This window comes from Columba livia, unplaced genomic scaffold (assembly GCF_036013475.1).
Source record: "Columba livia isolate bColLiv1 breed racing homer unplaced genomic scaffold, bColLiv1.pat.W.v2 Scaffold_214, whole genome shotgun sequence".
In the NCBI taxonomy this organism is placed as follows: domain Eukaryota; kingdom Metazoa; phylum Chordata; class Aves; order Columbiformes; family Columbidae; genus Columba; species Columba livia.
The window spans coordinates 237,377-309,465 of NW_027043251.1; positions in this window are offsets into that span (position 1 = coordinate 237,377).

The window sequence follows — 72,089 nt, forward strand, 5'->3', positions numbered from 1 at the left end:
GAGACACACCCTCATCAGGATAAACCATCTGCATGCAAACATTAACAGCTGAGCAAATGGAGCTTCAGGCCAGGGAGAGTCCAGACCTTGTGAATATCTGGTATTCGCCCATCAGGAAGCTCTGAAGTTTGACAAGTTGAAGTCTCCAGTTCTGTATCAGGGCAGGACAACAACCTCATCCATCAGGACAGAGCAGGACCTGACACGCTGAGCAGTGGCCCTGAGGAGAAGGGCCTGGGAACTACAAGGGCTGCCACATGAGCCCCTGGAGAGGCAGATCCTCTGCCTCACTCATTGCTCGGGGCCCTTGCTGGTGCACGGTGATGTGGGGTGTGTGATGCTGCGTGAAGGACAATGGTGTGACAGTTCCCACCCTTACTGGGGGTCTGCAAGGAGGCCTTGAGCTGCCCCCGGTGTCTGAGGACAACATGTTTCTTCACAGGCCTTGTTGGCAGAGATGATCACCATAGCCAAGGAGACAAAGACTTGGGTTCTCTTGGCAACATCAAGGACACCACACCAGCCCGTGGTGCACGCTCACCATGAACAAGGCAGCTGCACACGGGGCTGCATGAGGAGGAGCGTGGGGACCCAGACACCTGCAGTTCTCATCCCATTCGGTTCAGCACTGGTGTGACCCCACACACACGGGTGTGTGCCAGTGTGCGGCTTCCCAGTTTGGAGCAGCAGGGAGGAACTGCAGAGTGCAGGGCTGTGCCAAGGCAGGTTCAGCACCTTGTGCACATGGTGTGGGGTGCTGAGGGACCTGGGCTGCTTTGGCCCAGCAGCGCTGGGGAGGCTGCAGCAGTGCAGGAGTAGCCTGAGAGTGCTTGAAGGGCGGTTTCAGAGGTGGTGGAGGTTTCTTCATAGTGGGAAAGAGCTTGAGAAAGAAATAATGGCCCAAAGTGCAGCTGGGGAGGTCCAGGCTGGACATGAGCAGAAAGGAACGTGATGGAAGGGCAGTGCTGTGGGGGAGCAGGTCAGCAGAGGGAGTCTGCATCAGCCCAAGGCTTTGTGCTTCAAGGACCAGCTGGGGAGGATGGAGAGATCTCAGCAAAGGAAGGAAGATGCTCAGACAGGAGCAAGGTGGGGCAGCAGGGGGGATGTCTCCAGCCTGCAGGGACAGAGGTGCAGGGGATGCCACAGCACAGGACAGGCTGTCGTGGAGATGATCACGGGATGTAAAGAGGCTGAAAGCCCCACCAGACATGAGCTCCTTCTCCCCTTGGCTGTGGCTGTTGTCTGCACCTCTGATGCCTGTGAGGAGACACCTTGTCCTTCCAGCACAGGGGCCTCATGGCCTCCTTGTCCCCAACCAGGAACCTGGGAGGTGTGGGACCATAGTCCTGCCCTTGGCCTTGCACAGCCCCACATCACACTGTCCCAGGAAGGGCCCTGGGCAACGAGGGCTGGACAGGATCTGACTTCCCAGGCCTGGGGATCAGAGTTTGGCCCTTTGGTTAATGAAACACATCCAGGTTTACTGGTTATCAGAGAGACCTTCACCTTGCTTTTCTGACCTGTCATTCTGCCTCCAGTTTTCTGCTCTAACGAGATCCTAGGAACAGTTTCTCAGTTGTGTCCCTCAGTGTGACCCATTAATGCTACAAGAAACTTTGGAGTTTACATCTGAGTTTGACTTCTTCAGAAGATTCCTCGGCTTTCCCTCAGGGTCTGAGGTCCATGGACTCAGCACCAAACCCACCAGAGGGGTCATTAAAGCGCCTTGTGCAGCTCCTGTGCTGCTGAGCTGGGCTGGGCTCCTGGGACACAGGGAGCTCATGGCAGCGGCAGCGCTGCAGAGAGACAGCTCTGCCCAGGAGCAGCTCCTCTGCACACGCAGCAGGGCTGAGGGCTCTGCCTGCAGCACCGAGGGCACAGGAGCCAGGCACAGAGAGGGGAAAGGCAATGTGGGGGGTTGGTTGCTGAAGGCTCATTGAGAGACCAGTCTTCACAGTCCTTAGACGGTAAGTCTCTGCATGTAGGACAATGCAGCTGCATTTCCTGGAGGGATCTGCTAAAGGTGATACATCCCACAATTTACAGGATCTGTCAGATCTCTCTCACAGTATTTCTCATGTAGAGGACAAGAACATGGTCCAGACCAGCGCTTCCCTGCTGCACTGTCAGAGGGACAGGGCATGATGGCAGCTTCTGCTGAGGGTGATTGCAGGGGGAGCACCCAGGGGTGCCCAGGGCTGTCCTGCAGAGCAGGGTCCCTGCACCCCAGGGCTGTGCCGGGCAGGGACTCTGCCGCCTGCCAGGGTCAGCGCTCAGCCTGCCCGGGAGATCCCATGGCAGCAGCTCTGGGGGGAAGGAGCAACCCCCGGCAGGGCAGGCAGGGAGCTTGTGGGGTCGAAGGGGGCTGTGTGGGTTAGGGCTGCTCAGAGCTCCAGATCCCCCCACAGACATGGCAGAGGGTCCTTCTGAACAATGACATCAACACATGAACAGCTGCCAGGGAAGGAGTCTGTGCTTTCAGTTTTCCACTCTTGCTCGTCTGGGTGTGCAGTGGGAGATGGGGATTTATTTCTCTCTTTGGAGCAGACACTGAGACCCCAGTTCTCGTTAGGACGTGTCTGAGCTGCTCCTGAGCCCCTGCACACACAGAGCTGCCCCTGGGCAGTGCCAGGAGGTGTGAGCAGGACAGAGCTGAGCACACAGCGGGTGGGACGGGGTCTGTGACACTGACAGGGAGCAGACCAGGGACAGAGACACAGCTGCAGGCAGCACAGACATGGGCAGGGAGTGGGAGCTACAACCTGAAATGCTGGGGATGGGATTTAGGAATGTCTCTCACATCCTTTCCAGTGCAGACACATTTCCCAGTGCAACCCCTGGTCTCCTGTCCTCCCCAGCAGACCCTCTGCCCCAAAGCCATGGGGTCCAGATCACGAGTCTCCACCTCAGCAGCTGGACCTCCAGGTGAAGGGTTCCTGGAACGGGGTACACAAAAAAGGTGCTAAAAGTACTTGCTCTACAGTGTCATTATGTGAGTGGCAGCAGCACAGCCGGGTCAGGAGAAGGTTCCACAGCATGCCCGTCTGCCTTTCTGTCCTTGCTTTATTTTCTGGTAGCACTGCAGTGTCCTTCCCTGTTTCTCCACCTGTCCCTGGTGCTCTTGCTCTCTGGGGTTGGGGTGGGAGTGTGGGTCAGTTTTTGTTCTGACACCAACACAGCGGTCTTGACCCAGAGGTGTGTTCATAGTATCTAGATGCCTAAGCTGCATTTTAAGCTGTGATGAACTGTTTTTTTCAGTTGGTAGAAACAGAATTGGCTGAAACGTCCTTCCATCAGGGAGGAGGTTTTCCATGAGAAACAGCATGTTTATTTTCCTCAGAGAAGTCTCCCCTAACCTGTCACTGTCCTTTCCTCCTTGCACAGGTCCTCATGCCCACAGGCAGCCAATGTCCAACAGCAGCTGCATCACCCAGTTCCTCCTCCTGCCGTTCACAGACACACGGGAGCTGCAGCTCTTGCACTTCTGGCTCTTCCTGGGCATCTACCTGGCTGCCCTCCTGGGCAACGGCCTCATCATCACCACCATAGCCTGGGACCAGCACCTCCACACCCCCATGTACTTCTTCCTGCTCAACCTCGCCCTTCTGGACCTGGGCTGCATCTCCACCATTGTCCCCAAATACATGGCCAACTCTCTGTGGGATTCCAGGGTCATTTCCTATGCAGGATGTGCTGCCCAGGTCTTCTCTATTTGTTTCTTGCTTGGTTCAGAATATTTTCTTCTCACCATCATGTCGTACGACCGCTACGTTGCCATCTGCAAACCCCTGCACTACGGGACCCTCCTGGGCAGCAGAGCTTGTGTCCACATGGCAGCAGCTGCCTGGGCCACTGGGTTTCTCAATGCTCTGCTGCAAACAGCCAATACATTTTCACTGCCCCTGTGCAAGGGCAATGCCCTGGGCCAGTTCTTCTGTGAAATCCCCCAGATCCTCAAGCTCTCCTGCTCACACTCCTACCTCAGGGAAATTCGGCTTATTGTGGTTAATGCCTGTTTAGTTTTCATGTGTTTTGTTTTCATTGTGCTGTCCTATGTGCAGATATTCCGGGCCGTGCTGAGGATCCCCTCTGAGCAGGGACGGCACAAAGCCTTTTCCACCTGCCTCCCTCACCTGGCCGTGGTCTCCCTGTTCCTCAGCACTGGCATGTTTGCCTACCTGAAGCCCCCCTCCATCTCCTCCCCATCCCTGGACCTGGTGGTGTCTGTTCTGTACTCAGTGGTGCCTCCAGCAGTGAACCCCCTCATCTACAGCATGAGGAACCAGGAGCTCAAGGATGCCCTGTGGAAACTCATATCTTACAATTTCCTGAAGCAATAAACTGCCCATCTGCTTCTACATAGGTGTTTTAGAGTAACTAATTACAGGCCCAGCCTGTCATCTGGATTTTCTGTTGTTGTTGGTAGTTTTTTTATTGTGATAATATTGTCATCCCATTTCTTAATTCACTGTCTGCTTTTCTTTTATAACCACTGGCTGTGTAAATGAGGAGCCGTGCTCTCCTTGTCTCTGAAAAAAATAAAGGGCTCTTTAGTGACTTGTTTTTCACTATATCCTTCCTGCAAGGCCTTATGGAACTGCAGGGACAGTTCTTGTGTTCATGGGAGGAGGGAAAATAGTCCATCCTGGCAGCCCTGCCAGGGAGCAGCAGCGCTTGTTCTTCCAGAGCTGTTCTGGTTCCACTCCCACACTCTCCTTCTCGTCCCTGGTGTTGGTGCAAGGCCTGAGTGCTCTGGCAGCTTGGTCACCGTCCTGCTTTGTGTCAGTGCTGTGGGCGCAGGCAGGGACAGGCAATGGGCACTGCTGTGACAGAGCTGGCCTCACAACAGCCTTTCCAGATAGAAAGGTGATCTGGTCAGGGCAGGACCTGAAGGTTTAGTTCTTCTTACAAAGATTCTCTCAAGAACATGCCCAAGAAAGTGACCCACAGATGAAACCCCAGTGTACAGCTGAACAGTGTGCGTGTGCAGGGCTGGCACACAGCAGTGTCCTCTCACAGCCAGGCTCCTGCCAGAGACCTGCAGGACCAGCAGAGCAGGGGCTGGGCTGTGCCCCTGTGCACTGGACACCCCATGGAAGGAGCCCCAGGTCAGTCACCATGGACTGGCCCCTCACAACCACCATTTTCAATACTGGCCTTTCACCCAGAGAATCTGTTCTTCCATCCATGGATGGACACTCAGTGAATAGTTCAGCAGTCTGTGTTGCTTTGTACAGATGAGATGTGAGCACGCACATCATGTATGTGAGGTGACATGAACATGAGCGAGCACAAACACCATCAACTGTTCCTTGGGGTTCCATGAAAACCTGTGACACACACAAGGTCCTGAGGTCACTTCCTTTTGGAAGTAACACCACATGGGAAACTGCCTGAATGCAGCACTGGCTTGTGCTTCCTTAATTGAGCTCCCCGTGTCCATTCCTCATGACGTGGGACATCTCAGATTAGTGCAGAGCAGGGTGACTCACCATAGCTGAGGTGTCTCCCACCCCTTTGGAGTGGCAACAAGAGGCCAGAGGGACAATGTGACTTCTGCCTCTGTGTGTAAAAGGGACAGACTGTCTCTGAGCATCCCTGGGTGCAGAAGGGGTCCTGAGGCCAACTCAGATATGGATGCCTGATGGAACCCTGGCATTTCTGTGTGTGACTCCAGGAACAAACCTCAGTGGCCCAGTGAGATTCATCTCAGCTGCTGGGACAGGCTCATTGCAAGTGCTCCTGTCTGCTGTCACCCTTGCCTGTGATTCTGGGTTGTGCTCTCAAAAGTAAGACAAAGTGGTAAGAAGGAGAATTAACAGCTGGTCAACCTGCCGCCATACCCGGAATTTTGCAGGGTCACAGACATGGTGTTCCTTGGTGTCCTAGTAGCCAGATCAGTGATCTCTGGGCTGGAGAATTGGAAGCTGGGTGGGAACTTGGCTGGACAATCAAGCCAAATGTCATCAGCGGTACAAAGCCCTCCGTGCAGCCAGTTACTAGTAGCATTGCTCAGTGACCAGCACTTGGACCAACACTGTTAAACGTCTTTATTCTCCCTCTCTATGATGTGACGAGTGCACTTTCAGCTTCTCTGTGGATGATGCACAGTTGTGAGGAACCCTTGAACAACCTCGCCTGGTAACCCTGCCTGGAGCAGGACAGTGAGACAAGTGAGATAAGGGCTTTCTTCAAACCTCAAGTTATTCTGCGATTCAGTGAATCTCTCCTTTGGAGAGGATTTTCAAGGTAGAATAGGCAGAGGAAGAATAAAAAGAATAAAAGACAGAAAAGGAGTTCTAAATGTTGTCAACAAAAAAACAGCAGTTCCTCTGAAGAGTGTTTTTCAACTCAAATCTCTAGTAGGGAATATACTTGATAAATTTGATAAAACAAGTATACTTTTATCTGATCAGGGCCTGGGCCATAAAAAAGGTGATGGATAGTTATGGTATTATGAGGTCAGTTGTGTCTCAGACGCTGATAATCCAGTCAGAATCCTGTGGCTGTGAAGGGGACAGTGAGGCCAGTTGTGTCTCTGGAGGTGACAGCCCAGCAGCAGGGACCTGGCTGGGAAAGAACCTCAGCCTAAGTATGACAGATCCTACCCAGGAAGAGATCTTGGAGACAGGTTGTCACATCCATCCCAACTGAGAACATGGTGGGACAGCAGCAGGGACATGGTCGTGTGTATCAGAGAAGCTGAAAGGCCAGCAGCACTCATGGGATTTAGGAGATCATGGTGAGGTTACTTCTCTCTGGTCAAGTGCAAGACAACTAAAAGAATAACAGGTTGGGATCTCTGCTTGATGGGCAGTTTCTGAGGTGGTAAAGCTTCCAAAGTCGTGGGAAAAAGCAGCAGAGAAAAAAAACAAAGCCACTAAGTGCAGATGTGGAAGTGGAGACTGGTTATCAGGAGGAAGAAATGTCACTGGAAGAGCAGTGCTGTGGAGCAAGAGGTGACCCAGAGGGAGCTGGATCAGCCCATGGTTTGTGTGCCAAAGAGCAGCCAGTGAGGGTGCAGACACAGCAGTGAAGGTGCAGAAATGCTGGGGTGAGAGCAGGTGGGGAAGCGAGATGGGTGTCTGCAGCCTGCAGGGAAAGAGGGGCAGGGGTAGCACCGTGTGGAACAGCCTGTGGTGGAGATGGCAAAGGGCACCGTAAGGCTGTAAGGGACCCACAGAACCCAGGTCTCTGTCCCCTTGGCCAGGGCAGTTGTCTCTGACACTGAGGCCCAGGAGAAGACATGTTGTCCTCATGGCACTGGGGCCTCGGTGCCTCCTTGCAGCCCCATGGGGAAGCTGGAAGTTGTTGTCCCAGTGTTGTCCTTCCCTGGGCCTTGCACACCCACATCCCACGGTCCCAGGAAGAGCCCTGAGCCGTGTGTTTACATCTCATCTGTACAACGAAAACATGGACTTTTGACTTAGTGTTTCATAGAATCATTTTAATTTTTAAGTTTCATTTCATTTAATTATATATGTAGTAGTAGTAGTATATTATACTATTTTTATTGCCTTATTAAAATGCTATTTCTGAACCCATGGGTTTCTGCATTCCCTTCGGTTATCTTCCATATCGCACTTAATAGGTTGGGGGACTACGTGAGCAGCTATTGTGGTCTTAGTTGCTGGCTGGGGTAGAACATTGAGAGGGAAGGACAGTAGTGGCTCAAGAACTCTTGAAAATCACTTTCCAAGATGATGGCACTTTTTTTTTTTTTTTTTTTGTAGTGGGAAACAGCATGAGAAAGGAAAACCATCAGACACTGCAGCTCTGGAGGTCCAGAGTGGAGCTCAGGATAAAGAAATGTCATTCTGAGCACAGTGCTGTGGTCATTCAGAAGGACTCTGGATCAGCCATAACTTTGTGTTTCAAGAACAGCTGGTGAGGATGGAGAGACAGCAGCACAGGTGGGGACACACTGGGCTTAGAACAAGGTGGGGAAGCGCATGGGGTGTCTGCAGCCTGTGGGGAAACAGCCAGAGTTCTGGGACAGTGCAGGATGGACCATGGTGGACATGGCCAAGAGCACTGGCAAGGCTGGATGTCCCTGAAAGAGCCAAGGTCTTTGTCCCCCTGGCTATGGCTGATGTCCCTGCCACCGAGGTCTAAGAGGAGACACATGGTTGTCATGGCCATGGCACCCCATTGCCTCCTTGCAGCCCCAGGGAGTGTCACACCATTGTCCTGCACTGGGCATCACACTCCCCACAGCCCCAGGAAGAACCTGAGCCACCTGTGAGGGACAGGATCTCCCTTCCCAGGGGCAGGGGCTCAAGGCTTGGCCATTGTCCTTCATCAGACAAACCAAGGGCTTTCTCAGCATCAGAGCTGCTGCACTTTGCCTTTGCCTGATGCAATCACAGCCTCCAATTATCTGCTCTAACGAGTCCCTGGGGAGGCTTTGTCAGTAACAGCCCTCAGTGGGGCCCATTAATGCTTCAAGGTACTTTGGAGTTTGTTCTGACTTGGACTTCTTGAGCAGATTCTTCAGTCTGTCCTTGGTATCTGAGGTTCACGGACTCAGCACCAAATACGCCACGGGGCTCATTAAAACACAGAAAGACCTAACGAGCAATGCTTCTTTCTTTAATTTTGTTCAAATCTTCCAGACTTGTAGAACTAACTGGAGAGGTTTCAATGGGACACTTGCTGATGAAGGTTTCAAAGAAGATTTAATGAAGGAGGTTTATTATTTCAAGCTTGTTTTCTGTCATTTTTCAGTGTATGGAAGAAGCGACAGCAGCATTCTACACTGGACATTGATCCCGAGGGTCTCCTGAAGACATCTGGACAGGCAGGAGAACAGTCCTTGAGGCTGGACACTGTGTGGACAACCTGGCTCCTCACCCCCACCCCCAGTCTGCCGGTTCCCTCATTGGCTACCAGAGATTGCATCACTTTTCCTACATCAGTTCAATAAACAGCAAAACACTTTCCTCAGCTGTGTGTGTAAGCTGGATCTGGTGAGGTCCAGCATCCACAAGGGACACCCACACAAGAACTGGTTTAGACAGAGAGATAGGAGAGGATAGAAATAAACACAATGAACTTGTTGACTGCCATGTTAATTAGAGCTCTGAAGAATGGGGCAAGTTTGTAACTCCCTGAAGCTCAAAGCAGAAACCAGACAGCTGAGAGGCCACTGGATGACCAAAGAGCAAGTGGAGGAGAAACCTGAGAGCACTGGGGAGGGCAAACGTCCAGACAGTGCTGGAAAGTTGTCCTTGAACAGGGACATTTAATCAGGAGAGGTGGGAACTCCTGATTGACGAGGGAGATGAAATAATAGAGTGTTGGTAATAGAAGTACAGGGGAAGACGAATATTTCTTCTCCTTCCCTTATTAAACTTCCCCATAATTCCCTTTTTGGCTTTTTTCTTTTAAATTTTAATATGTTAAAAAAACAACTAAACAAAAATCCTCAATCAAAGAAAATAACAAACCAAACAAAATAAACAAAACCACCCACAAAACCAAAGCAAAACAAAAACCAAACCAACCAACCAAGAACAACAACCAAAACCAAAACCCAAACCAACCAACGAACCAAACAAACAAAAATCCCAAAACAAAAAAGCAACAGCAAAATAGTTGACGTTTCCAGGCAGACATCAGTCATCAGCTGTCTCACCATAAACAGCCAGGGCCATTTTAGGGCCCCAGTGTACCTGAGGTGCTGGCCTGGGATTGGCATCTATCACACAGGACCTGGGGAGACCAGAGCACCTTGCAGTGCAGGTGGAGCCTGGGCAGGGGTTCCCGGGGCATCTACACTGGCACCAGGTGTTTGTGTCCCTGGAGCTGAAGACATTTGTGTCCTAAACCCATGCCCAGTTCTGGAGAACTCTTTCCTTTCCAAAGAAAAGAGACTCCCCTACAAAGACTTAAAAATGAATAAATAAATAAATAAATAAATAAATAAATAAACAAACAAGCAAATAAATAAATAAATAAATCAGTAAGTAAATAACTAACTAAATAAATAAGTAAATAAATAAGTATGTAAATAAGTAAATAAGTAAATAAATACTTAAATACTTAAATACATAAATACTTAAATATATAAATAAATACATAAATACATACATTAATAAATAGAAATAAAGAAAGAAAGAAAAAGAAAGAAACAAAGAAACAAAGAAACAAACCAAGAAACAAAGAAAGAAACAAAGAAACAAAGAAACAAACAAACAAACAAACAAACAAACAAACAAAGAAAAAGAAGGTTGACACGCTCCTTTGCTTTGGATCTTTGTCTTCAGTTCTTCTTATTTTAATATCCATTGACATCAACTGACATCTGATGGGCCTGCAGGCATGAAGCCAAGATCATGTTGTGTCTTGCACAGCGCCCCATGCCCTCTGAACCTTCCCTGCCCAGGACTCCTCACACGCTGCCCAGAGCGAGTCACACTGAGGTGTTGGCTGGTTCACGGGCTGAGATGTTGGTTTAGATGGTCACCTACAGCACAGGTGGATCCTGCCCCATCATCGCCTGCTCTGCTCCAGTCTGAAACAGAGCCCAACATCACAATGGGATCATGAGAGAACTGAGGTTGAAGGGACCTCAGGAGTCTGCAGTCCAACCTGTCACCAACTGGGCCACACCAAGGTGTTCAAGCCTTGATTCAATCAGAGCTTTAGCAGGACTAGAGAAGTGATCATCCCTTTGTACTGGGCACTGGTGAGGCTGCACCTTGAATCCTGGGGTCAGTTTTAGGCCCCTCATGGCAAGGAAGACATTGAGGTGCTGGAGAGAGTTCAGAGGAGGGTGACAAGGCTGGTGAAGGGTCTGGAGCACCAGTCTGACGAGGAGCGGTTGAGGGAGCTGGGGCTGTTCAGTCTTGAGAACAGGAGGCTGAGGGGAGACCTTATTACTCTCTACAGCTGCCTGAAAGGAGGTTTTATGATGGTGGGTGTTGGTCTCTTGTCCCAAGTAGCAAGTGATAGGACAAGAGGAAATGGCCTCAAGTTGCACATGGAGAGGTTTAGATTGGATATGAGGAAAAAATTCTTCAGGGAAGCCACCAGGGATGTTCCTCAGGACTCAGTCCTAGGGCCAGGTCTGTCCAACATTTTTATCAATAATCTGGATGCCAGAATTTAATGCACCATTAGCAAATTTTCTGATAATACCATCCTCAGAGGTGCTGATGACTATCCTGAGGGACAAGGAGCCTTGCAGAACGATCTAGATAGATTGGAGCATTAGGCAATGATCAACGGCATAAAATCTAACAAGTCCACATGCCGGATTCTGCACCTGGGATAAAGTAATGCCAAGCACAAGTCTAAATGGTGAGAGGGTTGGCTGGAGAGCAGCCCTGCAGAAAGGAGCCTTGGGGCGCTGGTTGACAGGAGGCTCAACAAGAGTCAGCAGTGTGTGCCCTGGCAGCCAAGAGTGCAAATCCCATCCTGGGGTACATCAGACAGAGCAGAACCAACCGCTCAAAGGAGGTGATTATCCTGCTGTATTCAGAGTTGCTGTGGCCTCACCTTGAGTGCTGTGTGCAGTTCTGGGCCCCACGATTTGACAAGGATGTTGAAGTATTCCAATGTGTCCAGAGAGCAACAAAGCTGGTGACCGACCGGAAGGCATGTCCTCTGAGGAGTGGCTGAGCAATCTGGATTTCTCTAGTTTGGAGAGAAGGAAGCTGATGAGCAAGCTCATTGCCCTCTAAAAGTTCCTGAGGAGGGAAGTGTATAGGGAAGTGCTGGTCTCTTGTCCCTGGTATCCAGTGACAGGACATGTGAGAATGGTGCAAACCTGGGTCAGAGAAAGTTCAGACTTGACCCTCTACTGAGAGTGTGGTCAAATACTGGAACAGACTTCTGAACGATAGGATGAGGGGCAACGGGCACAGCATAGGAGGTCCCATCTGAATATTAGGAAAAACCTCTTTACTGTGAGGGTGCCTGATCACTGGAACAGGCTGTCCAGAGAGGTTGTGGAGTGTCCTCCTCTGGAGACATTCAAAACCCGCCTGGACACCTTCCTGTGCCATCTGCTCTGGGCGAACCTGCTTTAGCAGGTGGGTTGGGCTAGATGATCTCCAGAGGTCCCTTTCAAGCCCAACAATTCTGTGATTCTGTGACAGCTGGTTGATGCCCCAAGCCTCAGCATTCAAGAGGCATTTGGCCAATGCACTTACTACCCTGTTTTAACTTTAGATCAGCCTTGAATTGGTCATGCAGTGGGACTAGATGGTCATTCTAGGTCCCTTACACCTGAACTGTGTCAAAGGCTTTACTGAAGTCAAGGTATAGACCACATCCACCGCCCTGCCATCATCCATCCACCTTGTTACCTTCTCATAAAAGGCTATGAGGTTGGTCAAGCACGACTTACTCTTGGTAAAGCCATGCTGGCTGTTCCATTACTTTCCCAGGGACAGAGGTGAGGCTGACCGGTCTGTAATTACCCGGGTCCTCCTTCTTGCCCTTTTTGAAGACTGCAGTGACATTTGCTTTCCTCCAATCCTCGGGCACCTCTCCCGTTTCCCAAGACTCGGCAAAGATGATGGAGAGCGGTCCAGCATTGACTTCAGCCAGCTCCCTCAGCACCCGCGGATGCATCCCATCCGGACCCATGGATTTATGGATGTCCAGACTATTTAATTGCTCCCTAACCCAGTCCTCATCGACTAAAGCAAACTCCTCCATTGACCTGGCTTCATCGGGGGTCTCAGGGGTACAGGGCTTCCCAAGACAGCCTCTGGCAGAGTAGACAGAGACAAAGAAGCATTCAGTAATTCTGCCTCCTCTGTATCTTCTGCCACCAGGGCATCCACCCCGTCCATCAGTGGGCCTACATTGCCTCTGGTATTAGTTTTATCTGCTATGTATTTGAAAAATAATTTCCTTTCTGTCTAAAACATTTCTTGCATGGTTCTGCCTTGGAGAAGGTGAACCTCAGTGGTGGCAGCTTGTCCTTGGTGTACAGTTGAGGAGTGTGTTTTCTTTTAATCATGACTCTCATCAGGTGTGTTTTGTTTGTTCAAGGGTAAAGCAAAGTCCCTGTTTCCTGTGTGCACTTGGGTCTGCAAGGAGAGCAGGTGGGAGCTGGTGCAAAGGAGCTGGCACATCCACCTGCAGACTGCAGTGAAGTCTGGTGTGAGGAAAAGGGATGCAAGGCCCAGGGGCCAATGAGAGAAACGATGGGGTTGGGGAGGTGAGGAGCAACGTTGTCCACACGGTGTGAGACCTCAAGGGACAGCTTCTCCAGCCAGTCCAGACCTCCTTAGGAGAGACCCTGGATCCACATCAGACAATGCTGCAATCGCATCCTCTCCAAACTGAAAAGGATTAAAATACACCCTTTACAATAGAAAGACTTTTTTATCAGAAGCTTTTTGAAATCTTTCTCCATAATTACACAAAGAAAACTCTCTAATTAACTATACAAGATTGGAAGGAAAATATAAGAAGAGACATGGTTTGTCAGAGCTTTCTTGAGTGTAATGAGCCCCATGGTGCATTGGGTGCTGAGTCCTTGAACATTACCCAGGTGCTGAGAGGAGACTGCACAAACCTTTCCAGACGTCAAAGCCAGAAGAAAAAAGCACTAAGTTCCTTGAAGTATTAATGAGTTCCACTGAGGGCAAGTACCAGCAAAGCCTCCCCAGGGACTCATTAGAGCAGAGAACTGGAGGCCATGATGGCAGATAAACAAAGGGAAGCGTGCAGGCAGCTGAGGTGCTGAGAAAACCCTGGTTAAGTGGGATGAAGCAGAGAGGCCAAGGCCTGACCCCCAGCCCCTGGGAAGGCAGATCCTGTCCCTCACACGTTGCTCAGGGCTCTTCCTGGGCCAGGGGGGTGTGGGCTGTGTGGTGCTGAGTGAAGGACAATGGTGTGACCGTTCCCAGCCTTACTGGGGTGTGCAAGGAGGCCACGAGGTGCCCCAGTGCCTGAGGACAACACGTCTCCTCACAGGCCTTGGTGGCAGAGGCGACGGCCATAGACAAGGGGACAAAGACTTGGGTTCTCCAGGTGACATCCAGCCTTGCCAGTGCCCTTTGCCATCTCCACCACAGGTTGTCCTACACTGTCCCTCAGCTGCCTCTGTTTCCCTGCAGGCTGTAGACACCCATCTCGCTTCCTCCCCTTGCTCTCACCCTGGTATTTCCATAGATTGACTGAGGTGTCTCCACTCTCATGCTCTGTTCCTGGAAACACAAGTACATGGACTGATCTCCTGCTCCTTCTGGATGATTTCTCGTACCACAGCACTGCCCTTTGAGTGACATTTCTTCCTCCTCATGTCCAGTCTCCACGTTTTAACCTGCGATGTGTGGCAGTGTTTCTCTGCTGTAGAAAGAAGGACCCTGAAAACTACTGACCTGTCAGCCTCTTACCTGTGCCTGGGAAGATGATGGAACAGATCCTCCTAGAAGCTGTGCTAAGGAACAGAGAATGGTGACTCAACCACTTCCCTGGGCAGCCTGTTCCACTGCTTCACAACCCTTTCCATGACGAAATGTTTCCTAATATCAATTCTGAACTTTCTCTGGTACAAGCTGAGTCCATTTCCTCTCATCCTCTCACTTGCTACTCAGGAGAAGACCAACACCCTCCATGCTACAAACTCTTTTCAGATAGTTGTAGAGAGCAGAAAGGTCTCCTCTCAGCCTCCTTTTCTGCAGGATAAACAGCCGCAGAACCCCCAACGGCTCCTCAGCAGACTTGTGCTCCAGACCCTCAACAGCCTTGTCCCCCTCCTCTGCACTCACTCCAACACCCCAAGGTCTTTCCTACAGTGATGGGCCCAAAACTGAACCAAGGATTTGAGTTGTGGCCTCACCAGTGCCGAGTACAAGGGGATGATCGCTGCTCCGGTTCTGCCCACTACACTATTCTTGATGCACATCAAGCCATTGGCCTTTTTGGCAACCTGGGCACACGCTGGCTCATGTTCAGCTGCTGTCAGTCAACAACCCCAGGTCCTTTTCCACCAGGCTGCTTCCCAGCTACTCTTCCCCAAGCCTGTAGTGTTGCAGGGCATTGTTATGACCAAAGTGCAGGACCTGACACTTGGCCTTGTTAAACCTCACACAAATGGCCTCAGCCTAATGAAGCAGCAGCTCTAGATCCCTCTTTAGAGACTTCGTACCCTCCAGCAGATCAACACTCCCACCCAATTTGGTGTCATCTGAAAACATAGTCAGGGTGCGTCTGATCCCCTCATCCAGATCACTGATAAAGAGATGAGAGAGAACTGGCCCCAATACTGAGCCCTGGGGACACCACTCATGACCGGCCACCAACTGGATTTGGCTCCGTTCACCACAACTCTTTGGGCCCGTCCCTCCAGCCAGTTCTTGATCCATCACAGATACACCATCCAGGCCACGAGCTGCAGCTTCTCCAGGAGATGCTGTGGGACACGGTGTCAAAGGCTTTACTGCAGTCTAAGGACACAACACCCACAGCCCGTGTGGCGGATTCACTCCCCACGACAGACTTTCCCTCATCTGCTCAGCCGGTCACCTTGTCACAGAAGAGATCAGGGTGGTCAAGCAGGACCTGCCTTTCATCCAGCCATGCTGATTGGGCCCGACTGCTCGTCTGGTGTGTGTGACCTCACAGTCCTTTCCCAGCCATGTTCCTGCCATTGGCCAATCCCCTGCAGAGGCAGAAGTGACCTCACAGTGCCCTCCACACCCATTGGTTCCTACTGGACTATGAGTTCCTGAGACACAAGTGACCACATGGCATCGTACCCACCATCACCCTCCTTGTGGTCCAGTGTCTGAGCAGATCAAACTAAGCTGCTTTCATCAAATGTATCCAATAGATTTCCTATCAAGGGTTTGAGTGGAGAAACGTTCCTCAGAGGAGCTGCTGTATTTACTCTGGGGCATTTATATCTCTGCTTCTGCCTCTTTTCCTTCTTCCTCTGTCTATTCTGATGTGAAAGAGCTCTCCAAGGAAAAGATTCATGGAATCCTACAATAACGCAGGTTGGAAGAGACCCCTGAACACCATCTCTTTCCCACTGACCTTTTTGGCACCCCAAGGAGTAGCTGATGGCATTTGTGATCCCTTGGGTTCATCTCACCACATGCACACAGTGGACATGCACATGATGTGTATGTTTACATCTCATCTGTACAATGAAAACATGGACTTTTGACCTAGCATTTCATAGAATCATAGAATGTCCTGAGTTGGAAGGACCCAAAGGATCATGGAGTCCAACTCCTGTCTCTGCACAGGACACCCCACAGGTCACCCCGTGTGTCTGAGGACGTTGTCCAGTCTCTTCTTGAACACTGTCAGGTTGGGCTGTGACACCTCCCTGGGGAGCCTGTTCATTGTCCAGCACCTCTGGGTGAAGAACCTTTTCCTCATGTCCAACCTGACCCTCCCCTGTCTCATCTTCCTGCTTTTCCCTTGGGGACTGTCATTGGTCACCAGAGAGAATAGATCAGTCCCTTCTCCTCCTTCTCCCCTTGTGAAGAAGCTGTAGCCACCATGAGGTCTCCTTTGAGTCCTTTTTTAAGCTCTGATGCTCAGAAACTCCTTGGTTTGCTTTCTGAAGCAGAAAGGAGAAGCCATGACCTGCAGGCAATGGGAAGGGGGATCCTGTCCCTCACACACGGCTCAGGGCTCTTCCTGGGACCGTGGGATGTGGGTGTGCAAGGCCCAGGGAAGGACAACACTGGGACAACAACTTCCAGCTTCCCCATGGGGCTGCAAGGAGGCACCGAGGCCCCAGTGCCATGAGGACAACATGTCTTGTCCTGGGCCTCAGTGGCAGAGACAACTGCCCTGGCCAAGGGGACACAGACCTGGGTTCTGTGGGTCCCTTCCAGCCTTACAGCGCCCTTTGCCATCTCCACCACAGGCTGTTCTACACGGTGCTACCCCTGCCCCTCTTTCCCTGCAGGCTGCAGACACCCATCTCGCTTCCCCACCTGCTCTCAGCCCAGCATTTCTGCACCTTCACTGATGTGTCTGCACCCTCACTGGCTGCTCTTTGGCACACAAACCATGGGTTGATCCAGCTCCCTCTGGGTCACCTCTTGCCCCACAGCACTGCTCTTACAGTGACATTTCTTCCTCCTGATAACCAGTCTCCACTTCCCCATCTGCACTTGGTGGCTTTGGTTTTTCTCTGATGCTTTTTCCCACTACTTGAGAAAGCTTCACCACCTCAGAAACTGCCCATCAAGCAGAGATCCCAACCTGTTACTCTTCTAGTCGTCTTGCAGTTGACCAGAGAGAAGTAATCTCACCATGATTTCCTAAATCCCATGAGTGCTGCTGGCCTTTCAGCTTCTCTGATACACACGACCATGTCCCTGCTGATGTCCCGTCATGTTCTCAGGTGGGATGGATGTGACAACCTGTCTCCAAGATCTCTTCCTGGGTAGGATCTGTCATACTTAGACTGAGGTTCTTTCCCAGCCAGGTCCCTGCTGCTGGGCTGTCACCTCCAGAGATAGAACTGGCCTCACTGTCCCCTTCACAGCCACAGGTTTCTGACTGGATTATCAGTGTCTGAGACACAACTGAACTCATAATACCATAACTATCCATCACCTTTTTTATGGCCCAGGACCTGATCAGATAAAAGTACACTTGTTTTATCAAATTCATCAATTATATTCCCTACTAGAGATTTGAGTTGAAAAACACTCTTCAGAGGAACTGCTGTATTTTTGTTGACAAAATTTAGAACTCCTTTTCTGTCTTTTATTCTTTTTATTCTTCCTCTGCCTAGTCTGCCTTCAAAATCCTCTCCAAGGAAAAGGTTCATTGAATCGCAGAATAACTTCAGGTTTGAAGAGAGCCCTTGTCTCACTTGTCTCACTGTCCTGCTCCAGGCAGGGTGAACCAGGCGAGGTTGTTCAAGGGTTCCTCACAACTATGCCTCATCCACAGAGAAGCTGAAAGTGCACTCGTCACATCATACAGAGGGAGAATAAAGACATTTAACAGTGTTGGTCCAAGTGCTGGTCACTGAGGGATGCTACTAGTAACTGGCGGCACGGAGGGCTTTGTACCGCTAATGACATTTGGCTTGATTGTCCAGCCAACTTCCCACCCAGCTTCCAATTCTCCAGCCCAGAGATCACTGATCTGGCTACTAGGACACCAAGGAACACCATGTCTGTGACCCTGCAAAATTCCGGGTATGGCGGCAGGTTGACCAGCTGTTAATTCTCCTTCATGCTTTTCATGCAGATGGGTTCGATATCTGCCTTTCCAAAGACCTCGGAAACCCTCTTACCACTTTGTCTTACTTGTGAGAGCACAACCCAGAATCACAGGCAAGGGTGACAGCAGACAGGAGCACTTGCAATGAGCCTGTCCCAGCAGCTGAGATTAATCTCACTGGGCCACTGAGGTTTGTTCCTGGAGTCACACACAGAAATGCCAGGGTTCCATCAGGACTCCATATCTGAGTTGGTCTCAGGACTCCTTGTGCACCCAGGGATGCTCAGAGACAGAATCTGTCCCTTTTACACACAGAGGCAGGAGTCACATTGTCCCTCTGGCGTCTTGTTGCCACTCCAAAGGGGTGGGAGACACCTCAGGCCTGTGGTGTGTCACCCTGCTCTGCACTAATCTGAGATGTCCCACGTCATGAGGAATGGACACGGGGAGCTCAATTAAGGAAGCACAACCCAGTGCTGCATTCAGACAGTTTCCCATGGGGTGTTACTTCCAACAGGAAGTGACCTCAGGACCTTGTGTGTGCCACAGGTTTTCATGGAACCCCAAGGAAGAGCTGATGGTGTTTGTGCTCACTCGTGTTCATGTCACCTCACATACATGATGTGCGTGCTCACATCCCATCTGTACAAAGCAACACAGACTGCTGAACTATTCATTGAGTGTCCATCCATGGAGGGAAGAACAGATTCTCTGGGTGAAAGGCCGGTACTGATAATGGTGGTTGTGAGGGGCCAGTCCATGATGATTGACCTGAGGCTCCTTCTGTGGGGTGTCCAGTGCACAGGGGCACAGCCCAGCCCCTGCTCTGCTGGTCCTGCAGGTCTCTGGCAGGAGCCTGGCTGTGAGAGGACACTGCTGTGTGCCAGCCCTGCACACACACACTGTTCAGCTGCACACGGGTGTTTCATCTGTGAGTGACTTTTGTAGGAATATGCTTGAGAGAAACTTTGCAAGAAGATATAAACCATCATGCACTGCCCTGAGGAGATCAAGTTTCTATCTGGAAAGGCTGTTGTGAGTCCAGCTCTGTCACAGCAGTGCCCATTGCCTGTCCCTGCCTGCGCCCACAGCACTGACACACAGCAGGACGGTGACCAAGCTGCCAGAGCACTCAGGCCTTGCACCAACACCAGGGATGAGAAGGAGAGTGTGGGAGTGGAACCAGAACAGCTCTGGAAGAACAAGCGCTGCTGCTCCCTGGCAGGGCTGCCATGATGGACTCTTTTCTTCTCCTTCCATCACAGAAACTGTCCCTGCAGATCCAAAAGGCCTTGCAGGAAGGATATAGTGAAGGACATAGTGATATAGTGTCACTACAGAACCCTTTATTTTGTTTAAATACACACAGATCAAGGCTCCTCATTTACACAACCAGTGGTTATAAAATAAAAGCAGACAGTGATTCAGAAAGGGGATGACAACATTATCACATCAAAACCAATGTCAATAACAACAGAAAATAGAGATGAGAGGCTGGACGTGTAACTAGTTACATTAAACCTGCTAAGTAGAAGCAGATGGGCAATTTATTGCTTCAGAAAAAACTAAGATATGAGTTTCCAGAGGGCATCCTTGAGCTCCTGGTTCCTCATGCTGTAGATGAGGGGGTTCACTGCTGGAGGCACCACCGAGTACAGAACTGACACCACCAGATCCAGGGATGGAGAAGAGATGGAGGGGGGCTTCAGGTGGGCAAACATGACAGTGCTGACAAACAGGGAGACCACGGCCAGGTGAGGGAGGCAGGTGGAAAAGGCTTTGTGCCGTCCCTGCTCAGAGGGGATCCTCAGCACGGCCCTCGAGATCTGGACATAGGACACCACGATGAACACAAAACACGTAAAACCTAAACAGGCACTGACCACAAGAAGCCCAAGTTCCCTGAGGTAGGAGTGTGAGCAGGAGAGCTTGAGGATCTGGGGGATTTCACAGAAGAACTGGCCCAGGGCATTGCCCTTGCACAGGGGCAGTGAAAATGTATTGGCCGTGTGCAGCAGAGAATAGAGAAACCCAGTGGCCCAGGCAGCTGCTGCCATGTGGACACAAGCTCTGCTGCCCAGGAGGGTCCCGTAGTGCAGGGGTTTGCAGATGGCAACGTAGCGGTCGTAGGACATGACAGTGAGGAGACAATACTCTGCACCAAGCAAGAAAAATACAAAGAAGACCTGTGCAGCACATCCTGCATAGGAAATGACCTTGGAATCCCACAGAGAGTTGGCCATGGACTTGGGGACAATGGTGGAGATGGAGCCCAGGTCGAGGAGGGCGAGGTTGAGCAGGAAGAAGTACATGGGGGTGTGGAGGTGCTGGTCCCAGGCTATGGTGGTGATGATGAGGCCGTTGCCCAGGAGGGCAGCCAGGTAGATGCCCAGGAAGAGCCAGAAGTGCAAGAGCTGCAGCTCCCGTGTGTCTGTGAACGGCAGGAGGAGGAACTGGGTGATGGAGCTGCTGTTGGACGTTTGCATCCTCGGACAGGAGGCACTGACATAGGAGGAAACACTGTTACAAGTTAGGTGAGACTTTTTCAAGTACAATGAAAACTATTTTCCAAAGACGCTCCACCTATCACAGACAGAGACTCTTCTTTTTATAGGGCATATTCCTTCAGCTCCACGGCCAGAGCCTTGTTTGATACCTCTGCCTGCGGGCTCTTCATAAATCAATCCGCCTCTACAGAACTGAGCAGGGACAGGGATCAGTCCTGGTGTTCAGCTTTCTAAGGTGAAACCACTTGTAATGCAGGAAGGCCTGTCAGCATCTGCACTGCCAATGCTATGGGATGGGAAGTGTCCAGGCAGTTTAAGAGTTCTATGTTTTTTACATTTGCTCCCCATTTCCCCTGTTGAGTGTTCTTGTGTTTCTTTCTGCTGCACTCAGGGAGAACAGAGCGAGTCCTGGGAGACCAGAGGGTGCCTGTGGGTCAGTGCAGAGTGAGGGCAGCTGCTCAGTCCCTCTGTCCTGCTCCAGCTGCCCTGGGCTGGCACCTTTCTGAGATGGGGGCTGATCACACTCCCATGTTACCCTGAAAAGCCACCAGGCACTGCTGAGAACAGATGGATCCACCTCAGACCACGGCATGTGTCACCCTTTCCGAAGGTCTCAGCACCCCACGCTGGAAAGTCCCACCCCACGCCCAAGAAACATACCTCTCATTCCCCAGCCCCACAGACTGCATTGCCCACAGCCCACAGGTCAGAGCAAAGCTGGGACACGTGTGCCCATGGACACACCTGCAGGAAAGGACCCACAAGCTCAGGCTGTGACTCTGCAGCTGAAACTGCCATCCCCAGAGAGCCTGACAGCAAGAACAAGATCCCAACAGCAGTGACCCAGAGCAGGGCAGCAAGAAGGAAAATGCGGTGAGGGTGGGTGTGAGAGAGGCCAGGGCAGAGGCAGCCGGGCACTCAGACAGCGTCACCTTCCCCAGCTGTGCAGCCACCTCCCAGACACCAACACTGCCGGGCAGCTGCTCTCAGCCCCTGTGCTCTGCAGAGGAACTGGAGCTCTGGATGCACAGGAGCTGCTTCATGCCTTGGAGCCCCCAGCCCTGAGGGCAGAGGCTTTGCTGGGTGGGACAGGAGGCCAGGGGGCTGCTCACAGGAGGGATCTGCACTGCAGGGGGTCACAGGGGCTTTTCTCTCTTCTCCCTCCCATAACCATTCCGGGTTTGGTTTCCTCTCCTTTCTGATCATTTCCCTGCTGCCTGGAGATTCTCCCCTGGGAGGTGTTTCCCTGTCCATGTCTCTTCCCTGTCAGTGCTCACAGACCATCCCACCCTCTGTGCCCTCCCCCTGGCCCTACAGATCCTGCCTGTTCACAGGGCACTGCCTGGGGGCATCTTCCTGTCTGCAGGCTGGAAAACAGGACAGGTCAGATTAAGTGTAAGGTGTCCAGCGAAGGTGATGCTGGTTCTGCATAGGCAGAGGAGAGGCAAGGCATGCCAGGATTCTCTTGAAGACCTACTGCAGTTCATGTGTCTCAAGTATTTGTTTAAAAGTAAGAACTGCCTTAATCACCACCCATTCCCCAGAGTAGGAGACTGCAAACACAGATTCAGGGAGGTTCCTTATCTTTGTAGTACTCTTTGTGTTCTTCTCCTTGAAAGTCCTCTTGTCAATATTCTGGAATGAGCTGGAGCTGTGAGCAGCCCTGACCCACGGAGAACCCAGCAGCAGAAGGACCCTGCCCTGCCGGGGGTCGCTCGTCCCCCCACATCTTCTCCCGTCAGTGTTGTTGGGCTCTCCCGGTCAGGCTGAGCGCTGACCCTGGCAGGCGGCAGAGTCCCTGCCCGGCACAGCCCTGGGGTGCAGGGACCCTGCTCTGCAGGACAGCCCTGGGCACCCCTGCCTGCACATTTACATTTACACCCCACAGCCACCCTGGGGAGAACACAGCATTCACGTCTTGTCACTCTGACAGTGCAGAAGGCAACCCCTGCTCTGCAGCACATCCTCTCCTCTGATCAGAGAATCTCTGAGAGCTGTACTTACATCTCTCGCAGGCTCTGCAATGTGACAGCTTTCTGAGATCCTACCATGATTTGCAGGTTCAATGCCCTGCAGCCACAGGCTTCATATCTGAGAGGATTTCATTTCCAGTGAACTCTCAGCATCCTCCCAGCCCAGACTGCGTTTCCCTCTCTGTGCCTGGCTCCTGTGCCCTCGGTGCTGCAGGCAGAGCCCTCAGCCCTGCTGCGTGTGCAGAGGAGCTGCTCCTGGGCAGAGCTGTCTCTCTGCAGCGCTGCCGCTGCCATGAGCTCCCTGTGTCCCAGGAGCCCAGCCCAGCTCAGCAGCACAGGAGCAGCCCAAGGCGCTTTAATGACCCCTCTGGTGGGTTTGGTGCTGAGTCCATGGACCTCAGACCCTGGAGGAAGTTGATGAAACCTCTCAAGAAGTCAAAGTCAGATTCAAACTCCGAAGTTTATTGTAAGGTTTATGGGTCACACTGAGGGACACTACTGAGAAACAATACTCAGGTTTGGTTAGAGAAGAAAACTGGAGGCAGAGATGACAGGTCAGGAAAAGCAAAGTAAAGGTCTCTCTGATGCTGAGTAAACCTGGATGTGTTTCATTAACCAAAGGGCCAAGATCTGACCCCCAGCCCTGGGAACAGAGACCCTGTCCCTCCCACATTGCCCAGGGCCCTTCCTGGGACAGTGTGATGTGGGGCTGTGCAAGGCCAAGGGCAGGACTATGGTCCCACACCTCCCAGGTTCCTGGCTGGGACAAGGAGGGTTTGGAGCTCATTGACAACATTTCCTGACACGGGTGACTGAGGAGTCAGTGGGGTGAGGTGCCCTGTGGGACTTCACACTTACAAACCTGAAAGAGTTGGTCAGGATGGAACAGTGAGGGATGGAAAGTGGAGCTGAGGCTCCTGGGAGATGATCACAAGGCCAAGAGCAGGATTTCAGGAGAGCAAGCTTTGGCCTGCTGAGGGACCTGCTTGGGTCCTATGGGATATGTCCTTGGTGTCTGCAGTGCTTTTCTCTCCCATTTCCTCCCTCCTCTCTCCCACCTGCTGTTGTGCAGCGTTTTTTACCCTTTCTCAAATACAATATCCCAGAGGTGGTGCCAGCATCACTGAGTGGGTCAGATTTGGCCAGGTTTGGGTCCATCTTGGAGCAGCTGAAATCGGCTCTGTCTGACATTGGTCAAACTCCTGTTGTCTTCCCAGAGAGGTGACAGCTGTAGCACAGCCACACCTACCCCCAGTTCCAAGAGTTTGTCATGTAAACCCAATAGAGAGTGACAATGTGTTGGGTGTTGCAAACTACATGATCATGTAGAAGAAATGGACAAGATCTTCTGTCAGCAACATGAGGAAGTCACCAGTCAATGAGCAGGTTCCTATGGGGAACTGTAATTGCTCTGACATTAAGTGGCCTGGCAAAGTGGCAAGTGCCAACAGTCCAAAGGATCTTGGGCCAACTGCTTAACGTGTCTGCATTGTGGGCCAATGAGAGTGATGCTCAACTGGATCTGGAACTGGGAAACAAGGAATAGCTGGTGAGGGATGTGAACATCAGTGTCCACCTTGGCTGTTGTGACCAGGACACAGAGGGGTCCCAGGCACCAGAGGGGAGGGAGGAAGGCCAGCAGCAGAGCACAGGCTGGTGGGCTCCAAAGGAGAAGACTTTGTCAAACTGGGGGTGCTGATTCAGGTGGTGCCATGGGAAGCAGCTCAGAAGGGTGAAGGAGCTCAGGAAATCTGATCAGCCTTTCAGGACAGGCTGCTCCAAGCACAAGAATGATCTATCTGAGAACCAGCGAAATGAAGCATTTATCTCGTGAGGGTGTTTGTCTGAACTGATGGAGCTCCAGGGCAAAAGGCAGCACACAGAGGTGGAAGCAGGGGAAGCTGCAAAGGAGGAATTTAGAAACCTTGTCCGTGGATGTGGGGATGATGACAAAGCTGCCCTGGACTTGGTACCTGCAGGGGAGGCTGAGGGCGGCAAGATGAGCTGACACAGCTTCCTTACAGAAAAAGGCCAGGATAACATAGACCTGCTGCTGAACTTCGTAAGAGTAGAATCAGACAGGACTGAGGTTCTTCATGGCTTCTTTGCCTCCATCTTCACCAGCAAGGTCTCCTGGGACTTTGTTCCTGAAGGCAGGAGTCTGGAGAACACCCAGCAGTGGATGGGGCTCAAGTCAGGGGTGACCTGAGCAAACTCAGACACCGTTACAGAACAGGAGATGGGTCACTTGACCAGCTCCTGAACACAAGTATCGCTGTGCTGTGGCACCTGAGATTGCCAGGGACACAGACCTCTTGGTCCAGAGGAGTGTGACTCCTCTTGAGGTGTCCTGGATTATCTCCTCATGCACATGGTGTTTTAGGCAACCCATTTTCTGACATATTCAGTCTTTATCGGGAGATGCTCCACACCAATATGAACTAGAGGCTGCTGATGCCACCTGTTCTGGAAAGGGAGGGAAGGGCGAGCAGGGAAGGAAATAGAAGATATTTGGCTTTCTTGCTATTTATTTTAGAAATGCTCTCTGTTTGGCTATTCCTGAAATTTCTCTAATCATCCACACCCGACTTGAAGCCTTTAGAAAAATGATGCACAGAGCCTTGGCTTGTGAGAGCATTTTAGATGTTAATGAGCCCTCTGCTGCCGTGATCCTGAACTGCAGCTACTGAAACAATGAACAAAATTCTAATGAAGTGAAAGGCAGAAGAAAACCCCAAGTTTCTGAGGGTGTTTGGACCCCATGAAGGGCCATCACTGACACAGCTGTGAAGGAAACAACCAGTGCAGGTCCCTGTCCCTGGAGGCTGGTGAAGGAAAGACTTGGAGACACTGGTTCCAGGTGGTGAGGGCCATGTGGAGGTGGCTCTGGTGCCATGTCAGCCCTTGATGCTTGTTCATCACCAGAATGGCTGAGCCCTGACCCCTGGGACCTGGTAGATTTTTCTCCAATGTTTTTCAAGGCTTTTCCTGTGGTGAGTGTGGGTGTTTTGTGTTTTGTTGTGGGTTTTATGTCGAGTGCTGTTGCTTTAACTGGTTGTGTTTTTATGATAATTTGTGCAGAAAGGGCAGTCACAGGACAGCACCCAATATGTCAAAACTGATGCTGAATGAAATGCCGTAAAGCCCTGATGAGTTCCCCCTGTGTCTGTGTCTCTCCTGGAAGGAGTCTGTCCCGAGAAGGGGATCCAGCTCCTGCCACTCTCTGCAGAGGCACATGAGCTGTGTCCATCACCTGGGGACACAAAGGGTGACGTTTGCCAGACCACCCTTCATCTCACCACCAAGAGCAGGGACAGCGCCCTGGGCCTCCTGGGCACAAGGACAGCCTCGGGGCCAGCAGCACCCCGAAGTCCTTCCTCCACAGAGTGCTGGGTGCATGGGCAGTGGGTGGGGTGGGACAGTGGGGGCCCATGTCACCTCCATGTCACAATGCAACCACGGGGCAATGCTGATGTCACAATGCCCCGGGGCAGTATAAAAGGGAGCAGCGTCCCGTGTCTGCTGCCAGAGCTGGCCTGGAGGCAGCCTGAAGACATCGGAGAGGAAGTCCTTGAGGAGCCGGTGGAATCCCTTGACAGGGGCTGAAGGAGGAAGAGCTGGACGAGGCAGCTGGATTTTCTCCGCTGCAAGGCCATCTCCCAGCAGGGCAACCTTCCAGGTTCATCTGATGGATGATCATCCTTTTCAGCTGGATAGCAGTAGCAAAATGAAGGGAATGCCTTCTTGAGGAGCACTGCAGAGCTCACCATCCTGATGGAGTGGGGAGCTAGGGTCAGCAGCTGTAGGAAGTGGAATGCAGAGTGGTTTGAAGGGGGCGCGGTGCTCTCCCGGCCACCAGAAGGTAGATGCGTCGTTGGCACAAGGTGATGGAGCGAATGGGTAAGCTGGGCAAAGTTCCAAGTGTTTGTCAGGGATTTCCCCAGCATGCACTGGTAGTGAAAGGAGGGGGAAGGAAAAGAGGGAGAGAGAAGAAGAGGGAGAGGGAGAGAGAGAGAGGGAAGAGGTGAAGCAAGAGGAGAAGAGAGAGAAGAAAGAAGAGAGAAGAGAGAAGAGAGGAAGAGGAGGAACAGGAAGAGAAGGAGGAAGAGGAGGAGAAGGAAGAGGAGGAGGAGGAGGAGAGAGAAGGAAGAGGAGGAGGAAGAGGAAGAGGAGTAGAGAAGAAAAGGGAAGGGAAGGGAAGGGAAGGGAAGGGAAGGGAAGGGAAGGGAAGGGAAGGGAAGGGAAGGGAAGGGAAGGGGAGGGAAGGGAAGGGAAGGGAAGGGAAGGGAAGGGAAGGGAAGGGAAGGGGAGGGGAGGGGAGGGGAGGGGAGGGGAGGGGAGGGGAGGGGAGGGGAGGGGAGGGGAGGGGAGGGGAGGGGAGGGGAGGGGAGGGAGGGGAGAGGAGAGGAGAGGAGAGGAGAGGAGAGGAGAGGAGAGGAGAGGAGAGGAGAGGAGAGGAGAGGAGAGGAGAGGAGAGGAGAGGAGAGGAGAGGAGAGGAGAGAAGAGAAGAGAAGAGAAGAGAAGAGAAGAGAAGAGAAGAGAAGAGAAGAGAAGAGAAGAGAAGAGAGAGAAGACATCATCATCCTATCATTCTATCCTTCTACTATTCTGTGGTCTTCTGGGAGGCATGACCAGCCTGTGGGCCGAGGAGCCAGGTCTCGCTCAAATGCTCAGGGAACAGCCGATCGCCAGTGTTGGGGTCAGGAAGGAATTTTCCCCCGGGGCAGACTGGCCCTGGTCCCCGGGGTTTTTTTGCCTTCCTCTGCAGCATTGAGCATGACCACCTGTCAGAGCTCCTCTGGGCCCTTTTGGCTCGGTTCATGCCCACTGCTCTTGCCCTCCAAGGCACCACTCGTGCCCTGGCTTTCTCGGGTTCTTTCTCCCAGGGCAAGTTTGCAGCAGGAGCCAGCTCTCCTCCTTCTCCTTCTTCTATTAAAATTTGTAATTTTAATAAAATAAATATAAATATTAAAAAAAAAAAAATCTGTTTCCAGTTGTATCCTTTGTGTACGTGTCCCTGAAACTGTTTTTGGATCTAAAACCTCTCTGGCATTTCAGTCGAACAGTCCCATCTTTGTTGGACTCCTTGTGAGCGTACAGAATAGAGCAGCACAGCACAGCACAGCACAGCATGGTTGTGCTCAGTAGCTGTGCCTGGAGCACGATGAGCTCTGAGCCAGGCCTGAGGACTCCATCCAGGAGAGCCGCTCTCTGCAGGGCAGGGCCCAGGCCCGTCCAGGAGATGGGGCAGAGACAGGCACACACACCTACAACATGGCTCAGGCAGGCACCAGAGGTCCCAGGCTGAGCTGAGACACGGCCCCTGGGCCCCTGCAGGAGATGGTCCCCAGGGAGGCCGGTCCCAGCCACTGAGGCCTTTGAGCACCCCAAGACCCTGTAGACACGGATGGCTGGCAGCTTTGGAGACTGAGTCTTGGCCCAGATGGACCTTCTCTCTGATCAGGACTTTTGCTCTCAGATTCTTTTGTTTAGGTATGTTTTTTCCAAAGCAAGGATCTCAGGCATTACTAAAAAGGAGAACAAGGAGAAAAAGAAATCCATGTCACACAGCACACACTATCCCATGTGTGTATGAGTTTTGACGCAAATGTCCAAAATGGCAGTAGCTTCCTTACTCTTTCAGTACTCCAAAGAGTATCTCTTAAAGGCTTTCCATAAGTTCTGAACCTCTTCCCACCAATCAAGGTAGGCAAATAACTCCGAGAAAGGTGCAAGTCACACAGGAGGTGTGGAAGGTTTACCCTGCGGCTGAAGTGCATTTTGCATCCCCTGTACAGATGGCCAACTGTGGATCTTGGTTTGGGTAGAGAAGGAAACATGACTGCAGTAGCAGCAATGGACTCTTTTTGCTCATTTGGGAAGAGTCATCATTTGCCTGGCTGTGCTTTGGGAATGGATTCAAAGCGAGTCTTATTTCCATGGCGGTCTGTTGGCACTGTCCAGCGCAGCCTATGGCTCTGGTCACAATAAATAAGGATACATAGGCATTATATTTATCCCCTTCAGATCCATTTGTTTTGAACCTTGAACAGGATAATCAGGGAAAGAGATTGAAATACTGTTGTATAGGGCAGATATTGGCAGGGAATATACAGGGAACTTAAATCAAAATTGTCCCTTGGTTGATCCAGGGTGGGATCGTAACATTCTTAAATCTAGTTACAGGCTGAATTGTTATTGACTGTGGATTTTATACGGGATTAGACACACTATACCTAAAGCTATAAATAAGCTATAACTTCTTGAGATTAAACAGGATTGTAAGGAATCTCCAACTGGGTTTTTAAACGGGCATCTAGTTACAAGAAATGATTGAAAAAAGGTTTAATCAGGTAATAGCTATGCAATTACACACTGCTGTGGCTATGCACTTATTAAACACAAAGGGGAGATGTGGCAGTGCGCTAAGATTGGACCTGTGGGAAACTGCAAGAGTCGACAGTGTGAGAACAAGCTCTAGTGGAAAAATACAAGAAGCAAGTACCGCATGCTATATGAGACATCAAGGACAGAGGGACTGATACAGGATTGATACATCAAGGACGGGGGGATAGCTTAGGATAGACAAGAACTGGTTTTATGACAGTAACTTCGGTGGGAACACGAAATACCTATGAAGGTACAGCAGAGAAGCTCAGCTCTCTGTAACGTCTGTTTTCTCTACACTGGAGAAACTGCAAGGACCCTCCTGACAGATGCCATAGGCTGTGGGATGTGCCAGCTTTAGGATCTTTTTAGGAACTGCAGCTGAATTGGGCTATAGCCAGAAACTTACTCTTTTAAGGGCTGTGAAGATTTGTCTCTCAATGAGCTCTCAGCATCCTCCACCCCACATTTCCTTTAATCTCTCTGTGCCTGGCTCCTGTGCCCTCGGTGCTGCAGGCAGAGCCCTCAGCCCTGCTGCGTGTGCAGAGGAGCTGCTCCTGGGCAGAGCTGTCTCTCTGCAGCGCTGCCGCTGCCATGAGCTCCCTGTGTCCCAGGAGCCCAGCCCAGCTCAGCAGCACAGGAGCAGCCCTTGATGTCCCTTGCTCTGTCCCCTCTGGGCTCCTCCAGGTGTCCCTGGAGCTCTAGAGGATCCTGCTGTGAAACAGTCCTCCAAGCACAGTGATGGTTCATATCAAAACACAATTGAAACTCCAAAAGGAATTGAATGACACCAAGATAAGCTGTTACTACTTCATTAACACCTGAAGAAGAATCCTAAATACTGTGAGACTACTACTGAATTTAGTAAGACAAGGTGTAGATAGACCTGAGATACTCTGTCTTTTCATCAGTTGCTACCAGCAAGGTCTTCCAGGCCTTTGTGCTCTCAGGCAGGACTCTGGAGGGCAACAACTGTGGTGGATGGGGATCAAGCCAGGGGTTTCATGAGCAAACTGCAGCCTTACCAGCCCTTGGGACCAGAGGGTTTGCATCCAAGAGTGCTGGGAGGGTGTGTTTCTCCAGTTGATGCTGATCTGTTATGATCCCAGTAAAAAATCAACTCAGAGTCTGGGAGGTACAGTTTAAAATGCTGTTTATTAGGTCTGGCACTACAAGAGGGGTATCACAGAGCCAATCTGTGTCCCTTTAGATAGTGGGATCCCAGGTGGTGTAGCACTGAACAGGCTTCTGAGCCAAATGCTCTACTATGGTGCCCCAGCTGAGGTACTGTGGTCCAAATGTGCACTTCCAGGAGGTGCCCCATGTCTTGTCAAAGCCCTGATGCTCACCTTGACCTGGTCCTGCCCAGCAAGCAAGAGCTGATCAGGGATGTGATAATCAGTGTCAGCCTTGGCTGTCATAACCAGGACATAGTGGGGTCCCAGGTGCCAAAGGGCAGCGAGTGAGGCCAGCAGCAGAGCACAGACCTGGGACTCCGGAGGAGGAGTCCTTGATGTACTTGGGAGACTCATACAAGCGGTGCCATGGGAAGCATCCGTACACGCATCAGCCTTCACCCCAAGCACTAACCAATTTAAGCCGCACTTTCTATCATCCATACACACATCAACCTTCTCCCCAAGCACTAACCAATTTAAGCCGCACTTTCTATCATCCATACACACATCAACCTTCGCCCTAAGCACTAACCAATTTAAGCCTCACTTTCTATCATCCATACACACATCAGCCTTCACCCCATACACTAACCAGTTTAAGCCGCACTTTCTATCATCCATACACACATCAACCTTCGCCCCAAGCACTAGCCAATTTTAAGCTACACAGACAACCAGTGAGCAATAAACACAAACAAACAAACAAAACGTCCCTGTAGCTTACAGTTAAAGCATGGCACTGAAGATGCCAAGACGGCCCCACACCCACCCAGGGACAAAAGACTTAGTCCTAACCTTACCATTAGTTCTCGCTAGACATATACATGCAAGTATCCGCGCCCCAGTGTAAATGCCCTTGACTCCTACACCGTAGGCAAAAGGAGCCGGCATCAGGCACGCCCATAGCAGCCCAAGACGCCTTGCTTAGCCACACCCCCACGGGTACTCAGCAGTAATCAACATTAAGCAATAAGTGTAAACTTGACCTAGTTATAGCAACTCAGGGTTGGTAAATCTTGTGCCAGCCACCGCGGTCCCACAAGAGACCCAAACTAATCGTTTGCGGCGTAAAGAGTGGACTCATGCTTATCACATTAATTAAGGTCAAAACGTAGCTGAGCTGTCGTAAGCTTAAGATACACTTAAAACCGCCCTAAAGATGGCCCTAATTCGTATGACTTAATAAACTCCATGAAAGCCAGGGCACAAACTGGGATTAGATACCCCACTATGCCTGGCCCTAAATCTTGATGCTCTATACAACCAAAGCATCCGTCTGAGAACTACGTGCACAAACGCTTAAAACTCTAAGGACTTGGCGGTGTCCCAAACCCACATAGAGGAGCCTGTTCTATAATCGATAACCCAAGATACACCTGACCACTTCTTGCCAAAAACAGCCTACATACTGCCGTCACCAGCTCACCTCTTCTGAGAGTGCCACAGTGAGCACAATCGCCCTAAGCCCGCTAACAAGACAGGTCAAGGTATAGCCTATGAAGTGGAAGAAATGGGCTACATTTTCTAGCTTAGAAAATCTCACAAAAGGGGGCATGAAACAGCCCCTAGAAGGCGGATTTAGCAGTAAAGCGGGATAACATAAGCCCCCTTTAAGCTGGCTCTGAGGCACGTACATACCGCCCGTCACCCTCCTCACAAGCTCTAAACTATCAATAAATAATACGCCCACTTGCTAAAGATGAGGTAAGTCGTAACAAGGTAAGTGTACCGGAAGGTGCACTTAGCACAGCAAGACGTAGCTATAATATGAAAGCATTCAGCTTACACCTGAAAGATGCCTGCCACACATCAGGTCGTCTTGAAGCCAACTCTAGCCCAATCCCCCACAACCAGACATGCATAAAAAAAAATACTAAATCTTTAAACTAAAACATTCTTCCAACTCAGTATAGGTGATAGAAAGGTCATTAGGTGCTACAGAGATCCGTACCGTAAGGGAAAGGTGAAATAACAGTGAACAAGCCAAGCAATAAACAGCAAAGATAAACCCTTGTACCTCTTGCATCATGATCTAGCCAGAACAACCAAGCAAAGCAGACTTAAGCTTGCCACCCCAAATCCTAAGCGAGCTACTTGTAAGCAGCTATGCCTGAGTGAACCCGTCTCTGTTGCAAAAGAGTGGGATGACTTGCTAGTAGAGGTGAAAAGCCAATCGAGCTGGGTGATAGCTGGTTACCTGTAAAACGAATCTAAGTTCAACCTTGATATCTCCTCCAGGAACCCTCAGCCACCCCAACGAAGATTATCAAGAGTAATTTAAAAGGGGTACAGCTCCTTTAAAAAAAGGTACAACCTCCCCTAGTGGATAATTAACAACCTTGTACATAACAATTGTGGGCCTTTAAGCAGCCACCAACAAAGAGTGCGTCAAAGCTCCATTTCTACAAAAATCCTAAATCCATATGACTCCCTTCTCACTAACAGGTCAACCTATATCCATAGGAGAGTTAATGCTAAAATGAGTAACTAGGGTAGACCCCCTCTCAAGCGCAAACTTACATCCACGCATTATTAACAGATAACTAATACTCCTACTACAACAAGATTTACACATTTCACTCTCTGTTACCCCGACCCAGCAGTGCCTACCAGAAAGATTAAAATCTGTAAAAGGAACTAGGCAAATTTCAAGGCCCGACTGTTTACCAAAAACATAGCCTTCAGCCAAACCAAGTGTTGAAGGTGATGCCTGCCCAGTGACTCCATGTTCAACGGCCGCGGCATCCTAACCGTGCAAAGGTAGCACAATCAATTGTCCCATAAATCGAGACTTGTATGAATGGCTAAATGAGGTCTTAACTGTCTCTTACAGATAATCAGTGAAACTGGTCTTCCTGTGCAAAAGCAGGAATGAATACATAAGACGAGAAGACCCTGTGGAACTTAAAAATCAGCAGCCACCTCATAACAAAACTTAACCCACTAGGCTCACCGCTAACAAGATGCTGGTTCGCATTTTTCGGTTGGGGCGACCTTGGAGAAAAACAAACCCTCCGAAAACAAGACACCACCTCTTAACTAAGAGCAACGCCTCAATGTACTAACAGTAACCAGACCCAATATAATTGACCAATGGACCAAGCTACCCCAGGGATAACAGCGCAATCTCTTCCAAGAGCCCATATCGACGAGGAGGTTTATGACCTCGATGTTGGATCAGGACATCCTAATGGTGCAGCCGCTATTAAGGGTTCGTTTGTTCAACGATTAATAGTCCTACGTGATCTGAGTTCAGACCAGAGTAATCCAGGTCGGTTTCTATCTATGTTGAACTTTTCCTAGTACAAAAGGACCGGAAAAGTGAGGCCAATGCTTCAACGCACGCCCCCTCCCTAAGTAATGAACTCAACTAAATTACAAAGAGATCCCACCCGACATCCAATCCTAGAAAAGGATCGCTAGTGTGGCAGAGTTCGGTAAATGCAAAAGGCTTAAGCCCTTTACCCAGAGGTTCAAGTCCTCTCCCTAGCTCACCATCCTCCATGATCATAGCCTACCTTATCATATCACTATCATATGCAGTACCAATCCTAATCGCCGTAGCGTTCTTAAAACTAGTAGAACGGAAAGTCCTAAGCTATATACAAGCTCAAAAAGGCCAAAACATTGTAGGGCCTTTTGGACTTCTTCAACCAGTGGCAGATGGTGTTAAACTATTCATTAAAGAGCCTATCCGCCTGTCTACCTCCTCTCCAATTCCTTTTATCATAACCCCTATACTGGCCCTCCTCCTAGCCATTACAATTTGAATTCCCCTCCCCCTCCCCTTCTCCCTTACCGACCTTAACTTAGGTCTCCTTGTTTTCTGGAGATCCAGTGTGTTACATCTCTGAATACAGCAGAATAATCACCTCAACACTTCAACATCCTTGTCGAATCGTGGGGCCCAGAACTGCACACAGCACTCAAGGTGAGGCCACAGCAACTCTGAATACAGCAGGATAATCACCTCCTTTGAGCGGTTGGTTCTGCTCTGTCTGATGTACCCCAGGATGGGATTTGCACTCTTGGCTGCCAGGGCACACACTGCTGACTCTTGTTGAGCCTCCTGTCAACCAGCGCCCCAAGGCTCCTTTCTGCAGGGCTGCTCTCCAGCCAATCCTCTCCCCATTTACACTTGTGCTTGGCATTACTTTATCCCAGGTGCAGAATCTGGCATGTGGACTTGTTAGATTTTATGCCGTTGATCATTGCCTAATGCTCCAATCTATCTAGATCGTTCTGCAAGGCTCCTTGTCCCTCAGGATAGTCATCAGCACCTCCGAGGATGGCATTATCAGAAAATTTGCTACTGGTGCATTAAATTCCTGCATCCAGATTATTGATAAAAATATTGGACAGACCTGGCCCTAGGACTGAGTCCTGAGGAACATCCCTGGTGGCTTGTCTCTAGCCAGATGTAGCACCATCCACTGCAGCATTTTGAGCCCTGCCATTCACCCAGCTCTCCACCCAGCACACTGCGTATCTGCTCATCTCACAGCTGGACAACTTGTCCCGAAGTGTGCTGGGAGGGACAGTATCAAAGGCTTTACTAAAATCCAGACAAACTACATCTACTGCCTTCCCTTCATGCACTAGGCAGCTGAAATTCCAAACCTTATAAACTTGCTGAAAAGTCAAAACACTTAGGAGGGAAATATTCAACAAGAATCCTGAGAAAAGAATGCACATTAGTATATTTGTGGTGCACTTTCTTCCCACTCCTCCTGACTTCAATTTAACACAGTGAGGCACAGAGACAATCTACATGTTTTTTTTTTCTAATACCATTGCTAAAGATTTCAAAGTAAGAACAGATTTTTAGCAGATACAGTTAAATTAGAGAACATTTCACAAACGACACATCTGTGATCCTTTAAACTGACTCAGCTGAGTTGCTGGTTGCTGCTGGCTACCCATGTGAAATCACAGTTTCTGCTATCACAAGTGTCATTTACCATTACCACACTACCCATCTCTTCTGCAAAAGCACTGATCATATCATGTGTACCAACTTAATTCGCTGAATGAAACTCATAATCCTGCTTCCTAGAAATCAGGTTTGGCCCTGCCAAACATTTTGATAAATAAAGTTATTAAAACATATGTTTACCTAGGATGGTCTGATACAGTTTAAAATGGAGAAGTCTAAATGCATTATTTCAAGTCCATGAAGTACATGGCTAAGTACTTCTTTCAGAATTCGAGAAAATGACAGTGCATCCCATCTAGAAAATCACATTCTACCCCCAAAGGAAGATCTACTCCATTTAAAATAAGTGTTTAGTAATCCACAGATATCAGCATCATTAAAAAGGTCAAATATGTCTTTCTCAAAATACCAAGTCAGACAGAGAGACAGACAGACAGACAGACAGGGCTTTGCAACCAAGGCAGCCCGGCTCCCCGCAGGAGCATCCAACCTCGTGTCTGCCGTGGTGACCTTGTGTGACAGCAGGGAGGGACTCAGTCCTCCCTGTGACTTCTGGTTGGCAGTGCCTTGTTCTCTGGAGATCCAGTGTGTTACATCTAGGATCAGATTCACAGATTCATTTCCACCCACAACTGGGTCAGTTGAGGCGGGGGGGGTGTTATGAAAATACGATACGCCCTCAAAAACCCCACCAAAATCTAAGCCAGGCAGGTCTTTCACATCTCAAAATTGACAATTTAACTTGTGAACATTTTGATCGTTGTCATGAGTCTGTACAGCTGCTGGAAATGGAAATAGGAATGTCCTTTTGTTCGCTCAGTATGGAAAGCCCCAGGCAACCCTGTGCACAGTCTGCATAAGCAAGTTACCTGACGGAAGTTGCATTATTGGTGGAAGAAGAAATGCTGAAAGGATCTACAGAAGCATGCTTTCTATTGGCAAATGTTTGCCAGTGTCTAGGATGAGGCTGATATTATGTAGGGTTTTTCTTGGCTCGAAGACAGAAGAGACTATTCCGTGGAGAGCAACTCTTGCTCGTCAGGATTAGCCCAGGTGCTTTGTCTTGCTTTGTGTCTTATGTTCTCAGGACTCACCTCAAGTGTTTTGATCTATAGAAAGTTCCTAGAGAAAGTGATTTGCTTGCTTGTGAGAGGCACTTATCTCAGCAAGTGCAAATCTCCTCCTCATAGAGGGTGGTGAATCGCGGCTGGGGCGTCTCCTAAACAGACCAGCTGAGGGGCTGTTGAAGCTCTAAACCAGGCTGCTCAGGGGGAAGTGGGTTAATGTCCTCCTTTGGCCTGGGGAGGGGAAAATAGGTCTATTAAAAGTCAGATCTAGTGCAAGCACAGGGCAGTTTCCATTGGAAAAAAAGGACACTGTGCAGGCAGACACAGCAGAGGGTGTAACCCCAAGTTTTGCGCTATTCCTGAAAATTTTTCCAGCACCTGATCAGCACATCAAGGTGAGTCCATATCTGTCATTAGTGAATGCACTAAAGGAGGAGCTTAAAAAATCACCACCCTGGAGTTAAAAATAAGACATACAAGAAACACAGTTGGTTTTCATGTTCCCACTCACTTAAAAAAATTAAAGTGTTACACTTGCAAGTTCTCTCGGTGAGCATGGAAGCAACACATTTGTAAGGAAAACAGATATGCTTAGTTTTGTAACGATATGAACCGGAGGGAAATCACAAGTTATGTTGCGATGCATGATAGTATTGCAAGAACTGACCACACCATCTCAATTTTGGTTGGGAATTAGTCAACTCTGGACATCACTAAGTGAGAATGTAAATTGGGAATCAGTTTGGCAGCAATTTGGGAAGAGGATTTGTAAGGTTCACACTGTTCTCCTGCTTCTGTTCCCACTGCCGGGGGCAAAAATGTCCTTGTTGTCAATAACACTCAATAGATGGCATGTGACAGAAAAATAACCAACAGGATGAGCAGCCGCCCATGTTCTGGTTTTGGAGATTCATCTGCCTGGGGACTTTTAGGACAGCGGAACTGGCTGAGTAGACTGGGTTGGGTCTTACTTTGTTTCTAGGGAGAATTAAGCTAAGTCTAATTGAAGTCACTTGAATCCAGAATGTGAGGGCACGGGTTCACGGTGAGACCAAAGGATGTGAAGACCCTTTGCAGCAGAGGATCTGCCCATGGGCATGTCTTTACTCTTCTGCAGTTAATGAAGCGCTTCCAACACGGCACCACCTTGCATTACCCCGAGTGCTTGAATTAGGGATAATTACCATGTCTGAGCTGTCAGGCAGCCATCTGCCAGCCCACAGAACCTGGTGCCTGAGCCCAGAGGCTATGCCTATGCTTTCACACCTATGCTTTCCATAGCAGGTGCCCTGGGGTTTAGCTGAGACCTGCTCCCCCGCCTGTTTTCCTACCTGGACATCTAGGAGGTGAGAGAGGCCACATGCCAAACACATGGAGCAGGCACCAAAATGTTGAGATTCTTTAATGGAATAGACGTAGGCTGGCAGGTTCCTGCACCCATGGCAGCACTTTCGCAGAGCAATTCATTACCATCACGTACTAGAGGATTGTTTTTCATAGTTTCTTTTAGTAACTTTAAAGGCAAAGAGAAGAAGTTCCTTTGTATCTGAATAACCTCCTCAGTAATTTCATGCCACCGCCATTCCCAGGTGGTTTCAGCCATGCCCAGTGCGTGACCACCAAGAGCAGGGACAGCACCCTGGGCCTCCTGGGCACAAGGACAGCCTCGGGGCCAGCAGCACCCCGAAGTCCTTCCTCCAAGGAGTGCTGGGTGCATGGGCAGTGGGTGGGGTGGGACACTGGGGGCCCATGTCACCTCCGTGTCACAATGCGAACACGGGGCAATGCTGATGTCACAATGCCCCGGGGCAGTATAAAAGGGAGCAGCGTCCCGTGTCTGCTGCCAGAGCTGGCCTGGAGGCAGCCTGAAGACATCGGAGAGGAAGTCCTTGAGGAGCCGGTGGAATCCCTTGACAGGGGCTGAAGGAGGAAGAGCTGGACGAGGCAGCTGGAGTTTCTCCGCTGCAAGGCCATCTCCCAGCTGGGCAACCTTCCAGGTTCATCTGATGGATGAACATCCTTTTCAGCTGGATAGCAGTAGCCAAATGAAGGGAATGCCTTCTTGAGGAGCACTGCAGAGCTCACCGTCCTGATGGAGTGGGGAGCTAGGGTCAGCAGCTGTAGGAAGTGGAATGCAGAGTGGTTTGAAGGGGGCCCGGTGCTCTCCCGGCCACCAGAAGGTAGATGAGTGGTTGGCACAAGGTGATGGAGCGAATGGGTAAGCTGGGCAAGGTTCCAAGTGTTTGTCAGGGATTTCCCCAGCATGCACTGGTAGTGAAAGGAGGGGGAAGGAAAAGAGGGAGAGAGAAGAAGAGGGAGAGGGAGAGAGAGAGGGAAGAGGTGAAGCAAGAGGAGAAGAGAGAGAAGAGAGAAGAGAGAAGAGAGGAAGAGGAGGAAGATGAAGAGGAGGAGGAAGAGGAAGTGGAAGAGGAAGAGGAAGAGGAACATCCTTTTCAGCTGAATAGCAGCAGCAAAATGAAGGGAATAACTTCTTGAGGAGCACTGCAGAGCTCACCGTCCTGATGGAGTGGGGAGCTAGGGTCAGCAGCTGTAGGAAGTGGAATGCAGAGTGGTTTGAAGGGGGCACGGTGCTCTCCCGGCCACCAGAAGGTAGATGCGTCCTTTGCACAAGGTGATGGAGCGAATGGCTAATCTGGGCAAGGTTACAAGTGTTTGTCAGCAATTTCCTCAGCGTGTACTGCTAGTGAAAGGAGGGAGAAGGAGAAGAAGGAGAGAGAAGAGGGAGAGGGAAGAGGTGAAGAAAGGAGGAGAGGAGAGGAGAGGAGAGGAGAGGAGAGGAGAGGAGAGGAGAGGAGAGGAGAGGAGAGGAGAGGAGAGGAGAGGAGAGGAGAGGAGAGGAGAGGAGAGGAGAGGAGAGGAGAGGAGAGGAGAGGAGAGGAGAGGAGAGGAGAGGAGAGGAGAGGAGAGGAGAGGAGAGGAGAGGAGACAGAGGAGAGGAGAGGAGAGAGGAGAGAGGAGAGAGGAGAGGGGAGAGAGGAGAGAGGAGAGATCATCATCCTATCATTCTATCCTTCTATTATTCTGTGGTCTTCTGGGAGGCATGACCAGCCTGTGGGCCGAGGAGCCAGGTCTTGCTCAAATGCTCAGGGAACAGCCGATCGCCAGTGTTGGGTTCAGGAAGGAATTTTCCCCCGGGGCAGACTGGCCCTGGTCCCCGGGGTTTTTTTGCCTTCCTCTGCAGCATTGAGCATGACCACCTGTCAGAGCTCCTCTGGGCCCTTTTGGCTCAGTTCATGCCCACTGCTCTTGCCCTCCAAGGCACCACTCGTGCCCTGGCTTTCTCGGGTTCTTTCTCCCAGGGCAAGTTTGCAGCAGGAGCCAGCTCTCCTCCTTCTCCTTCTTCTATTAAAATTTGTAATTTTAATAAAATAAATATAAATATTTAAAAATAATTTTAAAAATCTGTTTCCAGTTGTATCCTTTGTGTACGTGTCCCTGAAACTGTTTTTGGATCTAAAACCTCTCTGGCATTTCAGTCGAACAGTCCCATCTTTATTGGACTCCTTGTGAGCGTACAGAATAGAGCAGCACAGCACAGCACAGCACAGCATGGTTGTGCTCAGTAGTTGTGCCTGGAGCACGATGAGCTCTGAGCCAGGCCTGAGGACTCCATCCAGGAGAGCCGCTCTCTGCAGGGCAGGGCCCAGGCCCGTCCAGGAGATGGGGCAGAGACAGGCACACACACCTACAACATGGCTCAGGCAGGCACCAGAGGTCCCAGGCTGAGCTGAGACACGGCCCCTGGGCCCCTGCAGGAGATGGTCCCCAGGGAGGCCGGGCCCAGCCACTGAGGCCTTTGAGCACCCCAAGACCCTGTAGACACGGATGGCTGGCAGCTTTGGAGACTGAGTCTTGGCCCAGATGGACCTTCTCTCTGATCAGGACTTTTGTTCTCAGATTCTTTCGTTTAGGTAAGTTTTTTCCAAAGCAAAGATCTCAGGCATTACCAAAAAGGAAAACAAGGAGAAAAAGAAATCCATGTCACACACCACACACTATCCCATGTGTGTATGAGTTTTGACGCAAATGTCCAAAATGGCAGTAGCTTCCTTACTCTTTCAGTACTCCAAAGAGTATCTCTTAAAGGCTTTCCAGAAGTTCTGAACCTCTTCCCACCAATCAAGGTAGGCAAATAACTCCGAGGAAGGTGCAAGTCACACAGGAGGTGTGGAAGGTTTACCCTGCGGCTGAAGTGCATTTTGCATCCCCTGTACAGATGGCCAACTGTGGATCTTGGTTTGGGCAGAAAAGGAAACATGACTGCAGTAGCAGCAATGGACTCTTTTTGCTCATTTGGGAAGAGTCATCATTTGCCTGGCTGTGCTTTGGGAATGGATTCAAAGCGAGTCTTATTTCCATGGCGGTCTGTTGGCACTGTCCAGCGCAGCCTATGGCTCTGGTCACACTGGGGATTTTCTCCACGCTGCAGTGGTTGAAACCATCCTGTTATCCCCTCAGAAAAGGCTTTGTGAGCCTGGTCCTCCTCGCTGTGGGGCCTCATGGACATCAGCTCTGGTGCAGAGAGGGGACAGCTACCAGGGCTCTTCTCTTGGTTGCAGGGCTGGTTTCTGCCATGGCTGCAGTTGTTGCCATCATGATTTCTCTGCTGCAAAGGGCCCTGCAGCGGACAATGAGGGCAGCATTTTTAGCACAAATTAAAAAAGGGGGAATTGTGGGAAATTGCAGCGGATCTGTGGAATCCTTGACAGAAAATGTGAGAGTAGAGATCAGCCTTGAGATATTAAGATTTACCCTGGAGAAGGATGGGAGTAAAGGAGTATCCGGAGAGAGGAGAGATGTACCCGTGAGAGAGAAGGGGATAGAAGAATAACATGGACGATAGAAAAATTAACCAATGAGATGTTAGTGCTGTAACTTGTAACCAATGGTGAAAAGACACATGAACCGGTAGAATTGTATAAAAATGCACTTGTAGCAATAAATGGCATCAATTACTTTCATCTTGAAAGAACTTGGTCCATGTCATTTGTCCGTCTCAACCGCGACACAAAACCCCCTGGAGAGCGTGTGTGTCAGAAACCCCCCTGGAAAGTGTGTGTCACAAACCCCATTGGACAGTGTGTGTGTCACAAACCCCATTGGACAGTGTGTGTGTCACAAACCCCACTGGACAGTGTGTGTGTCACAAACCCCATTGGACAGCGTGTGTGTCACAAACCCCATTGGACAGCGTGTGTGTCACAAACCCCATTGGACAGCGTGTGTGTCACAAACCCCATTGGACAGTGTGTGTGTCACAAACCCCATTGGACAGTGTGTGTGTCACAAACACCCCTGGACAGCGTGTGTGTCACAAACCCCATTGGACAGTGTGTGTGTCACAAACACCCCTGGACAGTGTGTGTGTCACAAACCCCATTGGACAGTGTGTGTGTCACAAACCCCATTGGACAGCGTGTGTGTCACAAACCCTATTGGACATGTGTGTGTGTCACAAACCCCATTGGACAGCGTGTGTGTCACAAACCCCATTGGACATGTGTGTGTGTCACAAACCCCATTGGACAGTGTGTGTGTCACAAACCCTATTGGACATGTGTGTGTGTCACAAACCCCATTGGACAGTGTGTGTGTCACAAACCCTATTGGACATGTGTGTGTGTCACAAACCCCATTGGACAGCGTGTGTGTCACAAACCCCATTGGACAGTGTGTGTGTCACAAACCCCATTGGACAGTGTGTGTGTCACAAATCCCCCTGGACAGCGTGTGTGTCACAAACCCCATTGGACAGTCTGTGTGTCACAAACCCCATTGGACACGTGTGTGTCACAAACCCCCCTGGACAGCATGTGTGTCACAAACCCCATTGGACAGTGTGTGTGTCACAAACCCCATTGGACAGTGTGTGTGTCACAAACCCCCCTGGACAGCGTGTGTGTCACAAACCCCATTGGACAGTGTGTGTGTCACAAACCCCATTGGACAGCGTGTGTGTCACAAACCCCCCTGGACAGCGTGTGTGTCACAAACCCCATTGGACAGTGTGTGTGTCACAAACCCCCCTGGACAGCGTGTGTGTCACAAACCCCATTGGACAGTGTGTGTGTCACAAACCCCCCTGGACAGCGTGTGTGTCACAAACCCCATTGGACAGTCTGTGTGTCACAAACCCCATTGGACAGCGTGTGTGTCACAAACCCCCCTGGACAGCGTGTGTGTCACAAACCCCATTGGACAGTGTGTGTGTCACAAACCCCATTGGACAGTGTGTGTGTCACAAACCCCCCTGGACAGCGTGTGTGTCACAAACCCCATTGGACAGTCTGTGTGTCACAAACCCCATTGGACACGTGTGTGTGTCACAAACCCCATTGGACAGTGTGTGTGTCACAAACCCCCCTGGACAGTGTGTGTGTCACAAACCCCCCTGGAAAGTGTGTGTGTCACAAACCCCATTGGACATGTGTGTGTGTCACAAACCCCATTGGACAGCGTGTGTGTCACAAACCCCATTGGACAGTGTGTGTGTCACAAACCCCATTGGACAGCGTGTGTGTCACAAACCCCATTGGACAGTGTGTGTGTCACAAACCCCATTGGACAGCGTGTGTGTCACAAACCCCATTGGACACGTGTGTGTGTCACAAACCCCATTGGACAGCGTGTGTGTCACAAACCCCCCTGGACAGTGTGTGTGTCACAAACCCCATTGGACAGCGTGTGTGTCACAAACCCCCCTGGACAGTGTGTGTGTCACAAACCCCCCTGGACAGCGTGTGTGTCACAAACCCCATTGGACAGTGTGTGTGTCACAAACCCCATTGGACACGTGTGTGTGTCACAAACCCCATTGGACAGTGTGTGTGTCACAAACCCCCCTGGACAGTGTGTGTGTCACAAACCCCCCTGGACAGTGTGTGTGTCACAAACCCCCCTGGACAGTGTGTGTGTAACAAACCCCATTGGACAGTGTGTGTGTCACAAACCCCATTGGACACGTGTGTGTGTCACAAACCCCATTGGACAGTGTGTGTGTCACAAACCCCCCTGGACAGTGTGTGTGTCACAAACCCCCCTGGACAGTGTGTGTGTCACAAACCCCATTGGACATGTGTGTGTGTCACAAACCCCATTGGACAGCGTGTGTGTCACAAACCCCATTGGACAGTGTGTGTGTCACAAACCCCATTGGACAGCGTGTGTGTCACAAACCCCATTGGACAGTGTGTGTGTCACAAACCCCATTGGACAGCGTGTGTGTCACAAACCCCATTGGACACGTGTGTGTGTCACAAACCCCATTGGACAGCGTGTGTGTCACAAACCCCATTGGACAGCGTGTGTGTCACAAACCCCATTGGACATGTGTGTGTCACAAACCCCCCTGGACAGCGTGTGTGTCACAAACCCCATTGGACACGTGTGTGTGTCACAAACCCCCCTGGACAGTGTGTGTGTCACAAACCCCATTGGACAGCGTGTGTGTCACAAACCCCATTGGACAGTGTGTGTGTCACAAACCCCATTGGACAGCGTGTGTGTCACAAACCCCATTGGACATGTGTGTGTGTCACAAACCCCATTGGACAGTGTGAGTGTCCAAACCCCATTGGACATGTGTGTGTGTCACAAACCCCATTGGACAGTGTGAGTGTCCAAACCCCATTGGACAGCGTGTGTGTCACAAACCCCATTGGACAGTGTGAGTGTCCAAACCCCATTGGACAGTGTGTGTGTCACAAACCCCATTGGACAGTGTGTCTGTCACAAACCCCATTGGACAGGGTGTGTGTCACAAACCCCCCTGGACATTGTGTGTGTCACAAACCCCCCTGGACAGTGTGTGTGTCACAAACCCCATTGGACAGCGTGTGTGTCACAAACCCCATTGGACAGTGTGTGTGTCACAAACCCCCCTGGACAGTGTGTGTGTCACAAACCCCATTGGACAGGGTGTGTGTCACAAACCCCCCTGGACAGCGTGTGTGTCACAAACCCCCCTGGACAGTGTGTGTGTCACAAACCCCATTGGACAGCGTGTGTGTCACAAACCCCCCTGGACAGTGTGTGTGTCACAAACACCATTGGACAGTGTGTGTGTCACAAACCCCCCTGGACAGTGTGTGTGTCACAAACCCCCCTGGACAGTGTGTGTGTCAAAAACCCCATTGGACATGTGTGTGTGTCACAAACCCCATTGGACAGCGTGTGTGTCACAAACCCCATTGGACAGTGTGTGTGTCACAAACCGCATTGGACAGCGTGTGTGTCACAAACCCCATTGGACAGTGTGTGTGTCACAAACCCCATTGGACAGCGTGTGTGTCACAAACCCCATTGGACACGTGTGTGTGTCACAAACCCCATTGGACAGCGTGTGTGTCACAAACCCCATTGGACAGCGTGTGTGTCACAAACCTCCCTGGACAGCGTGTGTGTCACAAACCCCATTGGACAGTGTGTGTGTCACAAACCCCCCTGGACAGCGTGTGTGTCACAAACCCCATTGGACAGCGTGTGTGTCACAAACCCCATTGGACAGTGTGTGTGTGACAAACCCCATTGGACAGCGTGTGTGTCACAAACCCCATTGGACAGCATGTGTGTCACAAACCCCATTGGACAGTGTGTGTGTCACAAACCCCATTGGACAGCGTGTGTGTCACAAACCCCATTGGACATGTGTGTGTGTCACAAACCCCATTGGACAGTGTGAGTGTCCAAACCCCATTGGACAGTGTGTGTGTCACAAACCCCATTGGACAGTGTGAGTGTCCAAACCCCATTGGACAGTGTGTGTGTCACAAACCCCATTGGACACGTGTGTGTGTCACAAACCCCATTGGACATGTGTGTGTCACAAACCCCCCCGGACAGCGTGTGTGTCACAAACCCCATTGGACACGTGTGTGTGTCACAAACCCCATTGGACAGCGTGTGTGTCACAAACCCCCCTGGACAGTGTGTGTGTCACAAACCCCATTGGACAGTGTGTGTGTCACAAACCCCCCTGGACAGCGTGTGTGTGTCACAAACCCCCCTGGACAGTGTGTGTGTCACAAACCCCATTGGACACGTGTGTGTGTCACAAACCCCATTGGACAGCGTGTGTGTCACAAACCCCATTGGACAGCGTGTGTGTCACCAAACCCATTGGACACGTGTGTGTGTCACAAACCCCATTGGACAGTGTGTGTGTCACAAACCCCATTGGACAGGGTGTGTGTCACAAACCCCATTGGACAGTGTGTGTGTCACAAACCCCATTGGACATGTATGTGTCACAAACCCCCTGGACAGCGTGTGTGTCACAAACCCCCCTGGACAGTGTGTGTGTGTCACAAACCCCATTGGACATGTGTGTGTCACAAACCCCCTAGACAGCGTGTGTGTCACAAACCCCATTGGACAGTGTGTGTGTCACAAACCCCCCTGGACAGCGTGTGTGTCACAAACCCCATTGGACAGTGTGTGTGTCACAAACCCCATTGGACAGTGTGTGTGTCACAAACCCCCCTGAACAGCGTGTGTGTCACAAACCCCCCTGGACAGCGTGTGTGTCACAAACCCCATTGCACAGCGTGTGTGTCACAAACCCCATTGGACACGTGTGTGTGTCACAAACCCCATTGGACAGTGTGTGTGTCACAAACCCCCCTGGACAGCGTGTGTGTCACAAACCCCATTGGACAGCATGTGTGTCACCAACCCCATTGGACAGTGTGTGTGTCACAAACCCCCCTGGACAGCGTGTGTGTCACAAACCCAATTCGACAGGGTGTGTGTCACAAACCCCATTGGACAGTGTGTGTGTCACAAAACCCCCTGGACAGCGTGTGTGTCACAAACCCCCCTGGACAGTGTGTGTGTCACAAACCCCCCTGGACAGTGTGTGTGTGTCACAAACCCCATTGGACATGTGTGTGTCACAAACCCCCTAGACAGCGTGTGTGTCACAAACCCCATTGGACAGTGTGTGTGTCACAAACCCCCCTGGACAGCGTGTGTGTCACAAACCCCATTGGACAGTGTGTGTGTCACAAACCCCATTGGACAGTGTGTGTGTCACAAACCCCCCTGAACAGCGTGTGTGTCACAAACCCCCCTGGACAGCGTGTGTGTCACAAACCCCATTGCACAGCGTGTGTGTCACAAACCCCATTGGACACGTGTGTGTGTCACAAACCCCATTGGACAGTGTGTGTGTCACAAACCCCCCTGGACAGCGTGTGTGTCACAAACCCCATTGGACAGCATGTGTGTCACCAACCCCATTGGACAGTGTGTGTGTCACAAACCCCCCTGGACAGCGTGTGTGTCACAAACCCCATTGGACACGTGTGTGTGTCACAAACCCCATTGGACAGTGTGTGTGTCACAAACCCCCCTGGACAGCGTGTGTGTCACAAACCCCATTGCACAGCGTGTGTGTCACAAACCCCATTGGACAGTGTGTGTGTCACAAACCCCATTGGACATGTGTGTGTGTCACAAACCCCATTGGACAGCGTGTGTGTCACAAACCCCATTGGACAGTGTGTGTGTCACAAACCCCATTGGACAGCGTGTGTGTCACAAACCCCATTGGACACGTGTGTGTGTCACAAACCCCATTGGACAGCGTGTGTTTCACAAACCCCATTGGACAGTGTGTGTGTCACAAACCCCATTGGACATGTGTGTGTCACAAACCCCCCTGGACAGCGTGTGTGTCACAAACCCCATTGGACACGTGTGTGTGTCACAAACCCCCCTGGACAGCGTGTGTGTCACAAACCCCATTGGACAGCGTGTGTGTCACAAACCCCCCTGGACAGCGTGTGTGTCACAAACCCCATTGGACACGTGTGTGTGTCACAAACCCCATTGGACAGTGTGTGTGTCACAAACCCCCCTGGACAGCGTGTGTGTCACAAACCCCATTGGACACGTGTGTGTGTCACAAACCGCATTGGACAGTGTGTGTGTCACAAACCCCATTGGACAGTGTGTGTGTGACAAACCCCATTGGACAGCGTGTGTGTCACAAATCCCATTGGACAGCGTGTGTGTCACAAACCCCATTGGACAGTGTGTGTGTCACAAACCCCATTGGACAGCGTGTGTGTCACAAACCCCCCAGACAGTGTGTGTGTCACAAACCCCATTGGACAGCGTGTGTGTCACAAACCCCATTGGACAGCGTGTGTGTCACAAACCCCACTGGACACGTGTGTGTGTCACAAACCCCATTGGACAGTGTGTGTGTCACAAACCCCATTGGACAGTGTGTGTGTCACAAACCCCCCTGGACAGTGTGTGTGTCACAAACCCCATTGGACAGCGTGTGTGTCACAAACCCCATTGGACAGTGTGTGTGTCACAAACCCCCCTGGATAGTGTGTGTGTGTCACAAACCCCATTGGACAGTGTGTGTGTCACAAACCCCATTGGACACGTGTGTGTGTCACAAACCCCATTGGACAGCGTGTGTGTCACAAACCCCATTGGACAGCGTGTGTGTCACCAACCCCATTGGACACGTGTGTGTGTCACCAACCCCATTGGACAGCGTGTGTGTCACAAACCCCATTGGACAGTGTGTGTGTCACAAACCCCCCTGGACAGTGTGTGTGTCACAAACCCCATTGGACAGTGTGTGTGTCACAAACCCCATTGGACAGCGTGTGTGTCACAAACCCCATTGGACAGTGTGTGTGTCACAAACCCCATTGGACAGCGTGTGTGTCACAAACCCCATTGGACACGTGTGTGTGTCACAAACCCCATTGGACAGCGTGTGTGTCACAAACCCCATTGGACAGTGTGTGTGTCACAAACCCCCCTGGACAGTGTGCGTGTCACAAACCCCATTGGACAGTGTGTGTGTCACAAACCCCCCTGGACAGTGTGTGTGTCACAAACCCCATTGGACAGTGTGTGTGTCACAAACCCCATTGGACAGTGTGTGTGTCACAAACCCCCCTGGACAGTGTGTGTGTCACAAACCCCATTGGAGAGTGTGTGTGTCACAAACCCCATTGGACAGCGTGTGTGTCACAAACCCCATTGGACATGTGTGTGTCACAAACCCCATTGGACAGTGTGTGTGTCACAAACCCCATTGGACAGCGTGTGTGTCACAAACCCTATTGGACAGTGTGTGTGTCACAAACCCCATTGGACAGCGTGTGTGTCACAAACCCCCCCGGACAGTGTGTGTGTCACAAACCCCATTGGACAGTGTGTGTGTCACAAACCCCCCTGGACAGTGTGTGTGTCACAAACCCCATTGGACAGCGTGTGTGTCACAAACCCCATTGGACAGCGTGTGTGTCACAAGCCCCATTGGACAGCGTGTGTGTCACAAACCCCTGGCGCAGGGTGTTTGTTGGCGCAGGGGGTTCTGTGCAGACTTTTCCTGCTGTGTGCAACTTGACTGCGAGCCAACCACTTTATTCTATAAACACGACAGTCTGGGTGAGCCACTGTGAGCTCTCCCTGCTAAATCAGTGATCTGTGTGGCAATGCTTTTACTGCTCACAGCTCAGCGGATGAGCCCAATTTCAGTCTAATATTAACCATTTAACTTAAGTAGATGAGCGCTAAATATAATGAATTCTTTAGAGATATAAGGCTGTAGGATTTTTAATATACTCTTTGCTTCATGCTTCCCATGCCAGGTAGACACTCCCAAACTTGCCCTTCCCCAGCGGCCACCCAGTCTCAAAGTCATCCAGCGTGAAGGTCCGTCTGCAGGGCGGGGGCAGAGACACACGATGGCAGGGGCACCCCATCATAGGGGGACACCCCATCATAGGGGGACACCCAGCACCTGCGCCCACACATAGTCAACACCAACCCCGGTGTCACCCACCAATGCCCAGGGGTCACAGGACCACCGCACTGTCACCCATGGGGTCTCAGGGATGGCCCCCACTGTCATACTGGGGGTAACTGGGCCCCCCAGTGCCACTCAAGGTGTCGTTGGACCCCACACGATCACCTCAGGGTCCTCAGGACACCCCACAGTGCCGCCCACCATCACCCAGGGGGTCTCTGGGACCCCCCCACTTATGATACTTGGGTTCCCAGGACGCCCCCACGGACCACAGGACCTCAGGACCTCCCCACTGTCACCCACGGATCCCAGGAGCCATGCTCATTACCCCAGGGTCCCCTCAGTGCCACCCACCATCACCCCAGGGGGCCCCAGGGCTCCCTTCCCCCCAACACCCACGGAGTCTCTGGGACCCCACACTGTGGTCCCCGGAAGATCCCCAGGAGCCCCCCGCTGTCACCAGGGGGTAACGGGCATCCCCCAGTGCCACCCAGTGGGTCCCTGGCACCCCCTCCCCCATCACCCCAGGGTCTCCAGGGTCCCACATCCCCCCAGGGGTCCCTGTTACCCCCAGGCCCCCCAGTTCCGCCCCCACCGTCACTCACTGGGCGGGGGAGAGGCCTGCAGGGCAATGGGCTGCAGGGGCGCAGCTCCTGGTGGGGCAGGCTCAGCTGCGGGAACCCCCACACACACCCTGGGGGCCCCCGAGGACCCTCCCGTGGGACACAGGCGTCCAGGGACCCCCAAGTAACACCCGCGCCCCCACCAAGGGGCCCCTGCTCCCCGGACCCGCTGTCCCCGAGCCCCGCCGCCGCCTTCAAACCCGCCCCTCGGCGGGCACGCGCCGCCCGCCCATTGGTCCCCGCTGCGGACGGCCCCGCCCCCACCCCCCTGCCGCCCGCCCCGCCGCGCTTACGCCGCTTCTCATTGGCCAGCCACGCCGCCCGCCTGGCGGGCGGGGCGGGAGCTCAGCGCTGATTGGCTGCCGGGCGCAGTGAGGGGTTCCAGTGCGTTGTTGTGCGGGGGCGTTGGCGAGGAGACACAACGGTTTCGGGGTGCGGGCGGGCCGGACGAGGGTCGCCCTGCCGAGCAGAGAGCGGCTGTGCGGGCAGGGAGTGCGGGAAGGGGAGCGGCGGGGCTGGCGCCTCCGGTTTGTCAGAGGGAAGCTGAGGCAGCGCGGGCAGCGTGTGAGTTCAGACAGGCTGCGGGGTAAATGAGCCACAGCGCTGGTGACACGATGAGTCTCTTGCAGAGCTCACGGGTGGACCTGGCGTTCAGTAACAATTCTCTTCAAGCATTTCATTTCTTTTGTGGCTGTTACTGCTTTAAGTGAACACCTGATTCCATTGGGTTTGTGACACACACACCGTCCAATGGGGTTTGGACACACACGCTGTCCAGAGGGGTTTGTGACACACACACCATCCAATGGGGTTTGTGACACACACACTGTCCAATGGGGTTTGTGACACACACACCATCCAATGGGGTTTGTGACACACACACTGTCCAATGGGGTTTGTGACACACACGCTGTCCAATGGGGTTTGAGAAACACAGGCTGTCCAATGGGGTTTGTGACACACACGCTGTCCAATGAGGTATGAGAAACACGCAGTGTCCAAAGGGTTTGAGAAACACAGGCTGTCCAATGGGGTTTGTGATACACACGGTGTCCAGGGGGATTGTCACACACACGCTGTCCAATGGGGTTTGTGACTCACACGCTGTCCAATGGGGTTTGGACACTCAAGCTCTACAATGGGATTTGAGACACACAGGCTGTCCAATGGAGTTTGTGACACACACACAGTCCAGGGGGGTTTGTGACACACACACTGTCCAATGGAGTTTGTGACACACACACAGTCCAGGGGGGTTTGTGACACACACACTATCCCATAAGTTTGTGACACACACGCTGTCCAATGGGGTTTGTGACATTAAAAGGTTCCTTAAAAGTAAACAAAATTTGAAGATAAAAACTAATATCCACAGAAGCTCATCATCACAGAGACTATCACAGAGGCTACGCAGCAGATCATCGCACAGGGGAAGCAAGAAACCAATAATTTGTTTAAATTGACACTTAATGTATCACCATTTCAGAGCAGAACCCTGTTCGCACCACGCTGTAACCTGCTGTTTCTAAGTACTGGATTGCACAATTTTTACCTCTTAGTAAGTTAAATCAAAAAATATCTCCAATTTGCTTTCCTGCTCCCCCAGGAGCTGCTTGTCCCTCAACCCTCCGACATCCAGATCAGCAGCACGCACACAACCGGCAACACTGAGAGAGCAGAAACTTGCACCAAAAATCATCAGGGAACTGTGTTTGCTGTGCTTGCCAGAACAATGCCAAGGGATATACCCACCACTATATACTGGTAAAAAGCTCCAGTTTCTTGTTTCACACATCACTCTTTTATAAATAGGGAACTCAAAGCAAACTTCTCTCCAGATACTGGAAAGAATAATTACAATTTACCGATTAGTTTTGATCCTAATATTAAAGCAGAACTTATGATTTGGAGTTGATTTAATACTCAATGAAAGCATTTCATCCTGGCAAACAGAAGCATTAGCTGTATTGGGGGTTTTGTTGGCAGAGGTTACTGAATTTTGTTATATATACTGTTGTCAGGGTAACATTAGCTGAGAGTAATTGTGAGAGTTTGTTTATTCATGACTGTGAGGCAGTAATCAGAATTTGGGATAGGCGTTGTATGTGCAATACATTCGTCATGGTGGTTTGGTGCAGGGATCATGCATCTCATGGGAATATTTCACCATTTCTGCTCTGGTTTCCAGTGTATTACACCAAAACACCCACCTGATGACATCCTTTCAGGAGCAAAGGCAGCAATTTGCAGAATTCCGCTTCTTTGGGGAACTGAGAAATTGCTGAGCTGACACCAAGTCCTGCAGTGTCCCTGTCACCTGCAGAGTCACCGCATCCTCGCCACGGTAGCGGCATTGTGACAAAGGTTCTATGTCAGCTGCGTGTGGCAGCCGAGCGCCCCCTAGGGGAGGGGGAGCCTGTCAGCCCCGGGCCTGTCACTGCTGCTGTCCCTGCTGTCACCAGCCAGGCCTCTGAAAACTGGTCAAACCATGGCCAGACTTGGGGCCAAAGTGGAACAAAGTCTCCAAGAGACAAGTCGGGAAGAAAGATATGGGACAGAGGGAGAAAGCGAAGGGAGCAGGAGAAAGGGAAGGAACACTGTATGGACAACCTGGCTCCTCACCCCCACCCCCAGTCTGCCGGTTCCCTCATTGGCCACCACAGATTGCATCACTTTTCCTACATCAGTTCAATAAACAGCAAAACACTTTCCTCAGCTGTGTGTGTAAGTGGATCTGATGAGGTCCAGCATCCACAAGGGACACCCACACAAGAACTGGTTTAGACAGAGAGACAGGAGAGGATCGAAATAAACACAATGAACGTGTTGACTGCCATGTTAATTAGAGCTCTGAAGAATGGGGCAAGTTTGTAACTCCCTGAAGCTCAAAGCAGAAACCAGACAGCTGAGAGGCCACTGAACGACCAAAGAGCAAGTGGAGGAGAAACCTGAGAGCACTGGGAAGGGCAAACGTCCAGACAGTGCTGGAAAGTTGTCCTTGGACAGGGACATTTAATCAGGAGAGGTGGGAACGCCTGAATGACGAGGGAGATGAAATCATAGAGTGTTGGTAATAGAAGTACAGGGGAAGACCAATATTTCTTCTCCAATCCTTAGTACACTTCCAGACAGACATCAGTCATCAGCTGTCTCACCATAAACAGCCAGGGCCATTTTAGGTGCCCAGTGTACCTGAGGTGCTGGCCTGGGATTGGCATCTCTCACACAGGACCTGGGGAGACCAGAGCACGTTGCAGTGCAGGTGGAGCCTGGGCAGGGGTTCCCGGGGCATCTACACTGGCACCAGTGTTTGTGTCCCTGGAGCTGAAGACATTTGTGTCCTAAATCCATGCCCTGTTCTGGAAAACTCTTTCCTTTCCAAAGAAAAGAAACTCCCTTACAAAGACTTTTAAATAAATAAGTAAGTAAGAAAGTAAGTAAGTAAGTAAGTAAATAAATAAATAAATAAATAAAAAGTAAGTAAATACATACATACATACATAAATACATACATACATACATACATAAATACATACATAAATAGAAAGAAAGAAAGAAGAAAGAAAAAAGAAAGAAAGAAAGAAAGAAAGAAAGAAAGAAAGAAAGAAAGAAAGAAAGAAAGAAAGAAAGAAAGAAAGAAAGAAAGAGAAAGAAAGAAAGAGAAGAAAGAAAGGAAGGAAGGAAGTTGACACCTTCCTTTGCTTTGGATCTTTGTCTTCATTTCTTCTTATTTTAATTTTCATTGACATTAACTGATGTGCGATGGCCCTACAAACATGAATCCAAGATCATGTTGTGTCTTGCACAGCGCCCCATGCCCTCTGAACCTTCCCTGCCCAGGACTCCTCACACGTTGCCCAGAGCGAGTCACACTGAGGTGTTGGCTGGTTCACTGGCTGAGATGTTGGTTTAGATGGTCACCTACAGCACAGGTGGATCCTGCCCCATCATCGCCTGCTCTGCTCCAGTCTGAAACAGAGCCCAACATTACAATGGGATCATGAGAGAACTGAGGTTGAAGGGACCTCAGGAGTCTGCAGTCCAACCTGTCACCAACTGGGTCACACCAAGGTGTTCAAGCCTTGATTCAATCAGAGCTTTAGCAGGACTAGAGAAGTGATCATCCCTTTGTACTGGGCACTGGTGAGGCTGCACCTTGAATCCTGGGGGCAGTTTTAGGCCCGTCATGGCAAGGAAGACATTGAGGTGCTGGAGAGAGTTCAGAGGAGGGTGACAAGGCTGGTGAAGTGTCTGGAGCACCAGTCTTATGAGGAGCGGTTGAGGGAGCTGGGGCTGTTCAGCCTTGAGAACAGGAGGCTGAGGGGAGATCTTATTACTCTCTACAGCTGCCTGAAAGGAGGTTTTATCATGGAGGGTGTTGGTCTCTTGTCCCAAGTAGTAAGTGATAGGACAAAAAGGAAATGGCCTCAAGTTGCACACGGAGAGGTTTAGATTGGATATGAGGAATAAATTCTACACGGAAACCACCAGTGATGTTCCTTTGGACTCAGTCCTAGGGCCAGGTCTGTCCAATATTTTTATCAATAATCTGGATGCAGGAATTTAATGCACCATTAGCAAATTTTCTGATCATACCATCATCGGAGGTGCTGATGACTATCCTGAGGGACAAGGAGCCTTGCGGAACGATCTAGATAGATTGGAGCATTAGGCAATGATCAACGGCATAAAATCTAACAAGTCCACATGCCGGATTCTGCACCTGGGATAAAGTAATGCCAAGCACAAGTCTAAATGGGGAGAGGATTGGCTGGAGAGCAGCCCTGCAGAAAGGAGCCTTGGGGCGCTGGTTGACAGGAGGCTCAACGAGAGTCAGCAGTGTGTGCCCTGGCAGCCAAGAGTGCAAATCCCATCCTGGGGTACATCAGACAGAGCAGAACCAACCGCTCAAAGGAGGTGATTATCCTGCTGTATTCAGAGTTGCTGTGGCCTCACCTTGAGTGCTGTGTGCAGTTCTGGGCCCCACGATTTGACAAGGATGTTGAAGTATTCCAGTGTGTCCAGAGAGCAACAAAGCTGGTGACCGACCGGAAGGCATGTCCTCTGAGGAGTGGCTGAGCAATCTGGATTTCTCTAGTTTGGAGAGAAGGAAGCTGATGAGCAAGCTCATTGCCCTCTAAAAGTTCCTGAGGAGGGAAGTGTATAGGGAAGTGCTGGTCTCTTGTCCCTGGTATCCAGTGACAGGACATGTGTGAATGGTGCAAACCTGGGTCAGAGGAAGTTCAGACTTGACCCTCTACTGAGAGTGTGGTCAAATACTGGAACAGCCTTCTGAACGATAGGATGAGGGGCAACGGGCACAGCATAGGAGGTCCCATCTGAATATTAGGAAAAACCTCTTTACTGTGAGGGTGCCTGATCACTGGAACAGGCTGTCCAGAGAGGTTGTGGAGTGTCCTCCTCTGGAGACATTCAAAACCCGCCTGGACACCTTCCTGTGCCATCTGCTCTGGGCGAACCTGCTTTAGCAGGTGGGTTGGGCTAGATGATCTCCAGAGGTCCCTTTCAAGCCCAACCGTTCTGTGATTCTGTGACAGCTGGTTGATGCCCCAAGCCTCAGCATTCAAGAGGCATTTGGACAATGCACTTACTACCCTGTTTTAACTTTAGATCAGCCTTGAATTGGTCATGCAGTGGGACTAGATGGTCATTCTAGGTCTCTTACAGCTGAACTATACCTCACTTCCCTTCTTTCCTTCCTCCTCCTTTCCCTAGCAGGGGGAAGCTGCAAAGCCCCCCCACCACAGCCCCACCTGGCACCCTTTGCAGGAAGCCTTTGAGGTGCTGGCCCCAAGGCAGTCCCGGTGCCCAGGAGTTCCAGGGGGCTGTCCCTGCCCTTGGTGGCCACGTGCTGGGCACAGCTGCTGGCTGTCCCTGGTGCCTTCTCTGCCCTTTGGCTCTCCAGGACAAAGCTCCTGCTCTTCTCTGCAGTCATGGCAGAAACCAGCCCTGCAACCAAGAGAAGAGCCCTGGTAGCTGTCCCCTCTCTGCACCAGAGCTGATGTCCATGAGGCCCCACAGTGAGGAGGACCAGGCTCACAAAGCCTTTTCTGACGGGATATCAGGATGGTTTCAACCACTGCAGCGTGGAGAAAATCCCCAGTGTGACCAGAGCCATAGGCTGCGCTGGACAGTGCCAACAGACCGCCATGGAAATAAGACTCGCTTTGAATCCATTCCCAAAGCACAGCCAGGCAAATGATGACTCTTCCCAAATGAGCAAAAAGAGTCCATTGCTGCTACTGCAGTCATGTTTCCTTTTCTACCCAAACCAAGATCCACAGTTGGCCATCTGTACAGGGGATGCAAAATGCACTTCAGCCGCAGGGTAAACCTTCCACACCTCCTGTGTGACTTGCACCTTTCTCGGAGTTATTTGCCTACCTTGATTGGTGGGAAGAGGTTCAGAACTTATGGAAAGCCTTTAAGAGATACTCTTTGGAGTACTGAAAGAGTAAGGAAGCTGCTGCCATTTTGGACATTTGCACCAAAACTCATACACACATGGGATAGTGTGTGCTGTGTGACATGGATTTCGTTTTCTCCTTGTTCTCCTTTTTAGTAATGCCTGAGATCTTTGCTTTGGAAAAAACATACCTAAACAAAAGAATCTGAGAACAAAAGTCCTGATCAGAGAGAAGGTCCATCTGGGCCAAGACTCAGTCTCCAAAGCTGCCAGCCATCCGTGTCTACAGGGTCTTGGGGTGCTCAAAGGCCTCAGTGGCTGGACCGGCCTCCCTGGGGACCATCTCCTGCAGGGGCCCAGGGGCCGTGTCTCAGCTCAGCCTGGGACCTCTGGTGCCTGCCTGAGCCATGTTGTAGGTGTGTGTGCCTGTCTCTGCCCCATCTCCTGGACGGGCCTGGGCCCTGCCCTGCAGAGAGCGGCTCTCCTGGATGGAGTCCTCAGGCCTGGCTCAGAGCTCATCGTGCTCCAGGCACAACTACTGAGCACAACCATGCTGTGCTGTGCTGTGCTGCGCTGCTCTATTCTGTACGCTCACAAGGAGTCCAATAAAGATGTGACTGTTTGACTGAAATGCCAGAGAGGTTTTAGATCCAAAAACAGTTTCAGGGACACATACACAAAGGATACAACTGGAAACAGGTTTTTAAAATTATTTTTTAATATTTATATTTATTTTATTAAAATTACAAATTTTAAAGAAGAAGGAGAAGGAGGAGAGCTGGCTCCTGCTGCAAACTTGCCCTGGGAGAAAGAACCCGAGAAAGCCAGGGCACGAGTGGTGCCTTGGAGGGCAAGAGCAGTGGGCATGAACCGAGCCAAAAGGGCCCAGAGGAGCTCTGACAGGTGGTCATGCTCAATGCTGCAGAGGAAGGCAAAAAAACCCCGGGGACCAGGGCCAGTCTGCCCCGGGGGAAAATTCCTTCCTGACCCCAACACTGGCGATCGGCTGTTCCCTGAGCATTTGAGCGAGACCTGGCTCCTCGGCCCACAGGCTGGTCATGCCTCCCAGAAGACCACAGAATGTCAGAAGGATAGGATAATGATCTCTTCTCTTCTCTTCTCTTCTCTTCTCTTCTCTTCTCTTCTCTTCTCTTCTCTTCTCGTCTCGTCTCGTCTCGTCTCGTCTCGTCTCGTCTCGTCTCGTCTCGTCTCGTCTCGTCTCGTCTCGTCTCGTCTCGTCTCGTCTCTCCTCTCCTCTCCTCTCCTCTCCTCTCCTCTCCTCTCCTCTCCTCTCCTCTCCTCTCCTCTCCTCTCCTCTCCTCTCCTCTTCCTCTTCCTCTTCCTCTTCCTCTTCCTCTTCCTCTTCCTCTTCCTCTTCCTCTTCCTCTTCCTCTTCCTCTTCCTCTTCCTCTTCCTCTTCCTCTTCCTCTTCCTCTTCCTCTTCCTCTTCCTCTTCCTCTTCCTCTTCCTCTTCCTCTTCCTCTTCCTCTTCCTCTTCCTCTTCCTCTCTTCTCTCTTCTCTCTTCTCTCTTCTCTCTTCTCTCTTCTCTCTTCTCTCTTCTCTCTTCTCTCTTCTCTCTTCTCTCTTCTCTCTCTTCTCCTCTTGCTTCACCTCTTCCCTCTCTCTCTCCCTCTCCCTCTTCTTCTTCTCTCTCCCGCTTTTTCTTCCCCCTCTTTTCACTACCAGTACATGCTGGGGAAATCCCTCACAAACACTTGGAACCTTGCCCAGTTTAGCCATTCGCTCCATCACCTTGTGCCAACCACGCATCTACCTTCTGGTGGCCGGGAGAGCACCGGGCCCCCTTCAAACCACTCTGCATTCCACTTCCTACAGCTGCTGACCCTAGCTCCCCACTCCATCAGGACGGTGAGCTCTGCAGTGCTCCTCAAGAAGGCATTCCCTTCATTTTGCTACTGCTATCCAGCTGAAAAGGATGTTCATCCATCAGATGAACCTGGAAGGTTGCCCTGCTGGGAGATGGCCTTGCAGCAGAGAAACTCCAGCTGCCTCGTCCAGCTCTTCCTCCTTCAGCCCCTGTCAAGGGATTCCACCGGCTCCTCAAGGACTTCCTCTCCGATGTCTTCAGGCTGCCTCCAGGCCAGCTCTGGCAGCAGACACGGGACGCTGCTCCCTTTTATACTGCCCCCGAGCATTGTGACATCAGCATTGCTGGCTGGTCACACTGTGACACGGAGGTGACATGGGCCCCCAGTGTCCCACCCCGTCTGCTGCCCATGCACCCAGCACTCCTTGGAGGAAGGACTTCGGGGTGCTGCTGGCCCCGAGGCTGTCCTTGTGCCCAGGAGGCCCAGGGCGCTGTCCCTGCTCTTGGTGGTGAGATGAAGAGTGGTCTGGCAAACGTCACCCTTTGTGTCCCCAGGTGATGGACACTGCTCATGTGCCTCTGCAGAGAGTGGCAGGAGCTGGATCCCCTTCTCGGGACAGACTCCTTCCAGGAGAGACACAGACACAGGGGAACTCATCAGGGCTTTACAGCATTTCACTCGGCATCAGTTTTGACATATTGGGTGCTGTCCTGTGACTGCCCTTTCTGCACAAATGATCATACAAACACAACCATTTAGTAAGACATTGTCATAAAGGGGCTTTTATGGATAAGAAAGCTCATCATGAACTCTGGAGAGAGCGAGGAAGTTCATAATAAGCACCAGGAAGAACCAAGAAGCTCGAGGCCTCTTCTGAAGAGCGGGAGGCCTGAGCAGCCGTGATTGGCCATTGTAGGTGTGGGAGAGGGTCAGGGCATGTCAGGGAGAAGCAATGAGATGGCTGATGGCTTCAGTGAACCCTTCCAGCCATGTCTGAGCCCAGAAATGGAAAGCAGTTGATGTCTGCAGGTGGAGGAGGAACAGGAGGAAGATCTTCCTGGGAATACGGAAGGAAGAAAGGCCTCTCTTGGGCTAATCATGTGTGGCAGTGCCATTTGCATGCTGTGGGCATGGCTGTGCCTGGGAGATGGGGAACGGCTGCTGCTGGGGTGGCTGTGCTCAGTCATGGCCCATGAGCTGACCCTGCTCTGCTCCTCTCTTACACTGCCCACACTTGGATGGTCCTCAGGAATCATCCTGAGTCTGGTGGATCCATGAACCTCCTGGAGTGATGGCTGTGGATCCAAATAGAGGATTCAAGCAAGTGTGAGACAGGCACATTGAGGTGATTGGTGACCATTGCCAGGTGTATGAAAGAAGCTGGATGAGTTGTGAGGAGCTCACAGGCATTTCCAACTCCACAGAAAACCAGAGCCTTGCAGTTAAAGCAACAGCACTTGACATAAAACCCACCCCAAAACACAAAACACTCACACTGACCACAGGAAAAGCCTTGAAAAACATTGGAGAAAGATCTACCAGGTCCCAGGGGTCAGGGCTCAGCCATTCTGGTGATGAACAAGCATCAAGGGCTGACATGGCACCAGAGCCACCTCCACATGGCCCTCACCACCTGGAAACAGTGTCTCCAAGTCTTTCCTTCACCAGCCTCCAGGGACAGGGACCTGCACTGGTTGTTTCCTTCACAGCTGTGTCAGTGATGGCCCTTCATGGGGTCCAAACACCCTCAGAAACTTGGGGTTTGCTTCTGCCTTTCACTTCACTAGAGGTTTGTTCATTGTTTCAGTAGCTGCAGTTCAGGATCACGGCACCAGAGGGCTCACTAACATCTAAAATGCTCTTACAAGCCAAGGCTCTGTGCATCATTATCCTAAAGGCTTCAAGTCTGGTGTGGATGATTAGGGAGATTTCAGGAATAGCCAAACAGAGAGCATTTGCAAAATAAATAGCAATAAAGCCAAATTTCTTCTATTTCCTTCCCTTCTCACCCTTCCCTCCCTTTCCAGAACAGGGGGTATCGGCAGAATCCAGTTCGTATCCGTATGGAGCGTCTCCTGATAAAGACTGAATATGTCAGAAAAGTGGGTGCCTAAATCAGCATGTGAATCAGGAGACAGGCCAGGACACCTCAAGAGGAGTCACACTCCTCTGGACCAAGAGGTGGGTGTTCCTGGCAATCTCAGGTGCCACAGCACAGCGATACTTGTGTTCAGGAGCTGGTCAAGTGACCCATCTCCTGTTCTGTAATGGTGTCTGAGTTTGCTCAGGTCACCCCTGACTTGAGCCCCATCCACTGCTGGGTGTTCTCCAGACTCCTGCCTTCAGGAACAAAGTCCCAGGAGACCTTGCTGGTGAAGATGGAGGCAAAGAAGCCATGAAGAACCTCAGTCCTGTCTGATTCTACTCTTACGAATTTCAGCAGCAGGCCCACATTCTCCCTGTCTATTCTTTCACTGCAAGTAAAGAAGTGTCAGCTCATCTTTCTGCCCTCAGTCTCTCCTTCAGGTATGAATTCCAGGGCAGCTTTGTCATCATCCCCACATCCATGGACAAGGTTTCTAAATTCCTCCTTTGCAGCTTCCCCTGCTTCCACCTCCTGTGTGCTGCCTTTGTGCCATGCAGCTCCATCAGTTCAGATGGGCAGCCTCACGAGATAAATGCTTCTGTTCATGGGCACTTGGAGAGATCATTCTTGTGCTTGGAGCAGCCTGTCCTGTAAGGCTGATCATATTTCCTGAGCTCCTTCACCCTTCAGACCTACTTCTATGTCACCACCTCTATTGGTTGCTGTCCCCCAGTATGTCAAAGTCTTCTCCTCGGGAGCCCACCAGCCTGTGCTCTGCTGCTGGCCTTCCTCCCTCCCCTCTGGTGCCTGGGACCCCCCTGTGTCCTGGTCACAACAGCCAAGGTGGACACTGATGTTCGCATCCCTCACCAGCTATTCCTTGTTTCCCAGTTCCAGATCCAGTTGAGCATCACTCTCATTGGCCCACAATGCAGACATGTTAAGCAGTTGGCCCAAGATCCTTTGGACTGATGGCACTTGCCACTTTGCCAGGCCAGTTAATGTCAGAGCAATTACAGTTCCCCATAGGAACCTGCTCATTGACTGGTGACTTCCTCCTTGAGTTGCTGACAGAAGATCTTGTCCATTTCTTCTACATGATCATGTAGTTTGTAACACCCAACACATTGTCACTCTCTATTGGGATTACATGACAAATTCTTGGAACTGGGGGTAGGTGTGGGTGTGCTACAGCTGTCACCTCTCCGGGAAGACAACAGGAGTTTGACCAATGTCAGACAGAGCCGATTCCAGCTGCTCCAAGATGGACCCAGTCCTTGCCCAATCTGAGCCACTCAGTGATGCTGGCAGCACCTCTGGGATATTGTATTTGAGAAAGGGTAAAAAACGCTGCACAACAGCAGGTGGCAGAGAGGAGGGAGGAGATGGGAGAAGAAAGCTCTGCAGACACCAAGGTCATATCCCATAGGACCCAAGCAGGTCCCTCAGCAGGCCAAAGCTTGCTCTCCTGAAATCCTGCTCTTGGCCTTGTTCTCATCTCCCAGGAGCCTCAGCTCCACTTTCCATCCCTGACTGTTCCATCCTGTCCAACTCTTTCTGGTTTGTAAGTGTGAAGTCCCACAGGGCACCTCACCCCACTGACTCCTCAGTCACCCGTGTCAGGAAATGTTGTCAATGGGTTCCAAACCCTCCTTGTCCCCAGGCAGGAACCTGGGAGGTGTGGGACCATAGTCCTGCCCTTGGCCTTGCACAGCCCCACATCACGCTGTCCCAGGAAGGGCCCTGGGCAATGTGGGAGGGACAGGATCTGCGTTCCCAGGGCTGGGGGTCAGATCTTGGCCCTTTGGTTAATGAAACACATCCAGGTTTACTCAGCATCAGAGAGACCTTTACTTTCCTTTACTGACCTGTCATCTCTGCCTCAAGTCTTCTTCTCTAACCAAACCTGAGTATTGTTTCTCAGCAGTGTCCCTCAGTGTGACCCATAAACCTTACAATAAACTTTGGAGTTTGAATCTGACTTTGACTTCTTGAGAGGTTTCATCAACTTCCTCCGGAGGGTCTGAGGTCCATGGACTCAGCACCAAACCCACCAGAGGGGTCATTAAAACGCCTTGGGCTGCTCCTGTGCTGCTGAGCTGGGCTGGGCTCCTGGGACACAGGGAGCTCATGGCAGCGGCAGCGCTGCAGAGAGACAGCTCTGCCCAGGAGCAGCTCCTCTGCACACGCAGCAGGGCTGAGGGCTCTGCCTGCAGCACCGAGGACACAGGAGCCAGGCACAGAGAGGAAAACGCAGTCTCGGGTGGAGGATGCTGAGAGTTCACTGGAAATGAAATCCTCTCAGATATGAAGCCTGTGGCTACAGGGCATTGCATCTGCAAATCATGGTAGGATCTCAGAAAGCTGTCACATTGCAGAGCCTGCGAGAGATGTAAGTACAGCTCTCAGAGGTTCTCTGATCAGAGGGGAGGATGTGCTGCAGAGCAGGGATTGCCTTCTGCACTGTCAGAGTGACAAGACGTTAATGCTGCGTTCTCCCCAGGGTGGCTGTGGGGTGTAAATGTAAATGTGCAGGCAGGGGTGCCCAGGGCTGTCCTGCAGAGCAGGGTCCCTGCACCCCAGGGCTGTGCCGGGCAGGGACTCTGCCGCCTGCCAGGGTCAGCGCTCAGCCTGCCCGGGAGATCCCAGCAACACTGAGGGGAGAAGATGTGGTGGAGGAGCAAACCCTATTGGGCAAGAAAGGTGCCTCTGCTGTGGAGAGGGTGCTGTGTGGGTCAGGGTTGCTCACACATCCAGATCACCCCCCAGCATTTTTCCAAGGGCATGCCTCAAGGAGAAGATCAATGCAAGGATTGCCAGACAGATAAGGAGCTTTCCTGAGCCTGTCTTTTCAGTTTCCTCTCCCAAGGGGTGGGGGGTGCAGGAAAGGATAAAATGAAAAGGAGCTCTCATGCTTAAACAAGTCACTGAGACTCCTGAACTGCAACTGTGAGTGATCAGTACATCTGCCAGAAGGCTCATGACATCCCTTCCCCACCCCTCTGCCTGTGCACAGCACCTGCATCACCTTGGCTGGACCCGTCAGCCTTAGTCTGACCTGTCCTGTTTTCCAGCCTGCAAACAGGAAGATGCCCCCAGGCAGTGCCCTGTGAACAGGCAGGATCTGTAGGGCCAGGGGGAGGGCACGGAGGGTGGGATGGTCTGTGAGCACTGACAGGGAAGAGACATGGACAGGGAAACACCTCCCAGGGGAGAATCTCCAGGCAGCAGGGAAATGATCAGAAATGAGAGGAAACCAAACCCGGAATGGTTATGGGAGGGAGAAGAGAGAAAAGTGCCTGTGATCCCCTGCAGTGCAGATCCCTCCTGTGAGCAGCCCCCTGGCCTCCTGTCCCACCCAGCAAAGCCTCTGCCCTCAGGGCCGGGGGCTCCAAGGCATGAAGCAGCTCCTGTGCAGCCAGAGCTCCAGTTCCTCTGCAGAGCACAGGGGCTGAGAGCAGCTGCCCGGCAGTGTTGGTGTCTGGGAGGTGCTGCACAGCTGGGGAAGGGTGACGCTGTCTGAGTGCCCGGCTGCCTCTGCCCTGGCCTCTCTCACACCCACCCTCACCGCATTCTCCTTCTTGCTGCCCTGCTCTGGGTCACTGCTGTTGGGATCTTGTTCTTGCTGTCAGGCTCTCTGGGGATGGCAGTTTCAGCTGCAGAGTCACAGCCTGAGCTTGTGGGTCCTTTCCTGCAGGTGTGTCCATGGGCACACGTGTCCCAGCTTTGCTCTGACCTGTGGGCTGTGGGCAATGCAGTCTGTGGGGCTGGGGAATGAGCTGAGTCTCCCTCAAACAAATGCCATCATCAGGACACTTGGATATCTCCCTGGGGTTTCCTTCCAAGCTGTGAGCTTCCCTCCACAATGCAAACCTTTCCTACAGCATCTGTGTGTATCTGAAAGCCCCACAGAAAAGCAAAGATTCTACAACAGATAAAATGCTTTTTGGTTTGGGAAATGAGCTGTGTGTGTCCTGGGCTAAACGTTGGGTGCTGAGACCTTAGGAAAGGGTGAGACCTGTCATGGTCTGAGGTGGATCCCTCTGCTCTCAGCAGTGCCTGGTGGCTTTTCAGGGTAACATGGGAGTGTGATCAGCCCCCATCTCAGAAAGGTGCCAGCCCAGGGCAGCTGGAGCAAGACAGAGGGACAGAGCAGCTGCCCTCACTCTGCACTGACCCACAGGCATCCTCTGGTCTCGCAGGACTCGCTCTGTTCTCCCTGAGTGCAGCAGAAATGCTGAGGGTTTTTGACTCCCAACAACACTCTGCAGTGAATATGGGGGGATATGTAAAAAAACGTGGAACTCCCAAACTACCATCTCTGTTCCCTATCACTGGGAAAGCAAGTGCTGACAGCCCTACTGTGTTAGCAGAACCAGGACAGTCCCCACTGTTCCCGTGGCCCCACTTCTGCAGAGCTGGGCTGACTCAACGTGAGCCCATGGGCAGAGGCCCTGCTCTTGGTTGCACATTTTCCAGCCCCAAGCAGGGCTATAGCCACAGTGCTGGAGAAAGTTCCTCCAGAAAAGGAAAAGTGTGTCTGTCTGTGGCAGGGGACGATCTGTGGGAGTTGGTTTGATTTTTGTCCAAGAACTCTTCCCTGGCTTCTCACTGTCTCATTTTTCTCATGACAGTGCCCCATGCTCAGGAAAAGCATTTCAGTTGGGGTCATTTATATGAAAAATGGAGTGGCTTTCTCAGAGGAGTGTGTCCTGATTTTAGGTTGTCATTTCCATTTTAGAAGAGACCCCACATGTCAAGAAACAGCCAATGTCCAACAGCAGCTCCATCACCCAGTTCCTCCTCCTGCCGTTCACAGACACACGGGAGCTGCAGCTCTTGCACTTCTGGCTCTTCCTGGGCATCTACCTGGCTGCCCTCCTGGGCAACGGCCTCATCATCACCACCATAGCCTGGGACCAGCACCTCCACACCCCCATGTACTTCTTCCTGCTCAACCTCGCCCTCCTCGACCTGGGCTCTGTCTCCACCATTGTCCCCAAATCCATGGCCAACTCTCTGTGGGATTCCGGGGTCATTTCCTATGCAGGTTGAGCTGCACAACTCTTTCTGTTTGTCTTTTTAGCTTCAGCAGAGTTTTACCTTCTCACCATCATGTCGTACGACCGCTACGTTGCCATCTGCAAACCCCTGCACTACGGGACCCTCCTGGGCAGCAGAGCTTGTGTCCACATGGCAGCAGCTGCCTGGGCCACTGGGTTTCTCACTGCTCTGCTGCACACGGCCAATACATTTTCACTGCCCCTGTGCAAGGGCAATGCCCTGGGCCAGATCTTCTGTGAAATCCCCCAGATCCTCAAGCTCTCCTGCTCACACTCCTACCTCAGGGAAACCAGGCTTCTTGTGGTCAGTGTCTGTTTAGCATTTGGCTGTTTTGTGTTCATTGTGGTGTCCTATGTGCAGATCTTGAGGGCGGTGCTGAGGATCCCCTCTGAGCAGGGACGGCACAAAGCCTTTTCCACCTGCCTCCCTCACCTGGCCGTGGTCTCCCTGTTCCTCAGCACTGCCTTGTTTGCCTACCTGAAGCCCCCCTCCATCTCCTCCCCAAGCCTGGACCTGGTGGTGTCAGTTCTGTACTCAGTGGTGCCTCCAGCAGTGAACCCCCTCATCTACAGCATGAGGAACCAGGAGCTCAAGGATGCCCTGTGCAAACTCATATCCCTCTGTTTTCTGAAGCAATAAACTGGCCATCTTCTTCTATATAGGAGTTTTAATGTAGCTAATTACAAGCTCAGCCTGTCAACTGGATTTTCTGGTGTTGTTGGTTGTTTTCTTATTGTGATAATGTTGTCAACCCCTTTCTAATTCACTGCTGGCTTTTCTTTTATAACTGTTGGTTGCTTAAATGAGCAGCACTGCTCTCCTTGTCTCTAAAAAGAATAAAGGGCTCTTTAGTGACTTGTTTTTCTCTATATCCTTCCTGCAAAGGCTTTTTGGAGCTGCAGGGACAGTTCCTGTGCATCAGTGGAGGGGAAAACAGCTCTGGCATGGCAGCCCTGCCAGGGAGCAGCAGCGCTTGTTCTTCCAGAGCTGTTCTGGTTCCACTCCCACACTCTCCTTCTCATCCCTGGTGCTGGTGCAAGGCCTGAGTGCTCTGGCAGCTTGGTCACCGTCCTGCTGTGTGTCAGTGCTGTGGGCGCAGGCAGGGACAGGCAATGGGCACTGCTGTGACAGAGCTGGCCTCACAACAGCCTTTCCAGATAGAAAGGTGATCTCCTCAGGGCAGTGCATGATGGTTTAGATCTTCTTGCAAAGTTTCTCTCAAGCATATTCCTACAAAAGTCACCCACAGATGAAACCCCATTGTACGGGTGAACAGTGTGTGTGTGCAGGGCTGGCACACAGCAGTGTCCTCTCACAGCCAGGCTCCTGCCAGAGACCTGCAGGACCAGCAGAGCAGGGGCTGGGCTGTGCCCCTGTGCACTGGACACCCCATGGAAGGAGCCTCAGGTCAATCATCATGGACTGGCCCCTCACAACCTCCATTTGCAGCACTGGCCTCTCACCCACAGAGGTTGTTCTTCCCTCCATGGATGGACACTGAATGAGTAGTTCAGCAGTCTGTGTTTGCTTTGTACAGATGAGATGTGAGCACCCACATCATGTATGTGAGGTGACATGACCATGAGCCAGCACTGTGCCCTTGTGGCCAGGGAGGCCACTGATATCCTGGGGTGTATTACAAGGCGGGTGGTTAGTAGATCGAGAGAGGTCCTCCTTCCCCTCTACTCCACCCTGGTGAGACCCCATCTGGAATATTGTGTCCAGTTGTGGCCCCTCAGTTCCAGAAGGACAGGGAACTGCTGGAGAGGGTCCAGCGTAGGGCAACGAAGATGATTAAGGGAGTGGAGCACCTCCCTTATGAAGAAAGGCTGAGGGAGCTGGGTCTCTTTTAGTTTGGAGAAGAGGATACTGAGGGGTGACCTTATTAATGTTATATAAATATATAAAGGGTGAATGCCACAAGGATGGGGCCAGGCTCTTCTCGGTGGCAAACAATGACAGGACAAGGGGTAATGGGACCAAGCTGGAACACAAGAGGTTCCACTTAAATTTGAGAAGAAACTTCTTCTCAGTGAGGGTGACAGAGCACTGAACAGGCTGCCCAGGGAGGTTGTGGAGTCTCCTTCCCTGGAGACATTCAAAACCCGCCTGGACATGTTCCTGTGCGACCTCACCTGGGCGTTCCTGCTCCAGCAGGGGGATTGGACTAGATGATCTTATGAGGTTCCTTCCAATCCCAAACATACTGTGATACTGTGATACTGTGTGACATGAACACGAGTGAGCACAAACATCATCAACTGTTCCTTGGGGTTCCATGAAAACCTGTGGCACACACAAGGTCCTGAGGTCACTTCCTGTTGGAAGTAATACCCCATGGGAAACTGCCTGAATGCAGCACTGGGTTGTGCTTCCTTAATTGAGCTCCCTGTGTCCATTCCTCATGACGTGGGACATCTCAGATTAGTGCAGAGCAGGGTGACTCACCACAGGGCTGAGGTGTCTCCCACCCCTTTGGAGTGGCAACGGGAGGCCAGAGGGACAATGTGACTCCTACCTTTGTGTGTAAAAGGGACAGACTGTCTCTGAGCATCCCTGGGTGCAGAAGGGGTCCTGAGACAAACTCAGATCTGGATGCCTGATGGAACCCTGGCATTTCTGTGTGTGACTCCAGGAACAAACCTCAATGTCCCAGTGAGATTCATCTCAGCTGCTGGGACAGGCTCATTGCAAGTGCTCCTGTCTGCTCTGTCACCCTTGCCTGTGATTCTGGGTTGTGCTCTCAAAAGCAAGACAAAGTGGTAAAAGGGTTTCCGAGGTCTTTGGAAAGGCAGATATGGAACCCATCTGCATGAAAAGCATGAAGGAGAATTAACAGCTGGTCAACCTGCCGCCATACCCGGAATTTTGCAGGGTCACAGACATGGTGTTCCTTGGTGTCCTAGTAGCCAGATCAGTGATCTCTGGGCTGGAGAATTGGAAGCTGGGTGGGAAGTGTCTGGACAATCAAGCCAAATGTCATCAGCGGTACAAAGCCCTCCATGCCGCCAGTTACTAGTAGCATCCCTCAGTGACCAGCACTTGGACCAGCACTGTTAAACATCTTTATTCTCCCTCTCTATGATGTGACGAGTGCACATTCAGCTTCTCTGTGGTGAGGCATAGTTGTGAGGAACCCTTGAACAACCTTGCCTGGTTAACCCTGCCTGGAGCAGGACAGTGAGACAAGTGAGACAAGGGCTTTCTTCAAACCTCAAGTTATTCTGCGATTCAATGAGTCTTTCCCTTGGAGAGGATTTTGAAGGCAGAATAGGCAGAGGAAGAATAAAAAGAATAAAAGACAGAAAAGGAGTTCTAAATGTGGTTGACAAAAATACAGCAGTTCCTCTGAAGAGTGTTTTTCAACTCAAATCTCTAGTAGGGAATAAATTTGATAAAACAAGTATACTTTTATCTGATCAGGTCCTGGGCCATAAAAAAGGTGATGGATAGTTATGGTATTATGAGGTCAGTTGTGTCTCAGACACTGATAATCCAGTCAGAATCCTGTGGCTGTGAAGGGGACAGTGAGGCCAGTTGTGTCTCTGGAGGTGACAGCCCAGCAGCAGGGACATGGCTGGGAAAGAACCTCAGCCTAAGTATGACAGATCCTACCCAGGAAGAGGCCTTGGAGACAGGTTGTCACATCCATCCCACCTGGGAACATGATGGGACAGCGGCAGGGACATGGTTCTGTGTATCAGAGAAGCTGAAAGGCCAGCAGCACTCATGGGATTTAGGAGATCATGGTGAGATTACTTCTCTCTGGTCAAGTGCAAGACCACATGAAGAATAACAGGTTGGGATCTCTGCTTGATGGGCATTTTCTGAGATGGTAAAGCTTCCAAAGTAGTGGGAAAAAGCAGCAGAGAAAAAAAACTAAAGCCACCAAGTGCATATGGGGAAGTAGAGACTGGTTATCAGGAAGAAAAAATGTCACTGTAAGAGCAGTGCTGTGGGGCAAGAGGTGACCCAGAGGGAGCTGGATCAGCCCATGGTTTGTGTGCCAAAGAGCAGCCAGTGAGGGTGCAGACACAGCAGTGAAGGTGCAGAAATGCTGGGTGAGAGCAGGTGGGGAAGCGAGATGGGTGTCTGCAGCCTGCAGGGAAAGAGGGGCAGGGGTAGCACCGTGTAGAACAGCCTGTGGTGGAGATGGCAAAGGGCGCTGTAAGGCTGGAAGGGACCCACAGAACCCAGGTCTGTGTCCCCTTGGCCATGGCAGTTGTCTCTGCCACTGAGGCCCAGGAGAAGACATGTTGTCCTCATGGCACTGGGGCCTCGGTGCCTCCTTGCAGCCCCATGGGGAAGCTGGAAGTTGTTGTCCCAGTGTTGTCCTTCCCTGGGCCTTGCACACCCACATCCCACGGTCCCAGGAAGAGCCCTGAGCCGTGTGTGAGGGACAGGATCCCCCTTCCCATTGCCTGGAGCTCATGGCTCCTCCTTTCTTCTTTAGAAAGCAAACCAAGGAGTTTCTGAGCATCAGAGCTGAAGAAAAGACTCAAAGGAGACCTCATGGTGGCTACAGCTTCCTCACAAGGGGAGAAGGAGGGGAAGGTACAGATCTCTTCTCTGTGGTGACCAATGACAACACCCAAGGGAATGGAAGAAAAATGTGTCAGGGGAGGTTTAGGTTGGACATGAGGAAAAGGTTCTTCCCCCAGAGGTGCTGGACACTGAACAGGGTCCCCAGGGAGGTGTCACAGTCCCAACCTGACAGTGTTCAAGAAGAGATTGAACAACGTCCTCAGACACACGGGGTGACCTGTGGGGTGTCCTGTGCAGGGACAGCAGTTGGACTCCATGATAATTTGGGTCCGTCCAACTCAGGACATTCCATGATTCTATGAAAAAAAACTAGGTCAAAAGTTTTCATTGTACAGATGAGATGTAAGCATACACATCATGTGCATGTCCACTGTGTGCATGTGGTGAGATGAACCCAAGTGAGCACAAATGCCATCAGCTATTCCTTGGGGTGCCATAAAGGTCAGTGGGACAGAGATGGTGTTCAGGGGTCTCTTCTAACCTGCGTTATTGTAGGATTCCAGTAATCTTTGCCTTGGGGAGCTCTTTAACATCAGAATAGACAGAGGAAGGAGAAAAAAACAGAGGCAGAAGCAGAGATGTAAAATGCCCCAGAGTAAATCCAGCAGCTCCTCTGAGGAACGTTTCTCCACTCAAACCCTTGATAGGAAATCTATTGGATACATTTGATGAAAGCAGCTCAGTTTGATCTGCTCACACACTGGACCACAAGGAGGGTGATGGTGGGTACGATGCCATGTGGTCACTTGTGTCTCAGGAACTCATATTCCAGTAGGAACCAATGGCTGTGGAGGGCACTGTGAGGTCACTTCTGCCTCTGCAGGGGATTGGCCAACAGCAGGAACAGGGCTGGGAAAGGACTGTGAGGTCACACACACGAGACGAGCAATCGGGCCCAATCAGCATGGCTGGATGAAAGGCAGGTCCTGCTTGACCACCCTGATCTCTTCTGTGACAAGGTGACCGGCTGAGCAGATGAGGGAAAGTCTGTTGTGGGAGAGTGAATCCACCACACAGGCTGTGGGTGTTGTGTCCTTAGACTGCAGTAAAGCCTTTGACACCGTATCCCACAGCATCTCCTGGAGAAGCTTCAGCTCATGGCCTGGATGGTGTATCTGTGATGGATCAAGAACTGGCTGGAGGGACGGGCCCAAAGAGTTGTGGTGAACGGAGCCAAATCCAGTTGGTGGCCGGTCACAAGTGGTGTCCCCAGGGCTCAGTATTGGGGCCAGTTCTCTCTCATCTCTTTATCAATGATCTGGATGAGGGGATCGGGTGCACCCTGACTATGTTTTCAGATGACACCAATTTGGGTGGGAGTGTTGATCTGCTGGAGGGCGCGAAGGCTCTACAGAGGGATCTGGAGCTGCTGCTTCATTAGGCTGAGGCCATTTGTGTGAGGTTTAACAAGGCCAAGTGTCAGGTCCTGCACTTTGGTCATAACAATGCCCTGCAACACTACAGGCTTGGGGAAGAGTAGCTGGAAAGCTGCCTGGTGAAAAAGGACCTGGGGTTGTTGATTGACAACAGCTGAACATGAGCCAGCGTGTGCCCAGGTTGCCAAAAAGGCCAATGGCTTGATGTGCATCAAGAATAGTGTAGTGGGCAGAACCGGAGCAGTGATCATCCCCTTGTACTCGGCACTGGTGAGGCCACAACTCAAATCCTTGGTTCAGTTTTGGGCCCATCACTGTAGGAAAGACCTTGGGGTGTTGGAGTGAGTGCAGAGGAGGGGGACAAGGCTGTTGAGGGTCTGGAGCACAAGTCTGCTGAGGAGCAGTTGGGGGTTCTGAGGCTGTTTATCCTGGAGAAGAGGAGACTGAGCGGAGACCTTTTTGCTCTGTACAACTATCTGAAAAGATGTTGTAGCATGGAGGGTGTTGGTCTTCTTCTGAGTAGCAAGTGAGAGGATGAGAGGAAATGGACTCAGCTTGTACCAGAGAAAGTTCAGAATTGATATTAGGAAATATTTTGTCATGGAAAAGGTTGTGAAGCAGTGGAACAGGCTGCCCAGGGAAGTGGTTGAGTCACCATTCTCTGTTCCTTAGCACAGCTTCTAGCAGGATCTGTTCCATCATCTTCCCAGGCACAGGTAAGAGGCTGACAGGTCAGTAGTTTTCAGGGTCCTTCTTTCTACAGCAGAGAAACACTGCCACACATCGCAGGTTAAAACGTGGAGACTGGACATGAGGGGGAAGAAATGTCACTCAAAGGGCAGTGCTGTGGTACGAGAAATCATCCAGAAGGAGCAGGAGATCAGTCCATGTACTTGTGTTTCCAGGAACAGAGCATGAGAGTGGAGACACATCAGTCAATGTATGGAAATACCAGGGTGAGAGCAAGGGGAATAAGCGAGATGGGTGTCTACAGCCTGCAGGGAAACAGAAGCAGCTGAGGGACAGTGTAGGACAACCTGTGGTGGAGATGGCAAAGGGCACTGGCAAGGCTGGATGTCACCAAGAGAACTCAAGTCTTTGTCCCCTTGGCTATGG